Source organism: Monodon monoceros, unplaced genomic scaffold (assembly GCF_005190385.1).
Source record: "Monodon monoceros isolate NGI ecotype Baffin Bay Population unplaced genomic scaffold, NGI_Narwhal_1 Super_Scaffold_16, whole genome shotgun sequence".
Classification (NCBI taxonomy): Eukaryota; Metazoa; Chordata; class Mammalia; order Artiodactyla; family Monodontidae; genus Monodon; species Monodon monoceros.
This window is the reverse complement of record NW_021703772.1, coordinates 38910096-38982184: the sequence shown is the minus strand read 5'-3', so window position 1 is coordinate 38982184 and position 72089 is coordinate 38910096. Positions and strand designations below refer to the sequence as shown.

At 36.5% G+C, this 72089-nt stretch overlaps 1 protein-coding gene across 1 annotated transcript; it reads right to left on the bottom strand.

The window, feature by feature from the left end:
- Nucleotides 1-22626: 22626 nt before the first annotated feature.
- On the bottom strand, nucleotides 22627-54985 carry STK17B (serine/threonine kinase 17b). The gene is made up of 8 exons (XM_029225233.1): nucleotides 54753-54985; nucleotides 44994-45159; nucleotides 39442-39654; nucleotides 32018-32162; nucleotides 30760-30886; nucleotides 29263-29311; nucleotides 27907-28086; nucleotides 22627-26321 (listed from the first exon to the last, which is right to left on the bottom strand). The coding sequence occupies exons 2-8, from the start codon at nucleotides 45113-45115 to the stop codon at nucleotides 26039-26041; spliced, it is 1119 nt and encodes a 372-aa protein (XP_029081066.1). The 5' UTR covers nucleotides 45116-45159; nucleotides 54753-54985; the 3' UTR covers nucleotides 22627-26038.
- Between the last annotated feature and the right edge of the window lie 17104 nt (nucleotides 54986-72089).

Below are 72089 nucleotides of genomic sequence, written 5' to 3'. Positions count from 1 at the left end.
CGAGAAACCAAGAGAAGATTACAGCAGACACTGGTAAGATAAAGGAGACAAAAATTGCAGTTTAACAATGTCTTCCTCACACTCATTCTCTCCACAAGAGTATACGGGTGACCTGGCTGTGACAGCAGTTCTTGTCCCTTTAGTGTCCAGGGTTGGCTCAGTTTACCTGAAGTGGTAGACTGAAAGATGTCCCCAAAGATGGCCATGCCCTAATCCCCGGAACCTGTGACTGTGTTACCTCACATGACAAGAAGGACTTTGCATCTGGAGATGGGGAGGCTACCCTGGACCAGGGGTCCCCAGCCCTCCTGTTAGGAACCGGCCTGCACAGCAGGATCCCCATCGCTTGTATTACACCCCCCAGGTCTGTGGAAAAAACTGTCTTCCACAAAACTGGTCCCTGGTGCTAAAAGGATGGGGATCGCTGCCCTGAACTATCCAGGGAGGCCCAATGCCCTTATAAGAGGGCAAAGGAGATCAGAGTCAGCAATGGGAGGGTGCTGATGGGAACAAGAGCCCACAGTGATGGGAGGAAGGGGCCACAGCCAAGGAATACAGGCAGCCTTTAGAAGCCGGAAGAGGCAAGGAATCTGATTCTCTCCTAAACTTCCAGAAGGAACTCAGCCCTGCCAGCAGCTTGAATTTAGACTTCTGAAGTCCAGAATTGTAAGAGAAAAAAAATTGTGCTGTTCTAAGCCAAAGTTTGTAGAAATGTGTTACGCCAGATATAAGAAACTAATATTTCTGGCTAACCAGGTGAGACATGCCCCCTACCTCCTTGTCTTCGTTTAGATATTCCTGCTGCAAGTAACAGAAGTCTCAACCCAAAATGGCTTAAGGGATCTGTTATCTTACATATTAAAATCAGAGTAACAGAGCCAAGGTGTTATAGGTTGGCTAATTCAGCAGCTCAGAGACCTCATTAGAGATCAAGTGCTTTGTTTTTCCAAATTCTTGCTCTGCCATCCTCAGCATGAAGGTTTATCTTTTCAGGCTGGTCCACTCATGGTCAAAAATGGTGGCTGTGCTTCAAATCACTATATCCCTCCACATTAATGTCCAAAGGCTGGAAGATAAAGTCACTTCTTTCATGTGTCCCTTTTTAGGTACCAGGAATAATTTCCCAGAAGTTCCCAAGTAAACTTTGCCTCTAGTGGCATTAGCAAGAATTGAATGATTCCTCTATTTCTAAATCAGTCACTGAGGAGAATGGAATTAACATTCAGCTCTGGTATAGCAGAAGGGCCAGCCCCTCCTGAAAGTACTTGGCAGCCTACTTTCTAGGTTGTATTAGTAAGGAGAAGAGGGATGGTAGGTGATGTGTGTAGCAAACATACACATCCTACATTCCCTCCCCATAGGTCCCCTTTGAGCAGACAACTGCATCAGAGAGAAAAACCTTCCAAAATAGAGGAAGGCTGTCCTTCCGGTGAAGTGTGCCAATGTCTGTAACCCTCACTCTCTGCTCAAAATCTTCTGACCTGGGAGCACATTCATTTATTTAACATTTTTCTTTGCTCAGAGTAACTACTAAATAAATGTTTATGAATCAAGGGTCAATAATTGTTATTTTGTGCCTCTGGTGGTATTATTTTCTGATTGTTTGTTTCTCAACAGTCGGGAGGTTTTTAGAACCTACTGGAGATTTCGTTAGCATAGATATTTGTATTAGGTGGAATAAAAATAAAAATACTAACTCATATAACATTTTCTCTGAGCCTGTCATTACACTAAGGACTTGATGTAACTCATTCAACCTTAGCTATATGAAGTGGTACTGTTTTTAATCTCCATTTTATAGATGAAGAAATTCAAACACAGAGAGAAAAACCATTGCTAATCCATAAATTCCTCTGAGGAAAAGGTTAAGCAATGGCAAAGACTGGTCGTCTAATGATATTTTAAAAGGAAATAAAAACAATTTAGGACAAGTGGCCTGATCCATTGATATAAACTACAGGAGAATTTCATATTTCAAAAACATTCTTTATGGTGTAAAATTAAATGACACAAGCAGCATTCAAACCCATACCAAGGGGTGGATGAAAACATAGGGCAAAGTGAAATGTGTGTCTGTCTGTGGGAAAGATACCAAAAGAAAAAATAAAAACTTTATAAATTATGATCCAACAGTCATGAACTAGTGAAAAAACTTGGGATTTCAGAGAGTTGATTTGGAAGCAAGATCTTTTGGCTTCCCCTAGCTGGAGACCAATATGTTGAATGGCTTTTATCTGTTTCTATAATTATTTTGACCTTTCTCTGAACTAACACCTTATGGGACACTGCGTTACAACCATTCTAGACAAAAAGGCGTATATTATGTTTTGGCTATTGGGCTTTTCTAATCACTATTCACTCACTTTGTTGTTATGGATTTTGGATATAATGGAACAAAATGATTCCATCAGTTCTTGCATACAGATATAGTCAGTACTAAACTTCATGTTAAATGTTAGGATTCCCTTCAAGAGAGATGATGCCTGCAAATTCCATTGTGCTTTGTTGGTTGGCACTGCAATGGAGACTGAGATGTTTTTTCAATAATCTAGAGAACAGTAGGCATTTTTACACCAAGGGAACAAAAATTACCTCATCTGAATCCTTTTAGAGGTGACAGGGTTTCACTGAAGTTAGGTAGTTATTTAAAGATAGGACATTGTAGATTTCATGACGCAAAGTAAACGGAAGAATGCCTTCAAGAACACAAAATCCTGAAATACATAAAGGGAAGTAGGAGGCTAATTTATGGTAAATGCAAAGCATGAAACTCAAAAATTCCGGAAACAATTTGCATTGTGGCAGTATGTTGATTTAATTCTGGTTCTACTTAAACTGATCAAACATCCAGAAAGAAAAATAGAAAATGTTGTTCATTTATCTGGATGATTCTGAACAGTCATATATTTGACATAGTAGAACTAAAATAGTAATGATCCAGGTTTTCTTGTTTTAATACTTGACATCTAAAATTGTTCTTGTTTCAACATTTCCTAAAAGGAGTCAATGTAAAGACTTCATTGATGATTGTTAAGTGTATTTCTCTTTTGCATTTAGACCAATTTATTGTTGCCAAGCATGTCTGGACAGGTTCTATCCTCTGAATACCCAGATTTTAATTTGGTATTTCTATGGTACTCTGAATCATTGCTGGTAGAGTTTTAATTAGTCCAATGCATTGGAAACTAATTTGGCAGTATATACAAGAGTCCTACAATGTTTCGGTATTTGACTCAGGGGCTCTGCTTCTGGAAATCATTTTCAGGAAATAACACAAAATTCACGAAACATATTTATGTTCAATAATATTTGTTTACATGGTAATTATGTTAGCCAAGATGAGATACAACCTAAATGCCTGATAATAGCAAGATGGTTAAGTAAATTATGATATATCCACTGAAGGATGTTACTGTCTCTAAAATTTATAATAAAATGAGAAAATTCTTAAATATAATGACAAGTACAGAGGTGGGCAGAAGGCAGAAGCAAAATTGTGTTCAGCATTTGATCATAACAACATTAAAAAACATATTATTTTAAAGACTGAAAGAAATATATCTCCCAATGTCCATTACAAAAGAAAGGATAAATAAGTTGTGGTATAGGCACATGATAAAATATTATAAAATTGTTAAATGAGTGGACTTGAGTCATATAAGCCAACATGGATGAATCTTAATAAATATACCAAAACAAACTAAACAAAATATTACATTATTTAGATACACATATGTATACATGTGCATGTGTGTGCATTACGAAATTAAGAAAAGGAGTGGTGATAAACACAAAAATGTGGGACAGTAGTTATCTCTGGCAGGGAGGCACAGGGTTAGGAGGAACAGGGAAAAAACAAGTAGATAGAGGTCAGTTACTGGTAGCATTCTACTTCCTGACAGGGCATGGGGTCTTTTGCTATTCATTATGTTATACAGTAATGAATAAACAAAATAAAAGATGTCCATGCCTGAGCCCATGACAACAGTGTGCCACAACCGAGAATTATGATTTATTCATTTCTTAACTTTGTTAGAAGATGAGATTATAAATGACTTTTTTCCCTTTATACATTTCTACAATTTCTATCATTAGCACTATACTTTAAATTTTTAAACACAATAAACAAATCTAGAAAGCCTGTAGATATAAAAATTCAAAAGACAAATTATACCTGAGGCTGGATGAGCCAGAATTACCAAATTTAAGTCAGGCAATTGAACCAAAAGCTTGGGTTTAATTAACAGTAACCTGCAGTTAGTGGTTACATTATGTAGACCTGATTTTATTTTCTTAATCCTGATGATTCCAATTCTTCTCTGAGAAAGTGACCACACTGGGGCCTAACTGTAAAGATCTAAAAATGTTATATTTTCTTATAATTAATTATAATAGCTAGTATCAATTATTACTATGTGCCAAGTACTGTGTTAAGTGCTTTTCATCCATAGTCAGATTTAATGCTCACACTAAACATATGATAGTTACTAGTATTGTCAAAATTCAACAGATGAGGAAACTGAGGCACAAAGAAGATAGGTGCCTTGCCCAAGATCACACGACCAGTAAATAAGGGAGCTCAAAATTTGAGCCTAGACTTACAATGGATCAAGCCGCCTCCTGAGAACTAAAAGAATCTTATCAAATGCTGATCTCAATAAATGTGTACATATCAAAGTAGAAGTGTAATAAGTCTGAGAGAGGGCCCTAGAGTTTGGTTCTCAGAACCATGTGTGAGGGTAGATGTAGGGGCATGGTTTCCCAGGGCAAGGATCTGAAGATAGAAGTCGAAGAAGTATAGACCCCAAGGATACCTAGAAGGCGGGCTAGCTCGGTCCCTTGAGCAGGGCTCTGAAGGCCACAACTACGTAGGTTTATAGCCAGGCTTTACCACATACTAGCTTTGTGACCTGAGAAAGTTACTGGAATTCTCTGTGTTTCATTTCCTACGATTGTAAAATTGTAAAACAGTCGTACCTACCTCACAGAGTCATTGTGTGTATTAAATGAATCAACCTATGTAAAGCACTCAGAACAATTCCTGGCACATAGTACTCATGAAATGTTAGCTATTATAATTCTGGTGTATATTTTCCCAGTACATAATCTTTTCTGTCTCTCTCACTGTACATTCATCGGTTGCTTTGAATTATCTGGGAAATGAGAGAAGTTATAAATAAATACAGAATGGAAAAATAACCTTTATAATATTAATAAATCTACTTTTATGATACTGAATAGAGGCTTAAAAATGCATACGCTGGTTTTCTTTTGCAGTTGAAAGAACATAATTCTAGGACCAGGAGATGTGAATTCAGGTCCTGGCTCTGTCCGTAACTCTACAACCTTGGATAAATCTCAGCTCTATCAGCCTCTGTCTTCTTGCCTCACGGTGGAGGTGATGATGCCAGGATCACCTCCCTGAATGCTTTATTCTGGCGTGTGTCAGCAGGTTTGTGCTTTCATTTCATGATCCACACTTGGTGAGCAACTGCTCTGTACCAGACTCAGTGTTGGAGGTGGGACATGAAAAGTTTGGTACCTTGAGGAATTCAGGGCAGAGGAACTGCAATCCTGACTGAAGAGTGTGAGCCTGCATGAGCCCGCAGGACTGGGGAAGGAATGAAAGCAGATATTCCAATTCAAATGATGATTTTCGAATTCTAGATAGTACACCAACCACACAAGGGGGAATAATAGCTGGCATTATCTTGGCCATTCAGAAACAGGTCCTTTTTTTTTCCATCCTGAAACATATGCACATTTCCATGGGACTCTCCACCTATAACTGCCACCATTTGAAATATTTTGCTTTGCATTTGTTTTGAATCCTTTAAGATTCCACAAAACTAACTCACTTTCTCAGGACAGAACATTTGTATTTGTTTGGCAGAAATTTTCCCACCGTTCATGTCCAATTATTAAGTTGGTTAGACAGAAAATAATGATATTACTACTCTTTCATGCTTATCACCCTTGACATTTTCCAAATAGAAACTTTGTTCATTGGCTGAAATCCTGTTTAATGCTATCCAACGTCAAAGACAGGTTTGGTACACCCATCTCCTTGGAGAAAAGGATGTGGGTCTCTAATTCAGTTACAGATGGAACTGAATTTGATAGCCCCAGACTATTTGCCAATAATATTTTTGTAGCCACAAATAACCTGGCAACTCAGCATTTTAGTTTTGAGTCAGGTCAGGAAAAGGTCTACTTTGGGTCTGATTAGTTATTTGTTTGCACAGTTTTTCAGATGTTCATGTAGTGCCCAGGTGCACGTCCATCCAGAGCAGAAAAGCCCACCAAGCTGACCAAAGCCACAGCTAGGTGTCAAATTTTAAGGTTTGACCCCCCCAAACCCCAAATTCTATGCTTGTGGCATCTATATAAAGGAATCAGACTCCCCCCAAAAAAATAATCTAAAGCTTTTTTGTTAACCTATCATCACAATATTTGATGTTGCTCAGACTGCACCAAATTTCTTTTAATTGTTCTTCTCAAAATGTAATAAAAAGAGAAGTACAAATGGCTGATAAACCACAAAAAGCTGCCTGGCCTCATAATGATAAAAGAAATGAAAAATAAAATATATTTCTCCTATAAAACTGATAATCTCTTGAAAATTGATAATAACCAACATTGGCAAGGGTGGGGTAACAGGATCTCTCACTTAGCTGTTGGGCCTTAAAATATTAGTAAAATTTTTCCAGAAGGAAAAACACCCTGATATTTTATGTATCCTTTGACCTTGAGATTCTACTTTTAAGAAATTATCTTCAAAGGAAATAATTATGAACGTACGCAAAGATTTGCCTTCAAGGATAATTGCTGCATTGTTTTCAATAATGAACAGTTAAAAAAATTAAATGTCCAAAAATAGGGGATTGATTAAATAAAAGATGCTTTATCCATACAATGATATAGTATATAACCATTAAATATGTTATAATATTTTGTGGCAAGAATATAGTTATGATATATTAAGTAAAAGAGTCATCGTCATTAGCAGCAGTTATCCCTAAATAAGAGATCTAATTTGATTTGTAAATTTTTAAAAATTTTTTGTTTTTCTGTATTTTCTATTGTGAATGCATTTACCACTTTAATAAAAATTATAAACTATAATATAATTTTTAAAAACATATGAACTATAACGTAATGCTTCTTAAACTTGTATAAATTTCTAAATGTTATTAAAGCAAATAGATATTGGCATTCACCTTATAATCTCTGTGAGAGTAACTTTATTAAAAGTTATACTTTATGAGTTTTTATCAATTTAGTGTCAAGTAATATAGAATGTAATATTTGTTGAAGACACTGTAAACACATAGACATTTTATATAATATAGTGGTTGTGCACTATTTCAGTGGAGAGCTGAGATTTGCAAACTTGCACTCCTGTCCATGGGAAGCACATGGAAATAATAGGAAGAGCTGACAGATGTAGGTACTTTGTAGTCTAGTCCAAAATAATAGGGGTAGAAAGCCAACACTCATTGGTATCCGGGGAGGCCTGCACTAAATTCCTGCCGCTGCCCCTCATAGGCTGTGTAACCTTGGCCAACTCACTTAACTCCAGCAAAATAGGGATAACAATAACATGCAATATCTACCCCTTCCAGTGGTTGTGAGATTTAAATGAGAAAAGAGGGTTAAAAGTAGAATTTCCATTACACGTGGCAAATAAGTACTCAATAAACTTAAGCTGTAATTCCCAGCCATAGGTTCATCATGGGATTGGTACATCCAAAGCCTCCTGCTCAGTCCTCTGTGGCTAAACCAGAGGAGGAACGACAAACAGCAAAATCAGTCAACAACCGCCCACGTTCCTCCACGTTGCTCAGGTTCCCCAGGGAATAAAAAGTGCAGTCCTTGGAAAGGAATTGAACATGGAAATGCCCTTGCATTCCTACTTTGTGTGTGTGTGTGTGTGTGTGTGTGTGTGTGTGTGTGTGTGTGTTTGCCTTAATGGAATCCTTTTGTTTAAAAAAAAAAAAAAAAAAAAGCAGTGGAAGAAGAGGCCCCATTCACCATAGTTAATATTGCCAAGCCTTGGGGAGTAATACACTCACTGCTTTGTGACCCAGAGCCCAGCAGGAGTTAAGCTTCAAGGGGTCCTCTTTGAATTTCATGATTTTTTTCTCTTTTTTAAGGTTGTTTAAATGTTACCAAACTCTTAAGTCCCTGGATGGATGAAAGTCGCTGAATGAATTGGTAAATGTTGCTGAAGCCGGGGGATGAGGGTCCCAACACAAGGAAGGGCCTGATTTATTCAGTGCCTGAGCATGACGAACAGTGACCGCTTTATGTGGTAAAATAACTAACCTGCTAAAACAATGATCACTTACAGGAAAAATGTAAGAAAAGTTGACTTAAACCAGGAAAACGTTGGTAAATTCACTGTTGCCTTTGTGTCAAATCAGTAATTGAAAACTCTAGCTCCATGTTCTTAAAGTAAAACCCCTCAGTCCTGAGCGGGGCAGGGAAAAAAAAAAGTTTGCTTCCTGAGAAACACAAAAGCTTATTTTTTCAGATCTTAAAAAGAGATATAATTTAGAAAAGGGATAATCACAAGCAACACTTTCTGCTGAGAACAAAAACCAAAGCAAAAAAATATTTATGGACATTCCCAAGAAACCGCTATGGCAAATCTCACTGGAACTTTAATTCATGGGGAGGCTTTGAAACATCAGCACACAGCAGGAAATGAAAGGGCATTTGAAAAATAAAGGACAACTCCAGCTTCTCCTCTATCCATACCTCTATAAGTTGCAAAGAAAGTCCTCATTTTTAGCAAAATTGCTATCACATTTACAAACTGCAGTCTGGACATGTGTCCACAGCTTGGTGCCAACATGGCTCTATCACCGCGGATCCAAACCCACCAGAACATTTTGTTTTTCAGAAGTCAGTTTTCCCTTAAAATACATCCACGTGGAGAGCGGGGAATGAGAACTGTCGTGGATAATGAGAAGTGGGGGCCTGAGGACAAGAGAAATCTGCTGGAGAGCTCAAGGAGTATACGGTGAAATAAAGTTCTTTTTTAGCTCCCAGTGAATTCCTCAGCAATTAGTGGTTTGTCATGAAATGATAGCAGTTGCAAGAACTGTGGCCAGAGACCCATGGCCTGCCTGCATCATGGGAATATCCCTGGCCTCTGAGACAAAAGAAGCTGCATAGAGTTATGGTGGTACAAAATATGTTTTTCAAAGCTTTATAGGCCCCTCTTTCAATAATATATGAAGCAAACAAACAAACAAAGCTAAGCAAAGAAAAATTGTCTTTGATCAGGTTTTAACAGACATTTCAAAGTAGAGGAATGTGTTAATACTGTAAAGTATTGTTTATGAACAAGGAAATATGTTTCAGTGTGCCAAGCTACCCTCCAAGAAGCATTTTAAACTCTTGGAGGAATAAAGTCCAAGATAAATGGTTGCGGGATTTTGCAGGTAAGATGACTCTAACTTGCTGGCATTACTCAAAAAGATATATAATAAAGTGCCATGAAGAACTTCCAAAATCATCAGAATTTGTTAAAGACAGTATACTATTTTAGTTTTACATTTTTTGCGTTATTGCTAAAGCAGCTTTGCCCCCTCCCCCCATCAAATGCCTGATTGTAAAAGAAATGCGTGCTTATCGTAGATAACTGGAAAGCATGGGGAAATATCACCTATCATTCCACTGCCCACGTGCTGATATGATTAGTATACTGGCATATTTTTTTCTTGACTTTTTCCTACATGTATTTTTTTAAACTGGGTGAGATTACACTGTCTCTGTGTGTGTATGTGTGCGCAGGCGTTTACACGTAGCGTATCACAGAATTATCCAAGGTCGTGGAGCACACTTCACTATTGTCATTTGCTTAACTGTTTCCTGTTATTGTACATTTGTACACTCTTTGAGTGTTCTGTTGAATTTCAAGTAATGAGGAGCTTTTCTTGCTAAACCATGAAAGAATTGTACCTTATATATATATTTGTACATATAACTGTGTATCTCAGTTTTGGGTGCTGACACAAAATATTTTGGTTTATCTTATATTTATTTTCTTTGATGCAGTTCCTCAGAAATTAAGGAGACCCATTTTTATCTAGATTATGTAAAAAACTCCTAAAATCACTAATAGAAGATAAATAACCCAATTTTTAAATGGGCAAAAGATCTGAATAGACATTTCATCAAAGAAAATATACCAGTGGCCAGTAAGCACATGACAAGATGCTCAACATCATTAGTCATCAGGGAAGTGCAAATCAAAACCACAAAGAGATTTAACTTTATACCTACTAGGATGGCAATTATCAAAAAGACAATAACAAGTATAGGGGAGGATGCGGAGAAATTGGAACCCACATACTGCTGGTGGGAATGTAATTTGATGTAGTCACTTTGGATGGTGGTTCTTCAATGGTTGAACATAAAGTTACCATATGACCCAGCAATTCTACTCCTAGTTATACACTCAAGAGAAATGAAAACATATATCCACACAAAAACTTGTACACAGCAACATTATTCTTAACAGCCAGAGTAAAAACAACCTAAATGTTCAATAACTGATGAATGGGTAAACAAAATGTGATATATCCATACAGCAGAATATTATTCAGCAATAAAAAGGAATGCAGTGCTGATATATACAACTATATGGATGAACCTTGAAAACATGATGCTAAGTGAAAGAAGCTAGTCACAAAAAATGATTTATTTTATGATTCCATTTATATGAAACGTATACACTAGGCAAAGCCATGGAGACACAAGTAGTTTAGTGGTTGCCTAGAGCTGAGAAGTTTGGGTTTTCTTTGTGGGGAGAGGAAAATGTTCTGGAATTAGATAGTGGTGATGGTTGTACAATTCTGTCAATATATTAAAAACCACTGAATTGTACACTTTAAATAGGTGAACTATTTGGTATGCAAATTATGTTTCAATAAAGCTGTTACTTAAAAAGAGTACTCAGAACATTGTGGGAAATGTTCAGACATTGGCTCATTTTTCATGGTTAAAATGTATCACTAAGCACCCACCGTGTTCTTGGCAAGACAGTTTTCCTGGCTGCAAAGCACCGTTTGGTATCAAATTTCTTTAAATGTATTTGAGACGTTCTTACAGCCACAGGAGATAATCACTAAAGTTTCTACTCAGAAGGTTGACTTATAAATGCCCGCCTTTTTAAGAACTGGGTTTAGACTATGCATCCTGAGTGAAAGTAAAGATTTATTTTTAAGAGAAATTCATCTAATTCACAGAGGGTTTACTTTAGGTTCAAAGTAAATGTGAACTTTCTGTATCCAGAAACTGGAATAAAATTTATTTACATTTGCTATCATTTTGACAAAAACTCTCTACAAATCTCACATATAGTGAGGTTATTTCCACTTCTAACCATTCTAAGAATAAATGTAGTCTGGCCAGTTTAACTTAGATGGCATTTGTGTATTTGTTTAGTTTTCACAGGCATTTTTGGACAGCCCACAAATGACACCTATTTGCGTAGTCACACAGCAGGGACGTGGCCAGGGGAGGGGCCAGGTTGTGGAAGAACATGAGGGATCATAAATATTTCTGTGGTTATTTTTCAGAAAATATAATCTGCCTCTAGGGGTGACTTTTAAAGCTTATAATAGTCATTTTCACTTTTGCATGAATATATTTCAGATGCTTTATGAGACAAGGTTTTCATAAGAGGGACAGAACCTGAGTACAAAGCCTTAAAGGAACTGGGAAGTGGGCAGAGAGGAAAGAAGGAAATGAGGTGCTTACAGAAGTAGAGACAGGTTTTATCTACCACCACTCTGGCAGGGCAACCCACCTTGATTTGTAGCTTCAAGGCTGGCCACACCATTGAGCCAAATCCACATAACCAAAAGCCAGCATCACAGGCAACACATCACAGGTGAACTCGTCTTTCTCTCAAACATGCCCTTCCTCTGCTGTTCCCTATATTACTAAATTGACAACCACTGAAATGGTTACTCAAAAGAAAAACTTGAGAATCATCCTTTATATGCTCCATCATCTTACACACCCAAGTAATTAGGGAACTCTATCAGTTCTCTCAAATCTCACTTGAATCTGTCCCTTTCTCTCAGCTTCCTCAGCCACCACCACCTCTTGCCAGGACGACTGAGATAATCCTCCTAAGTGGGTCTCAGCCTTCAGATTTACCCCCTTTCAGATAGCCTCCACACCGTGTCCAAACAATGAAAAACACAAATTACGATTATGTGAAACTCTCATTGAAAACTCTTCACTGGCATCCCATGACCTTAATGTAAAAGCCAAACTGGTTGATACGGCCTCTGCCCACCTCTCCAGCCCCTTGTCTCACCTCTCTCTGGAGATCTTTTGGTTGCTTCAACGAATCAGGCATTTGGTGCCTCAGAGCCCATTCTGCCTGAAGAAGGTCTTCTTAGGAAGGCTATTTAACAAGAGGTTTCTCAGATGTTATAGATGAAGAATTATGAAATTTTATACCAATTTCTGTTCCACGTATAACAAATTGTGTGTGAATACAGGTACTCTGTACAATACCTATTCGCATGGTACAAATGGCTAACTAGGAAACACTAGTGAATTATTCATGTCTCTCCTTCCTATTTAGCAACACTACATTCTGTAATGCTGTAAATATTGCCATTTAGATGATTCAATCCTAAGTTTAACTGACTTTATGATACATTTTTAGTTTTTAATCAAGCATGTATAAATTAAAATGTAACCCAAACATTTTCTTAAATAATACAGATTCTAATCACTTTCTCCTGTTTTGTAAAATTTAATCCTGGAAAATTTAATTCAAATCTGTTGTGATAGAAAGGGCAAAGAAGGCATTTGAAGTCAGGTAAACTTGAGCTCAAATCCCCACATATGGTAATTAGGTAACTCTGAAAAATTGCTTAACCTTTTTATTTATTTATTTTTTGCCCCATTGTGCAGCATGTGGGATCTTAGTTCCCCAACCAGGAATCGAACCCTCGCCCCCTGCATTGGAAGTGCAGAGTCTTAACCACTGGACCACCAGGGAAGTCCCTGCCTAACTTTTTTGAGACTCACTTTCCTCACCTACAAAATGAAGATAATACAGTCAACCCTCAGTATCCATGAAGGATTGGTTCTAGGAACCCTGAGAACAGCAAAATCTGCAGATGGCCGAGACCTTATAAAAAATGTCATATATGCATATAACCTATGCACAGCCTCCAGTATACTTTAAATCATCTCTAGATTACTTGTAATACCTAATACAATTGTCACAACACAAATTCAAATTCTGCTTTTGGGAAACTTCTGGAATTTTTTTTCAAATATTTTCCAACTGCTGTTGGTTGCATCCATGGATGCAGAACCAGTGGATACAGAGGGCCAACTGTATTCAATTTGCAGAGTTGTGAAGATTCAATGAAAACAGCATGAATAAAAGAGCCAAATATAATTCCTGATTCACAGTGGGGCTTAGTACACTGCATTCTTCCTTCTTTAATTTATATCTTACATATCCCTGAATAGGCATACCCACAGGCGATATTTTTTATACAGACACACACACCCATTCTATGAACACATACCATAAAGACCTTCCAAAACTAAACCGATAATTAGATACAATGTTGTGGGACTATTTGTGCGTGTTGTTTGGGACACGGGGGCAAAGCCAAAGTAATTAAATCTCATATAAATTTAATGATATAAGTGGCCCCAGCCATTGGCCATTGTGATGATTCTATTTCTGGGAAGAAAGGAGACAGGTTTATTTGCAGCATCCCAGGCTTAATCATTAGTATTTAATGAATTAGGACCAGAACTAATCAAAGCAGCAAACAGCTGATTACTGCTGTTCTGTCAAAGAAAGAAGTAATTGATGTTCGTGCAGGTTAAAGCGGCCAAAAAGGCCTCTAAATAAACGGCACAGCTCTTTTTCTCCCTTTATAACTTGTTTTCAATGGTCTTTAGTCTGTGATTACTTGAATATTCACTTATTTCAGAAGCCTTTTTGTGCGAATCCCAATTAAAAAACCAATCACGTTCTTAATAAATTGGGCTAACAACATCTTTCAAAGGAACAAATAAATCTCAATGTTTCATCTCTAAAATTTGATTTTGTATGACTTTACAGGCAGTTAATTCAATTATAATCAGGAAAGCCTCATAAATTTATTCATGATGATTAATTTATAGGGGAAAATAAGTCTGTGATATGCCTTCTGTGACATGGGGAATCTATTGTTTTCTTTGTTCAATAATACTATCTTATAATTTTCTCCACATACATTTTGCACTCATTTGTTTACTATTCAGTATAACCAGAGTGACTCTACAACCTACAATTGTATCTTTAATTGGTGACCCACTTGCATTTTACCATCTGGCTAGAAATATTGGTATAATTAGTACATATCTTTCTTTTGGCCTTTCAAAAGGGGTATTACAATCACTAAATTTAAATTCCAGTGGTGAACCACAGAGGGCGGAATCCTTCCAACTAATTATAAAACAATCCCTTTTTTTGCTTATTCTGAAAGTTGACCACAGCATAGAGTTGGCATAGGACCTAAATGTGAGAGATTATTCATTTGATGCTGACTACACTTGCACCTAGCCTTGTGCATTAGAGAGATTGTTGAACAGTTTCCTTAGTAATATATTTAGAGGAAAGGACAATCTATTTCAATAAGCTAGAAGACCTATTTGCTTTCTGTAAGTAAAACTTTTACTTTTCTATATAATAATAAGATAGGAAATTGTGTGTGTGTGTGTGTGTGTGTGTAGTGAGGAAACTACGTATATGGGAAAATGTTGGAACTTCTCTATTCTTATAGGAAGGCTTTGATGAATAAGAAAGAATTCAGAAGATATGGAAAGACCCATGGTGGTTAATTTCATGTGTCAGCTTGACAGGGTTAAGGGATGCCCAGATAGCCGGTAAAACATTATTTCTGGGTGTGTCTATGAGGATGTTTCGGGAAGAGATTAGCATTTGAATTGGTAGATTGAGTAAAAATTACCCTTACCAACGCAGGTGAGCATCATCTAATCAGTCGAGGGCCTGAATAAAACAAAAAGGCAGAGGAAGGGATAGTTTGCTCTCTTTGCTTGAGCTGGTACATCCACCTTCTCCTGCCCTCAACATTGACCCTCCTGGTTTTCCGGGCTTCAGACTTGGACTGGGATTTATACTATCAGCTCCTCTGGTTTTCAGGCCTTCAGATGTGGACTGGAATTATACCATGAGCTTTCCTAGTTCTTCAGCTCACAGATGCAGATGGTGGAGGCTCTCAGCATCCAAAATCACATGAGCCATTTTCTATAATAAGTCTCCTCTTATATATATATATATCTGTATACTACTGGTTGTGTTTCTGGGGAGATAGCTAATATAAGGCCTTTGCCTTTAGGTGAGGAATATATTACAAATGAGTTAAATTGATAGAGATGAAGGAGCAGTGAGGGAGCAGACTGCTGGTTCTGGAAGCCAAGCAAGGCATGGCCAGCTAAGAGTCCTCAGCAGAAAGCCATACTAATGACTTCCAATCAAGAAAGCACCTTCAAGGTGTTGCTAAACCAAACTTGGGTCTGCTGGCTTGATGCACAGCAAAGCCAATCTATTGACACCAAATCGTGGTGAAGGAAAGTACAGTGTTTCTTGCAAGGAACCAAGCAAGGAGCAGAGGCAGCTAATGCTCAAAAGACCCAAACTCCCCAATGGCTATTGAGAAAGACAAAGTGAGGGAGACGGTTGTGGGGAACGTGATCAGCTCCTGTACAATTTTCTGATGGTGGGTGGTAAGGTAGCCAGATGAGGTCACAGGGGTTAACATTATCAATTTTCAGGCTCCAGCCAACTGGGGGACTACATGCTTATCACCACTCTCTGTCTGGTTGGGGTATGGTTTCTGCAGAAAAACTGACTGCATTAGACTTTATCTTTGCCTTTGAGAGAGAACTGGGAGTCCTTGGGGCTGATTTATTACGTTATATTTTTTTCTCTGCCTGACTGCCCTATCTTTGTTTCTGCACTCCTTAGCTTTGCCAGGCATCAAATGCTGGGGCTTGTTTCTTTCTCTCTCTACTCATGGATGGCCTGGGAAGCCACAGTATATTTCCACAGTTTTTCTTCACTAATCACCAGTAAGCAAGGGCCACACTGCGGGTTCTGCCACTAGGAAGGCCTCTACGTAAGTCTGCCTGGTTTCAAAGATACTGAGAATCAGAGTGTGTTGTATCAGAACCTAATGATGATTTCTAATAAAGGTGCAAAGCTCACAGTGCTAAAAAGAGTGCTAGTGAAAATGGTCTTACTTGGATCAAGAATTAGGAACCTGCCCTTTCAAATTCCTTCTCCAATATAAGAGCTGGTTCCCACAAAATAACTTGCATTCTATTCCTGGATAAGCCAGATTTTTAAAGATCTTTGGACTATGTTGCTTTGGCATCTAGTACAATGTTTTCCAAGTAGGTGTCCATGGATAACTATCCAGAGAGATGTTAGCTTGGTCAAAGTAGTTATAAAACACTATACACATTAGGTTCCTCGCGTGGAGGTTCCCAGTGTAAGGTCCCCAAGCAATCCTGCCATAAAAATACATGTCTAACACTGTTGAAGGTAGTGTTCCTAAAACATAAATGGGTATACATGCTTTCTTTCTTTGCCACACACCTAATAACATTATGAGAAACGTGAGTTTGGAAAACGTTGATGATTGTGTCAATTAAGATGCTTTTAGCTGCCAATAACAGAAAACCTGAAACAGAGTGGATTAAACAAATAGGACATTTTAAAAAATCACATACTGAAAAGTCAAGGAGATGACTGCTGCCATTGCTTCAGTGGCTTCAGTGGGACAATAACGTTAGGACCAGCATCTCCAGGATTCCCTTGTCAGCTCCTTCATAGTTACAAGATGGTGGAAACAGTACCCATTCCTTTGCGTATTTCATACTCCAAGAGCAGAATTAAGTAGTTGTGACAAGGCACTGTCTGCCCTGCAAAGCTTTTAAAATATTTAGCAACTGTTTTTTTATAGAAGAAGTTTGCTGACACTTTTCTGGATGATCTAGCTAGATATAAATGAAAGAATGTGTACCAGTAAGAATCGACAGGAAATGACTCTAAAATATATAAAGTAATATCATTGATAGAAATTAATAATTAATAGACAGACATGCAGTAAGGAAGTAAAATTTTTAGAATGAAACCCAGAGATTTCCAGCTGTGAAGTATGGGTAAGTAGTGCTGTGTTAACTAAGGGAGATGACATGAATCCAGGAAATTTGGGTGAGGAGGTAATAAAGAAAGGGAGAATATGATCATCATTTTACTTAGAGCTGTTCTACATTTGAGGATACTTATATCCAAATAAAGATAATACATGTAACTTCAATGTCTAGGAGGAAAACAGGCTAAAGAGAAAAATTGGGGAGTGAAAGAAAGACAGACAAGATGAAAAGGCAGAGGGCTATGTACCAGATGAAGGAACAAGACAAAACCCCAGAAAAACAACTAAATGAAGTGGAGATAGGCAATCTTCCAGAAAAAGAGTTCAGAATACTGATAGTGAAGATGATCCAGGACTTCAGTAAAAGAATGGAGGCAAAGACGGAGAAGATGCAAGAAATGTTTAACAAAGACCTAGAAGAATGAAAGGACAAACACTCAGAAGAATTAAAGAACAAACAGACAGAGATGAACAATACAAAAACTGAAATGAAAACTACACTAGAAGGAATCAATAGCAGAATAACTGAGGCAGAAGAACGGATAAGTGACCTGGAAGACAGAATGGTGGAATTCACTGCTGCGGAACAGAATAAAGAAAAAAGAATGAAAAGAAATGAAGACAGCCTAAGAGACCTCTGGGACAACATTAAATGCAACAACATTCTCATTATAGGGGTCCCAGAAGGAGAAGAGAGAGAGAAAGGAACCGAGAAAATATTTGAAGAGATTATAGTCGAAAACTTCCCTAACATGGGAAAGGAAATAGCCACCCAAGTCCAGGAAGCGCAGAGAGTCCCATACAGGATAAACCCAAAGAGAAACATGCTGAGACACATAGTAATCAAACTTGCAAAAATTAAAGACAAAGAAAAATTATTGAAAGCAGCAAGGGAAAAATGACAAATAACACACAAGGGAACTCCCATAAGGTTAACAGCTGATTTCTCAGCAGAAACATTACAAGCCAGAAGGGAGTAGCATGATATACTTAAAGTGATAAAAGGGAAGAAACTACAACCAAGATTACTCTACCTGGTAAGGATCTCATTCAGATTCAATGGAGAAATCAAAAGCTTTACAGACAAGCAAAAGCTAAGGCAATTCAGCACCACCAAACCAGCCATACAACAAATGCTAAAGGAATTTCTCTAAGTGGGAAACACAAGAGAAGAAAAGGACCTACAAAAAAAAACCCAGAACAATTAAGAAAATGGTCATAGGAACATACATATCGATAATTAGCTTAAACATGAATGGATTAAATGCTCCCACCAAGACACAGGCTTGCTGTATGGATACAAAAACAAGACCCATCTATATGCTGTCTACAAGAGACCCACTTCAGACCTAGGGACACATACAGACTGAAAGTGAGATGATGGAAAAAGATATTCTATGCAAATGGAAATCAAAAGAAGCTGGAGTAGCAATTCTCATATCAGATAAAATAGACTTTAAAATAAAGAATGTTACAAAAGACAAGAAAGGACACTACATAATGATCAAGGGATCAATCCAAGAAGAAGATAAAACAATTATAAATATATATGCACCCAACACAGGAGCACCTCAATACATAAGGCAACTGCTAACAGTTATAAAAGAGGAAATCGACAGTAACACAATAATAGTGGGGGACTTTATCACCTCACTTACACCAATGGACAGATCAACCAAAATGAAAATAAATAAGGAAACAGAAGCTTTAAATGACACAATAGACCAGATAGATTTAATTGATATTTATAGGACATTCCTCCAAAAACAGCAGACTACACTTTCTTCTCAAGTGTGCACGGAACGTTCTCCAGGATACATCACATCTTGGGTCACAAATCAAGCCTTGGTAAATTTAAGAAAATTGAAATCAAGCATCTTTTCTGACCACAACGCTATGAGATTAGAAATGAATTACAGGGAAAAAAACATAAAAAACACAAACACATGGAGGCTAAATAATACGATACTAAATAACCAAGAGATCACTGAAGAAATCACAGAGGAAATCAAAAAATACCTAGAGACAAATGACAATGAAAACACGGCGATTCAAAACCTATGGGATGCAGCAAAAGCAGTTCTAAGAGGGAAGTTTATAGTTATACAAGCCTACCTCAAGAAACAAGAAAAATCTCAAATAAACAATCTAACCTTACACCTAAAGGAACTAGAGAAAGAAGAACAAACAAAACCCAAAGTTAGCAGAAGGAAAGAAATCATAAAGATCGGAGCAGAAATAAATGAAACAGAAACAAAGAAAATAGCAAAGATCAATAAAACTAAAAGCTGGTTCTTTGAGAAGATAAACAAAATTGATAAACCATTAGCCAGACTCATCAAGAAAAAGAGGGAGAGGACTCAAATCAACAAAATTAGAAATGAAAAAGGAGAAGTTACAACAGACACCCCAGAACTTCAAAGCATCCTAAGAGACTACTACAAGCAACTCTATACCAATAAAATGGACAACCTGGAAGAAATGGACAAATTCTTAGAAAGGTACATAACCTTCCAAGACTAAACCAGGAAGAAACAGAAAATATGAACAGACCAATCACAAGTAAGGAAATTGACATGGTGATTAAAAATCTTCCAACAAACAGAAGTCCAGGACCAGATTGGCTTCACAGGTGAATTCTATTAAACATTTAGAGAGGAGCTAACACCCCTTCCCAAACTATTCCAAAAAACTGTGGAGGAAGGAACACTCCCAAACTCATTCTATGAGGCCACCATCATACTGATACCAAAACCAGAAAAAGATACTACAAAAAAAGAAAATTACAGACCAATATCAGTGATGAATATAGATGCAAAAACCCTCAACAAAATACTAGCAAACAGAATCCAACAACACATTAAAAGGATCATACACCATGATCAAGTGGGATTTATCCCAGGGATGCAAGGATTCTTCAATATACACAAATCAATCCATGTGATACACCATATTAACAAATTGAAGAAGAAAAACCATATGATCCTCTCAATAGATGCAGAAAAAGCTTTTGACAAAATTCGACACCCATTTATGATAAAAACTCTCCAGAAAGCGGGCATAGAGGGAAACTACCTCAACATAATAAAGGCCATATACGACAAACCCACAGCAAACATCATTCTTAATGGTGAAAAACTGAAAGCACTTCCTCTAAGATCAGGAAAAAGACAAGGATGTCCACTCTCACCACTATTATTCAACATAGTTTTGGAAGTCCTAGCCACGGCAATCAGAGAAGAGAAAGAAATAAAAGGAATACAAATTGGAAGAGATGAAGTAAAACTGTCACTGTTTGCAGATGACATGATACTATATATAGAGAATCCTTAGGATGCCACCAGAAAACTACTAGAGCTAATCAATGAATTTGGTAAAGTTGCAGGATACAAAATTAATGCACAGAAATCTCTTGCATTCCTGTACACTAATGATCAAAAATCAGAAAGAGAAATTAAAGAAACACTCTCATTTACCATTGCAACAAAAATAATAAAATACCTAGGAATAAACCTACCTAGGGAGACAAAAGACTTGTATGCAGAAAACTATAAGACACTGATGAAAGAAATGAAAGACGATACCAACAGACAGAGAGATATACCATGTTCTTGGATTGGAAGAATCAATATTGTGAAAATGACTATACTACCCAAAGCAATCTACAGATTCAATGCAATCCCTATCAAACTACCAATGGCATTTTTTACAGAACTAGAACAAAAAATCTTAAAATTTGTATGGAGACACAAAAGACCCCGAATAGCCAAAGCAGTCTTGAGGGAAAAAAATGGAGCTGGAGGAATCAGACTCCCTGACTTCTGACTATACTACAAAGCTACAGTAATCAAGGCAGTATGGTACTGGCACAAAAACAGAAATATAGATCAATGGAACAATATAGAAAGCCCAGAGATAAACCTATGCACCTATGGTCAACTAATCTATGACAAAGGAGGCAAGGATATACCATGGAGAAAAGAGAGTCTGTTCAATAAGTGGTGCTGGGAAAACTGGACAGCTGCATGTAAAAGAATGAAATTAGAACACTCTCTAACACCATACACAAGAATAAACTCAAAATGGATTCGAGACCTAAATGTAAGACCGGACACTATAAAACTCTTAGAGGAAAACACAGGAAGAACACTCTTCGACATAAATCACAGCAAGATCTTTTTGATCCACCTCCTAGAGTAATGGAAATAAAAACAAAAATAAACAAGTGAAACTAGTGAAACTTAAAAGCTTTTGCACAGCAAAGGAAACCATAAACAAGATGAAAAGACAACCCTCAGAATGGGAGAAAATATTTGCAAATGAATCAACAAAGGATTAATCTCCAAAATATATAAACAGCTCATGCAGCTCAATATTAAAAAAACAAACCACCCAGTCCAAAAATGGGCAGAAGACCTAAATAGACATTTCTACAAAGAAGACATACAGATGGCCAAGAGGCACATGAAAAGCTGCTCAACATCACTAATTATTAGAGAAATGCAAATTAAAACTACAGTGAGGTATCACCTCACACCAGGTAGAATGGGCATCATCAGAAAATCTACAAACAACAAATGCTGGAGAGGGTGTGGAGAAAAGGGAACCCTCTTGCACTGTTGGTGGGAATGTAAATTGATAGAGTCACTACCGAGAACAATATGGAGGTTCCTTATAAAACTAAAAATAGAATTACCGTATGATCCAGCAATCCCACTCCTGGGCATATACCCAGGGAAAACCATAATTCAAAAAGACACATGCACCCCAGTGTTCACTGCAGCACTATTTACAAGAGCCAGGACATGGAAGCAACCTAAATGCCCATCGACAGGTGAATGGATAAAGCAGATGCGGTACATATATACAATGGAATATTACTCAGCCATAAAAAGGAAGGAAATTGGGTCATTTGTAGAGACGTGGATGGATCTAGAGACTGTCCTACAGAATGAAGTAAGTCAGAAAGAGAAAAACAAATATTGTATATTAACGCATATATGTGGAACCTAGAAAAACGGTACAGATGAACCAGTTTGCAAGGCAGAAATTGAGACACAGGTGCAGAGAACAAATGTATGGAAACCAAGGCAGGGGGAAAGCCGCGGCAGGGGTGGGGATGGTGGTGTGATGAATTGGAAGATTGGGATTGACATGTATACACTGATATGTATAAAACTGACGACTAATAAAGACCCTGCTGTATAAAAAGATAAATAAAATAAAATTCAAAAAAAAAGAAAAAAAAAATTGGGGAGTATCTATGTGCCAGAAAAATAAGATATGGAACCTGAAAGAAAAGCACTCACAATTGAGAAGTTCCAACTTTTTATCAATGTCTCCTTCCTACAAATTCAATTGTCAAGTTTGCACACCATTTCTCTCTCATCACACTTCATGCTTTTTACATGGTGATTTTATTCATCTTTATGCAGCACACAGTGCACTGCCATGCATTGACATTTTCTAAAAGTATCTATTATTACTTACACGAAGTGAACAGACCTTCCTGTTTCCAAATTTGTGTTTTTTCCAGCAGAAAGGATCTAATAAACATACCTGTATTGGAAAGGGAGTTCAAAGATGACGTGTGTCAAAGGCTAGAGAGCCTCCAGGCAAGGAGGTAACAAATTTAGAAATACTTTAAAACAAAGACAACCACAAATTTTAAAAAGTGCTTTTTAATCCTTAACCAAAAGGATAATTAAGTAGATGTAATTTGTTTTTTTACTAGAGTATTCATAACAATGTAGGTCAATATGCCTTAAGCAACATGATTATTGAATAAAAGTTAAGATGGACAGCAGTTGTAATTTGTGTGAAATTTATACTTGAGTTTAAAGTTCTTTAAACTTTTATAAAACTACAAACTGATAATAATTCCCCAAGTTGGAAGTCAGATAACTTAATTTTAATACAATATGAAATTAAAGTACATTTGTTTACACAACAATGAATAAGGACAAGTTTCCAAGTCAGATATCAAACGGAAAATTCAAAAATAAACAGAGGAAATGTAAACAGTTATAAAATACCAACAGTTATATAAATGTTGCTTAAAGCAAGGCTATTCAAAATATGGTCTATGAACGATTCGTGACTCATCCAAAATGAAAGAAAGAACTTGTGCCAGAATGAAAATCTATTTTGTTACTAATTGGCCGACATTTTTTTATAACAAGACTTTCTTGATAAAGGAAGCAATGTGTTGATTTATATTCTGGTACAGGTGCCTCATCTCATTACTGACTGGAGAACAGGTACTGCTTACTTCTTTAAAGTGTCATTATAATTTTACTGCTTAGAGTTAGGTTAACTTTACTGTGGGGGAAAAAAGTTAAAATGAGACTTATGATTGTCACCTATACCTCATCTTTTTAATCCCATCTATCCAGGGCTCCTATCTGAAAAGCAAATTAAACTTTATAAGCTCACCACAATTTAACATTAATCTTCAGATGTGTTACTGACATCTATTCACCTCTTGTTTTCAATCTTGGGAGGAAAAAAATAAGAATTGAGTTATTTGTTAATAAGTTCTCTCTAAAAATTGGTTTATTTTCATATTTCAATCAGAGAAAATAGTTAAATTCACCTTTATGAAAAAACTGAATTTTTATACTGTTTGCATAACCTACTAGTTGCTTTTTTACAATAAAAATTGGTAGGAAAAAAAGTATGGAAATTTACAACCCTGTGTATTCTATTAACTAAGGGGAAGGAGATAAACTATTTAAAAATTTCTCAGAATAAAAGAAAACTCGTATAAAATATTTTTTTAAGAAACAGTTTATAATTCAAAATTTGAACATTTCTTGATTTTTGCTTTTTAGTATGGCATAATTCCTCTGTAAAGTTAAAAATATAATATGGTCTTTTGTCAGAATAATAATTTCCTCTTTCTCCAATGACTTTCTTACTAAGCTTTACCTGCATTAGCTTAATACTGAAGGCAAATAAATGGGCAACAACAATTTAGAAAAAACTCATCAGTTTTAGATACACGAAAGCCCAATTTAGCTTCCGCAATGATTAGTTTATTGAACCGATAAACTACTTCTTAAAGAAGTTAAATGTATATTTACATGTCTTAAGATGAGCTCCTTTGGCACCTGAGTTGAGTACAATATACCAGAAGGAAGAATCTCTAAGAGAAAGTTGTCTAAGGACTATATTTCATCTATCTATACATATATACATACACCTATACAAATACATATACACATGTGCACACACACACACACACACACACACACACGAACAGAAATAACTTTTCCTTTAAGAAATGCTGAGGATGCTGAGAATTCATTTACCCAAGTAAAGTGATCTGACGGTTATTAAAAACAGTTTTCAGTTATTTGGAGTGTTACCAAGTTTCAAGAAGTCAAAGCTTTTACAGTAATATATAATTCAAACGGAAAAAACCAAAGGATTTCTTTTGACAAAACCTAATTTCTTTTGATACAGTAACATGGTCATGAATTTACAGTTATCTTAACATGGTAACATAACAGAGTTTTTAATAGTCTCCAGGTGGAAAGTCATCAAAGATTACTCAAAAAGGAGTAAATCTTCCCCGCCCCCCACCAATTAGGACCAAACATAGTCACCGGCCACCCATCAAACATTCTGCTGTCCCTGGACTATGACTTGCACTGGCCCCAGCAAAAGACCATTAAATGCCACTCTGCAGATCTCCTGCTAAGCCTCCTCACTCACCAGGAATTTTACACAAGAACTATAGAAGAGCTTGATGTCATCCTGCTTTATGAGCATATCCACCTTGCTACTGCTGACTCTGGCACTGTGTTAATAGTACTACTGGTGCCATGATATTTTTTATGCATACTTTTAGAACTCTGAATAATTGGCTTCTATTCTAAGACTTAGAAGATACTAAAATTCTGTAAGTTGCATAAGTCTGTCAGCACTTTCTTCTACATTCAATTAATAAATATGTTTGGTTGACTGAAAACAGAGCATACTCAGTTTTACCTAAGCATCTTCTACTCTAGAGATTCTGGAGGACGAAAATCCTCTACACCTCTGTACCCTGTATTCTCCATCTTTTACACCTTGTTAAATCTGACGTATGTTGAGAATGGGCAAAAGACATTTGAGTTAAAAATGATGCCATGCTGCTCTTTCCTCTGCTTCAACTTGTATAGAATATCCCTAATCTAGTTTCTAACCCCCTCTCTGCTCTGGTTAAAGGACCTGTCTCATATAGCAGACCATATGTAATGGAAATCTTATGCAGTTTCAAAATATCCATGATTGAAAAACATTTTCAAGTGTAAAGTATCTCTTGAGCATCTATAAAATAGTGTATATTCTTATTTAAACTTGACACTGTTATCCTAAACAAAATTTTGTCAATAGAGGCATGGTATAGAACTTACCTTGGAGAATCTATTAAATTCAAATGTCTTCATTTTGTTCTGTTTACATCAACCATAATATAACCCAAGTTACTTTTCCTGATATGTAAAACATTTTAATAAATCCATCTGAACTTGAATTCTTTCATTAACATGTAAACTCACATGTACAATTTTAATTTTTGTCACATATTTAAATATTTTCTTTGAGAGCTGATATCTCAGTACAGGAAATGAAATTATGCTAGTAACTAGTTATTTAGCATTAAAACACTTCCCTAAATTCTTCTATGCTAAAGTGCATTTACAATATAAACATGCCATATATGAAGCTATAAACATGCCATATATGAAGCTATAAACCACAATCTCACACTGAAGTGGATTTCAAATCTGACATTCAGTTCAAATGAGTCAAAGAGAAAAGTGCTAACAGAGCAAATCTGAAACAAGTTCATGGGGATTGGGCAATGAGTCATCAAAGCGGAACCTTTTGGACACCATGCTGCTATCCTCCGGGATATTCTCTTTGTCTTCTCGGTCACTGCAGGTTCCATTACAAGAGGGTTTAGAAGTCTTGTCTTCAGAGGACCTTATTGTATGATCCTGACTTTGAGAGGAACTGGAAGTTTCTTCAGGGTGAAACAAGTTTCCAAAGTCCCACTGCTGGAGCCAAGAATGAGAAAGGCAGATTTCGGCTGTTGGTCTTTTCCTTTGAATGAAAACACCAAGGGAAAATTGAGAACCAAAACTCAGGTTGGAAATGTCTGCAGTTCAATATATTATAGACTTATTTTTTATTTATTATGAAAATAACACATACTCATAGTACAGAAGGGAATAATAATAGGAAAAGTGGAGTACCTAGAGTTTAATTCTGACATGTGCTGAAAATTCAATTTATCATGGAGCTTACGGATGAGACTATCTAGTCATAAAACTGGAAACATATTTTAGGCTCACAAATAAAGATTAGTAAAATTATAAAGACTCCTGGGTTTACAAACCCTTTGAAGGAAAATATATGTACTTTATAATCTTTATTATTATTTTGTGTTCTTAAAAAGCAGTTAACTGTTAAATCTTGAAAACCAAGGCTATTCTTCAATGATGTTTATCCAACATTTTTAGTTTTTAAATTTTATTTTTGCTTGTGAAAGCAATTGGTCAAATATCACAATATTTCAAAAGGAAGGAAAACACCTATTTATACTCAACTCCAACCTTAACACACCCACCATTACTATCAGAACATAGGTTTCCTTAGTCTTTGATTTTATTGTTCATTTTTTCCTGATAATAAAAATTAAGGTGCTTATTATAGAAATTTTAGAATCTAGATGAAAAAATATTTAGGAAAATAAATACTGTTTATAACCAGAAACAAATAGTATTACTGCTATTTCTAATAAATAACCATTCATGTTCAAAATAGAGCCAGTGAAAGTTTGTTCAGACTTGCGTTAAGCCAATAAAATAATTAACAAACCTCTGAGGGTTTTTTTCTTAAACAGATAAGGAAACTGAGTCCTCCAGGAGATTAAGTAATTGTAGGAGATAAAAGACCTGACAAGCAACACAACCAGGATCCCAGCCCAAGGCACTATATCACAGCTTCTGCATTATGTACAGCCAGGCCGTTTTAAAGTAAATAGGAGATTGGGATTGACATATATACACTAATATGTATAAAATGGATAACTAATAAGAACCTGCTGTATAAAAAAATAAATGCAATAAAATTCAAATAAATAAATAAAGTAAATAGGGCTGATCCAGGTAAAGAAAAGGGAGGTCAGCTTTTTCTTTTCCTGCTTTGAAGTTGCCAATGAATGAGGTAAGAGTCTTAAGACATAGTTTCATGTCCCTTCTTTAGTAGGCGGTCAAAGAGCATCTGCTGCTTAGAAATTTGACAATCAGTAATTTGGACTTGTTATACAACTGTAGTTATTTAACTATAAATCATTCATAACAAAGTCTTATCTTAAGCAGCCATGTGTATTGTAAACCTTATACTTCTAATTATTTTAGGGAATTTCAGGGATTAGTAGCAGGTTGAGAGAGAAATAACCCAAATCTTCTCTTCAGTTCAAGACTTCCTGTTACATATTTTGTATTGTCTATGTTTGAACTTATGGATTATTATTTAATGATCTCTCATACTACCTCTCTCCCCATTTTACCTGAAACTTGAGAGCATAGATCTAATAATTTTATACTGTTTTAGAGTATATCTTTCTTAATAGTCATATATAATTCATATTATAATAGTATTTAAACAAATTGTTATTACTTACTCTGGATTTTTTACTAAAAGGCTCTGGATGAAGTCTGTGGCCAGCTGTGAAACTGATGAAAAAGTTTCTTCTGAATAATCTACATTAACTTGGGAAATATTGAGGTATGTTTCTTGATTATCTTCTCCCACAAATGGGGATGTATGAGTTAACAACATATATGTTATTATACCAACGTTCCTGAAAAAACAAATAAGGGAGAAGATGGGAACTTAAAATGTGTGCTAATCTTAAAACACCTATACAAAGTCAAATTGATTCTCAACATATCCCTGTCCTCAAAACTTGTACAGTTAAACTACAGATTTTAAATTGCTTTTCAAAGTTCCTATGGTATACTACTAAAACTGAAATAATTATGTTATCTCAAAGTTTGCCTCACAGAAATGCACATGTGTGTTATATAATTATAAATATGATGTATTAAACATATATCATTATATCTACAGTCTGCCCTTCACACAGATACCTATGTTATCAAGTACACAAAGCTGCCCTGAGCAGCATTTCCCAAATGGTGTCCAATGACACAGTAATGGTCTGTGAGACATAAACAGGATACCATGCAAACAGAATCTGCAGGTTTGATAAAGCACAATATTGGGCAGCAGATTTTTTTTTTCATTGCAAAACGTTTAGAACCGTAAATATGTTAATGACAGCTCCTGTGTTCAGGAACCAGAAAAAGACAATACATATAGTACCTATTTCACCCAATTATTTAGCTACAGGACCCTTTTTTCTTGGCAAATCCATTACAGTCCCAAACATAGAACACAGGGAATAAGTCTAAACTCTTCTACTTGGCCTTACGGAGTCAGTCTTCCACTGTGGTCCCAACTGAAGTTCCAGTATCAATGCCAGTTCTACTCTGTGACATTCTCTCTGTGTCAGCCACACAAACTCACAATACCTGAGAAATATACTCTCATAAAACTAAACTTTTGCATGGCTCTGACCTCATTTTTCTGCTGAGCAAATACCTTCCCTAGTTCTCCTAGACCTAGACCAGATGCCTCCCAACTGGTGCTTGTCTGCTAATTCCCCATGCTTATTAAATAGCATTTTATTTTTTTTATAGAACACATAACACAGTACTGTGGCTATTTTGTTCTTTTACCAGAAGGGGTCTTCCTCCAGGAAAGGGATTTTCCTATTTATTCCTGCACCTTTGGCTCACAGCCAGAGTGTTATTAAAAAGAATGAACAGGTAAATGTTTTCCTGTGGCATAATAATGATACTTGAATAAAATCTTTTAAAGAAAGCTTTATTATTTACTTCTGGAACCAAAGAACCCTAGAATATATGATAACCAGCTTTTAATAAAGGCATTCAAGTGATTAACAAAATCTTACCACATGTCTGTTGCTGTGGTAATAGGATCATAGTTCAGGATTTCTGGAGCTGAAAGAGAAAATAAAATTCAATACTGACAAATTTAAAAATGTGAAAATTACTTTATATTAAACTGGATTTAATTTTAAAGAACTACCAATATGATCAGTAGAAATTTAGCATAGTATTAATTATCCTGTGATTAGACATTTAAACATATCTAATGTTGAGAAAATTAATAGAACCAGATGGTTCAAAAGCACCAATTATATTCTTGAAGTAACCAGTAGCTATGTAGTATTTTTTTTAACCATTGAGATTAATCTCAGGAGAAACAATTATGAAGAAGTAAAATGTTAGAAGTTAGAATCTTTTTACAGTTTAAGTTTTATCACTCTGTTAGGAATTAGTTTGAGTTATTTTATTAGACTGATTTAAGTTTTTCTTCCCAGGGTAAATAGAATCATATGCATTTACAATGACACTATGAGCAAATTAAGCTTCATGGAAGTGCTTTAGATTTTCAAGTAGATTAAATATCCCCTTAAACTATAGAAAACCTAGTTTCCTAAGCAATTAATTTTCCACTGTCTCCTCCCCCGCCAAAAACATTTTTTAAAAGGTGCAACATAAATTGTCTATACTTTCTAAACATTACCATAAATTTCAAATTAGTAGAGTCCAAACTAGGATCCATGATTGAATAACTTTTTTGTTTCACAGTATAGTTTCATAATTTTTCCAAAGAGAGATTGTTTCTTAAAGCTTAACAATTTTGTTAAAGCCTTTGAGTCACATATGTTGTCAGCCTCCATTGCACCACCTACCACCTTTTCACATACTTCTGTGAGCTGTTTTATCTTCAATTACAATCATTATTCTAGGACATGGTAGCCTCTATTAGCATTCAGAAGTTAGTAATTTGCTTTGCTTTTCATTTTGGGAAAGTCAGCTGCCTAGCTGAGTAGCACTTGTTCTGTTTACTTGTATCTTTTCAGTGCCTGCATGGGACTATCAATATGAGCAACAACAAAAAAATGTAAAAAACCTGTTACTATAAATTAAAATACTTTATGTACTGCTTCATACAAGTTAAAAAATCTTTCATCTGCATGATCTTATTTGTTGATTTAGTACAGCATTCCTAGATTATCTAATTATAGGTTCTTTTTGACACCCCTATGAAACAGGCTTCAAACGCAGTAACATTTGCTTCTGTTTTCCTCTTTTTCCATTTTTTCCTGCTCCCTAACTTCCCTTTTACCTATTTTTCTCTATGTACAAAGCTTTTACACACAAACATTAAACTTTTAACTTATATGTCCACTGTCCTGTAAATTGTTGTGAATGTCTCAATTCGCTACAGTTCATTTAAATGTGTCATAAGCAAATTTCAATGCACTAAAATATTTGAGCCAAATATATCCTGGAATTATATGCCCTAAATATAGTTCTATACAGATATCATTTAGTTAATACATTTCAAGATGGTATAGAAAGTAAAAGGAAATTCTTACCCAAGTATTCTGGTGTTCCCATGATTTCCCGAAGTTCACATGCATTCCCTATTTTTCGAGACATTCCAAAATCTACAATTTTTATGTCCCCAAGAGGGTATATGCTGCTCAGTAATATATTCTGTGGCTAACAAAGCACAACAAAACAATGATAAGTAATACAAAACAATAAAAGAATACTAATCTCAGATCAGAGGTAAATTAAGTGGAAATTATAGTTTAGCTATTAAACATTTTATTGAGTCATCCATCGAACACTTACTGAACTACTACTTAGGAGAAGCTATATATTCAATGATAAATAAAGTAAAAAATATACTCCAAGAGGCTTCTTGGTTTGAATAAAAAAGATGGGTACATAGATTTATTGATTATGAGATATAGAATACTCAGTAGTAAAGACTACTTAATTCTGCCCATTAGAAAGTCCAACAAACCTTTGCAGTAGAGATGATGCTTAAGCTGAACCTTAAAGGATAAATAGAAGTATGCCAGTTAGAAAAGTGTTCTGGGGAATAGCATGACAGAAGGCATGAAGGAATAAAAATGCATATATTTCCAGGAACATAATGGTTCAATACACTGTGATGGTTCTGGGTCTGACCATTCCCAGGTTTCTACATGAGATAGAAAGAGGCGTGGTGGGGTAAATGAAAGGGAGATTGTCAGGAAGAGAAGAGTCCAATGTTCAAACAATAAGAGACAGTTTGATCCAGATTTTAACGTCCTTGTATGGCTGAAGAGGAAGGATAAGGAGAAAGGATAGTAACATGAGAGGCTGAAGTGGTATCTCAGGGATTGGGAAGGGGCCTGAATGGTCTGGGGGCGGTGGGGGGAAAGGAGAAGCCAAAAGATTGAAAGCCTCAAGGGAAAGATGAATGAGTATAATGGGAGCAAAGGAGTGAGGACTAGTAGGTTACCTTCAAGATGGAGATCAAAATTAAGTATTTTAGAGATAGACAGTTTTATAAGATAGAAAGGTCCAGGATGTGGCAGTAAGAGTGGGATGGAGTGACATGATGGTAGGATTAGAACATATAGTAATGATGGTTTTTAAGAGCCCAGTGATTAATCTGAGCTGCTCACACATGCAGTCTTCTCTCTGCCAATACAGAATTAGTCCATGTAGCAAATGTGCAGTCTAGACAAGCATGATCTGACTGTTGTTTCCTCTCAATACCAGCCTGCAATTAATTGTGCAAAGCAAGAGCAGAGAAGGAACAGAGATGCAGTGTTACTTAAAATCACATTACATTACCTTTAAATCAAGGTGTACAATGTTATTCTGATGTAGATAATAAACTCCTTCAAGTATTTGTTTAATGAGTCTGATAATGTCATTTTCAGAGACCATTTCAGCCAACTCAGGTAAACACAGATTGAAAATTTCTCCACCTGCAGCACTGAATAAAATTCAAATAACAGAAACTTGAAAAATCATTGACCTAAAAATGACAACTTTTAAATACTGTATACCTTTAATTAAAAGACAAGGCCATTGAAACTTTATTCTCTCTATATACACACATTTAATGGGGGGGTGGTCCTGGTTGGGGGGGAATCTTTAAGGAATAAAATAAATAAGAATATTTCAAATTCTGGGTGCTAGTACTTATTTATGAGCTCAGCTCTGTTCTTTTTTTTTTTTAGCTCTGTTCTATTTTACTCATTTATTCATTATATATAAATATAGTTATCAGCTATGTATAGATACAGATATTTTGATCCTCATGACAATCAAGTGAGGTAGGTGGTTATCATTCACATTTTACAGATAAAGAAATAAGTACAAAGAGGTTAAGCTACTTGTACAAGGTCACATAGTAAATGGGGGTTGGGGGGACAGAATCTGAATAATATGGATGAGAATCTGCATTCTTTACCAATATCCTGTATTGCAGCTTCACAAAGAATACTTGGGGCCAGAACCCATATCTTAATTGTTTTTTTAAGAACTGAAAATCTAAGAATGTTGACAAAAAAAGCATTATGAAAAATTCCTAGGTTTGGAATAAAATGATTTAAATTTAAATCCTAAACCTGCCATTTATCAGCAATATAATTTAGGGTCAATCACTTATTTGAGCTTTCACATCTGTAAAATAGAGATATTACTGAACTCAACAGATTTTTTTTTGAGGACTAAATCTAAATAAATGAGATAAAATTTGTCAGCCAGAACATCATGCAAAAAAATCTAGATGGTTATTAATCAAATTTATAAGGTATGTTTGGGAATATCTCAAGTAAAACCTATTCTATGTAATAAAATAGAAACTCATTTATTTCACAAAACACTCTTTTCCCCCCTTTGGTTCACTGCTGTATCCACAGCATCAAGAACAGTGTCTGACATGTAGAAGGTACTCATTGTCTTAGAATGAGTTCTTTGCTAGGCCCTTTATAAGATACATCTGGTAAGAAGTCAGACCAAATAATTGGGAAGTATAAGAAAACTGTACAAAATAATGACTTATATCCACTATTAAGATATGGAACATACCCAAAAAATATGGAAAATACCAGAAAGATCTGAATTCTTCAGTATCTAGCAGTATATGGCAGCATAAATTCATTCTTGAACACTTTATATGTATATACCAACATTTACATTACACTCACTAAAGTTAATTCAGTAGACAGAACCCTCCATTAATTCTAAAATTCAAAATAGAATCTAAGAAAACATATGTAAAGCACTTCCCAGTGCCTAGACCTAAGAGGACAGCAGGTTGCTTATAGAAGTGCCTACTGAAATCAAGACTGCCTGGCTTCCACTCTTGACTCTGCCACTAACGAGCTACCTGAACTGGGAGAAAATGTGTTTCTGTTTCTTCTATTGTAACGTAATGATACATAACAAAAAATGATAGCTCCTGCTTCAATGGCTTGTCGTAAGAATCATATTAGATAAACCATGTAAAGTACTGAGTACAACAAATGTTATAAGCCTGAAAGCAGATCATCTGTAAGTATTTAATACAGTGTCTGACACATAGTAAATATTCAATAAATATTAGCTATTATTATAATGAGCCAACTAATATTAATTCCAAATCTAGCCAACATCCAGCCTTTCTGAATTTGGGGGCTTCTTGTTAAACTCTGATTATGAAGGCTTCTTGTTAAACTCTGATTATGAAGGCAATTTTAAAAGTCTTTGCTAAATTTAAATTCATTTTCAGAAATACTTATACATATAAAAATGCACATAATATATTCTTAAGTGAAAAAAAGGGTTATAATAGAGTATATTTAGTAGATCACAATTTTGTTTCTACAGGTATACATACATAGACAGAAAAAGAATAATTTTAAAATACAGGAATATGCCATAAAAGTAACCACAGTTTACAAATGATTTCTATTTTCTATACCTTCTAAACTTAACACAATAAATAGGTGTTACTTTTACACCAGGAAAAGTATCCTAAGGGTTTCTTGTTTGTTTATTTCAGTAACAAGATCAAACAAACACTATGATGATCAGTCAATCACACTGTCCCTACCTTTTAGTTTGGCAAGCTGACCAATGTCTTTTGTAGGAATGCCATTTTTCCCACAAAAGAGGGAAAGCTCTTCACCACAGCTCTCCATAGGAGAAGCTATGGTAAATAGAAAATGAGGAGGAGTTAAGAGGAGGGGAAGAGCAGATAACATAAGAAGCAGACCGCAGGAGAAGTTAGCGGAAACTGGAAACTGGAAGCATAAATGGAAGCAGAGTGGAGTAGTAGACTAACAGACCCTTTGTTAAAACAAGGCACCCAGAGCGGTGACTACAGAGAAGAAAAGATATCTCTGTAATCAGAGAAGACACCTATATCATTATCATTGCCCTGGAAGGTAAATTCAGGTATTTCTACTCTCTCTCTCTGTTGAAGAGTTTGCCACCTGAAGGAACTCAACCAAAAAATTTAGAAATTTGGAGTATTCACGTTCTTTTGCTTATGTATTTGTATATGTGTTGTGTACACTGTCTCGTAAATCTATGTGCTATATACTACTTAAATCTACATTTGCCTTTTACAGCTTTCTAACGCACAGTTTAGATATTAGTAGGGAAGTAGAGAATTATCCTTTAGAAGAACTCCCATAACAATAAAGTTAACATGTAAAAGATTAAAATCAGAATATTTTCCTATCCAAAATAATAAATTTCCCTGGGTACTAGAGAGCCAAGATTTTCAGTAAAACAAAGCAATATCTCCCTCATCCATAAATGACAAATCTATGCATATAGCTTTGGAAATCATAGTAAAGATTTTTAAATTAAGTATTTATTTTTAGTGATCAAAATGAAGTAGTTTTAAATTTTTTATATTGAGTATCTTTCAAAATTATATTCCAATGCTAATGAGGGGAAACAAAACCCATGGAATTTCAGAATGGAAAGAAACTAGCCAGAGTATTTCCTGTCTCTAAATTAGAATATGTGAAGTAAATACCAATCTCCCTTTTTGGAGGATTATTTTAAAAATCAAATGAAAATATAAAGTGCTTAGCATGGTGCCTGCCATATAGTAAATGCCCAACATATATTATTGTTGAAATGTTTTGCTATGGTCCTCATCATTTTCTACTGGGTCTATAATATTTACTTAAAGATATTTAATAGGCAACATAAGCTGGTAATTTCTTCACAGAAAGAAATTATTATTTCTCTTCCATATAATTTCATAGAGTTGACTTGATAAACTTATATTTATCCTAACCAATTTCCCCTATCGAACTTTGCTATATCTAGGACAAAGTTCTTGTCCCACATTTTCTACAGATTATACATACATATTCTTTATAATCAATTTTAGTTAGCTCAAAACTCAGCATTGAAAACTTAGTGTGCCCAATTAGATAACACCTTCTTTCCAGAAGTTTTTAAAAAAAACTTTGTGTATATTTTATTTAATTATCCAAAAATGCTTTAAAAACATGTTATAGAAAAGTTGTTGCTTCACGGAGAGTGGAAATGGTTTGACTCAACTACCCTCAAAAATTTCCCCCAATTTATAAAGATATCTAATACTAACTCCAGAATAGTATTTATATGACTTTTCAAATAGTTAAAGAAAGGGCTAAAAAATAATTTAGTCTTTATAACCGGTAATGAAATACTTTCCTGTGGACTAAGTATTAAGATAAAAATAAAAGATTTAGTAATTGTTAAAAACTGTTACATTGACTGCAAGAAGTTAAGTTTAATTCACAAAAGTAAACAAGTTAATTTGGTTCAAACAATTGGTTTAGGTTAAGTGAAGGCAAAACAAAACACAAAAGCAAAAATAAAACAGAGCTATCAGAACCCATAGCTTAATAGTTCCAAAGGAAGATTTAAGTTAGAGTCATATAATTAACAAATAGTATCTTTTTAAAGTAATTCTGTACCATCCATATAAAGAGAAATTTGACAACACCTAATACAAGCACATATGCATTTACTCCCGGACCTTGCAATCACATTTATAGGAATTTACGCCAAAACTATACCTCCACAAATGATGGCCATCCAAAGAAGACTGAACAAATGGTACACCATACAGTGGAGAACTATACAGGCATTTAAAAAATAGCAATAATAATATTAAAAAAGATGTCTATGAACTATGAATATGAAATGTTTTCCAGGATATAATGTTATTTGAAAAAAAAAGCAAGGCACAAAAAGGTATATATGCTATTTTTTCTGTAAGAAAGGAAGGGAAATATACATATATACAAATTTGCCTATATTTGCAAGAAGAAACACATAAAGAATGAGCCAGAAACTAATAAATATGGTTACCTATAAGGTTGAGTGGGAAGAGAGTGGAAAGGACAGGAATGACAATAAGACTTTGTAGTATATTTTTATAATAATTCAAACAAATAGCATTAATGGTTACCAAAACCACTAGATAAAAAGCTGTTAAAGAACAGAATATTCACAGTGTTAAAATATTACCACATAGGTTACTTATTAATTATAAAGGGAAACATGTTCCTTACAATGTGGAGGGCTGGCAGACTCCACCTTAGCCATGTTCTAATTAGAAAAACCAATAATGGAACAATCCGAATGTAATTGCCACCTCATGTTTTACAATAAGAAATACACATGATCGTCCACAATGTCCCCTTGCCAAAAATATTTAACCTAAATCTAGTCATGAGAAAACAAACACACGAATCCAGGATGTAGAATACTTCATGTGAAAACAGATACAGATTTCCCCCCCAAAAGACAATGTCAGGAAAAATAAAGTGACTAAAGAAGTTTAGCAATCAAACATAATGTGTAAGTCTTGATTGGCTCTGGTACCGGAATTAAAAAAACATAGGTCCATAAAACATTTCAGGGATAATCCAAAAAATTTAAATATGAACTATATATTTGATGATAGTACCGGATTAATATTAACTTTCTTAGTTTTGATACTGGTATTGGTTATGTAAAAGAATGCCATTACTCTTCAGAATAAATACTCTGGCAAGTGAAGAAGAAATATCATGATACCTACAACTTTCAAATAGTTTGGCAAATATGGCAAAATGCCAACATTCGGTGAATCAAGCTAAAGATTATGAGTGTTAATTGTACTGGTCTTTCAACATCTCTGTAGACTTAAAATTTTCTCAAATAAAAAAGTCAGGGAAGAAAAATGAGTATGCAGAATAGTTTGAAAAGAATATCAAATTGGCAACAGTAATTAAAGGATTCCACTGTTTTATTTTTACCACATAAAAAATTATGCCACCTTATTTTACATAGATAAACCTGCCCAACACATTTTTACCTTTGGCTGAGATTGTGTGATGTGACAAGGCCACCTCAAAAGTGATAGGCATAGTAATAAATTTTAATAGGTCCTAGTTGCTCTGGTAAGAAATTAAATATATTTATCCACTCACATTTACTGATTGCTTGCTACATTTCAGCCACGAGATACAGTTCAGCCCTTACAGAACTCAGTTTACTGGGTAGGGTATCTGAATTAATTTTCAGAGTATGAACAAGGTCCATCCATAAAATGTGTTAAAACTTTTTGATGTATTTTGTTGTTGCTATTAGGATGAGCACCCCCAAGAGAGGATTTTATGAAAGTGGTCAATGCTCCTATTGTATACTCACTCTCCAAACCTAGTATTCCATTAAGTACTGTTTTTGAAAAATATTAGCTACTGTTCACATACTTCAAACATGCAGATGTCATGCAAGTAGATAACTTTTTAAAGGTCGGCTTAAGAATTTGACAAAAATAAACCAAAAATGTATGAAAATGAAATCCTATTGGTAGAATCCCGGTCTTCTCTGCAATTCTAATTTATTTTGAAGGTACTATAATATACCGTAATTGGTATGTTGCTGTTCTGGGAGATATACATAGTATTCATTCTTAAACAAACTACTTGTAGGTTTAGCATTTTGCAAAATAAGCATTTTCATTTACAAGTTCACTCTAGGCAATCATCTTTCCTGGTACAAAAATATTTAGATTTTTAAATAAATATATAAGCAAACCTATTCATCCCTTAAAATAACTGAACCCTAAAACTTAACTAATATACTTTTATTTTATTTATTTATTTTTTTGCGGTACGTGGGCCTCTCACTGTTGTGGCCTCTTCCGTTGCGGAGCACAGGCTCCGGACGCGCAGGCTCAGCGGCCATGGCTCACGGGCCCAGCCGCTCCACGGCATGTGGGACCTTCCCGGACCGGGGCACGAACCTGTGTCCCCTGCATCGGCAGGCAGACTCTCAATCACTGTGCCACCAGGGAAGCCCCTGACTAATATACTTTTAAATTCAAAAAGGCAATAGTGCAGTTAACTACTAAAAAGGATTACTATATTTATAATTTTTTTTTTGCTAAAACACCTCTTTAGTTTTTTTTTATAAAAACTATTTTGTAATAAACTATCAGAACCTAAAGTACACTAAACATAAACTTAGCTGGTCTCTACTAAGTGTTGTAAATGTTCAGATACACATTTTACATAATTATAATAAATGTGTCAGACTGTCACATTTTAGAGTAACACATCAATAACAACACTGTTTTAGAGTAACATGTCAACATACTGGTTAACAAGCCAGTTAGTTTAACCATATTCTATCCCGACTTGACAAATTATTGAAATCTAGGTGTTTTCAACTTTTCACTGACTTGTGGGACGAGATATATATTTTTTCTTATTGCTGTAATTCCTAACATAGTGTTTTGCACATCACACATACTAAATACATGTGTTTTTTTTAACGAACTATGTGGTTTACCTTTCATTCATGCAAGTTTACCTTTTTATTCTCCTTGGGTCACTTCCTTGGATGTGCTTTTCAAATAACTGAATATACAAATTATTTCAATCCTATTTGCCCACCAGATTGTTCTGCAGAAAACCTCATCAATTTTCTGTGCCATTAGCAATGAAAGTATACTCATTTCACCATATTCCGCAAACACGGTATTGTCATTTGTTTACTGAATGCTGTTTAATTAGTTTTTGGGTATGAGTGTGAGGCTGCACATTAAGTTTTGTGAAAACATATAAATATACACTATGTTCCTCTAATATTTTATCGACAGGAATCTTTACAAGTTCTTGTCTTACTTTTATCATTCTTGTTCTTGACATTTCAAGCAACCTTATCCAACAATTAAAATAGGTACTATAAATTTACTTCAATTTTTAAAAATGTATACTTACTGTTCCAATATCAAAATGATTTCATTTGTATTTTCATAGACTTCATGAAGATTAATTACATGGGGACAGGACTTTGCCAATTCAAGTACTGCAATCTCATGCAGAATCTCTGCTCGACAATCCTGTCCTCTTCTTCTCTTTTTCAGAAATTTTGCAGCATATTCTTCACCAGTAGATTTTGATATACATTGTCTAACCACAGCAAATTTTCCTCTGGGGGCAAAAGTGAGGACAATCAATTTTAACTTTTCCATAGAGAACAATATTAGTATAACACAGATACTGTTATACCTCCAACTCTGTCCATCCTTTCAAATATTCATGTCATCAGGAATTTATCTTTGTTCTCTTAACCTAATCAACTACTGTATGTATTTTTATAAAATTTATAGTACTATCACATGAAAATATAAATGGCAAATGTAATAACAAGATAAGACAATTATATTTATTCTTTACTATCATATCATTAATATGATACATTACCATTGTAGGGGGAGATCTAATTTGCCTACCAACTCCATGCCATACTCTTGATATAAATTATTGTGTTTAAGTATCACAACAATTCTACATAGTAAATATTATTCTGTTTGGCAGACTCCAGAGAAGATATGTATCTTGGTCTATTTTCAAAGACCAAGAGTTTCACATTAACCCTCTATGAAAAATTTTAGCTTTCCTTCAAATGAAAAAAATTAAATGCAAAAATGGGTATTTGACTTATTTACTTTTATTAGTGTAATCATTCTGCCTTTCAACATCACTTTTAACAAGCTTTGAAGCTTTCTATCACAATTTGTCAATTGTTCTACCAGAGTATCTCTTAGTATTGCTCAGTGCCATGAAGCTTATAACAGATACCAAAGGTATATACATCTTACGGAGAGTATCCAAAGACACTTCATGATCAAGTAAGAAAATTCATGGTTATCAGTAGCTACGTACAAACACACCATTAAGGTCATATTTATCATTTTAGGAATAAACGCGTTTTACCTCTCTCCAATAACAGTGCTCAACATTTCAGCCAAAAGTTTAAAAGACTGGCAAATGATGTATTCTAAGCCTATAGTTGCCCAAAATTTAGTTTCTCAAAGACCTAAGCTACTTTGAGTCAGACTATTTTAAGAAACTAATAAAAGCTATTGACTGCCTACCCAGAAAAATGTACACATGCCCTTATATAGAAAGTTTTACATATAATTTCAGACGGTTTTCAGATTTCAAAGACCATCCATAAACTTCCTAAGCCTGGCCCAGGGGGTCCAAAATTAACACCTTCTATCCTAAGGCTCAAATGACTCACTGGATACTAACAAATCAGGTATAAATAAAAACCTATCTTTAATACACTTGGGATTTGGGGTGGGAGTCGGGGACAGAATAAATTGCTTGACTGTATTTTTACTTGCTATTCTCAAGCAGCAGGATGACAAAGATCCCTACTGTTTATATCCCAAATTTCCTCAAAATTGGTGCCAATGAAAAGCACTGGAAACCAACCTGAGAAGGTATAGTTACTAATGCAAAAAGCTATTTTTTAAAGAAGTGGCCAAGCTATAATTTGATTCTTTTACATTTATCAAAATAAATATCAACTCAGAAAATTTGCATGCACAAACTTGATTTTTTGATAGAACTTTTCATTTAAGATTTGAGAATGCTTAATTTATTATTTTACTTATTTATTTATTTAACATCTTTATTGGAGTCTAATTGCTTTACAATGGTGTATTAGTTTCTGCTTTATGAGAATGCTTAATTTAAATTATATTTTCTTACTATATACAAAAGGAATACAAATCAATGCATTTTAATGACCACACACAAAAAGTTAATCAGTCCCTTTGTTTTATACTCAAACTGCCCATGTTTTATAGATTTTATGCTGGATAAACTGAGTCAAACTAAGAGTAAATGACTCATGAAAGGTTATATATGGAAATGGAGTACCACGACTTAAATTGTGGAATGTGAAATCCTAGCTTTCTCTTCTGACCATTACAAAACAATTCCTCCCTTTAAGATAGTTTTTTTTTTAAGAGGTAAATTCACTTTTGCCAACTCTTAGATTTAGAAGTGAAAATTTGTCTAAAACAAAAAGGAAACTTTGAGTCTTATGAAGAAATTCACCTTGTAAAACTTAGGAAACAAACTAGTTAGCCAAGAAATCTGTCCATCTGAAAAAGTTTATAGTACCAATTATGACAATTAAGTTCTGCTGTAATTTTACAATTATATCTATAAGCCAGAATTTTCTCAGGAACAAAGAGCAAAATTAAATAATAACACTTTTACCTAATTGTTTCAGGTATTCTTATGAGGCTTACAAGTATAGTACTCATTAATGCAAAGGAAAGATGACCAAATGATATTGGTAATAATTTGCCAATGTTCACCACTAAGTAAAAGCTCCATGAGGGCAGAAACCCTATCTGTCCTAATTACTACAGTAATTATAAAATCTACACTTCGCTAACTAACACATAATAGGAACTGAATATCTGTTGAATGAATGCAAGAGTTATGAACCTACTATAGTACCATACATTGTGCTACTTTGTATACTGTACTTAAAGCATTTACATTTTTAAAGTTTATTTGAGACTCAAATAAAATTTTACATATTCATTTATGTACTGTTAAATAAGGTAAACATTTTTACCATAATTATCAGATGACTTAGGGAAAAAAAGCAAGTATTCGTTTTCCATTCTAAAATGCTAATTGTCATTTAGAAGTATCAAAAATAATATTTAATATATAATGTTCCTATGTCAAATTTAACAGAAACATTTAAGAAAATTTAAAACCCTTAACAATAGCACTTAATTCATACCCTAAAAAGGCAAGGCTGTCTAGATTTCCCAGCAGCTAAAAGGCCTTGTTAGTTACCCTTCTACATTCTAGAATAGACAATAAAATGTGAAAGGACGGGGGAGGGTAAGCCACAAAGGAAGCTGACGTTTATTTTTGCATCTGCCTCACCCTTCTAACCACAAGAAGTCCTATGAAACCTTGATTCAGTTGGGGGAGGGGTGGAAAAAACTTAACCAACATGTTAAAAAACAGGAACAATGCAAAGTTTTTTGAGAACAATCAAAAATGAACTGTTAACTTTTACATATTTTCTTCTAATTTGCTGAAGAAAAATAAATTCTAAAACACTAACATCTTAAAATTAATTAAAAAACTGATTTATAAAGATAATTTTGTAATCACCACATGCTAGAATTATATGTTTGTATGCTTCAAAATGTACGAGCCTCAGAAGAAACAAGATTATGATACTAATTTTCACTTTGCAAAAGTATGGGATAATATCAAAATTGGTAAAATATTGAAAGAATTTAAAGCAAGTTCATGGCAGATGAAAGGGCACGATTTCCAATTTATCAAGGTTTACTAATTAGACACATCAATATTTACCATGTAACTCATTAGCCCATATCAATTAAAAGAAAAAAGTTAGGTCTCTTTCATGAAGGTATTAGAAGATGAAATATTAGCCATCTGAATTTGTTTTCATCAGATTCTACCATGAATTTTTGCTCTAAAATGTTGTATACTGAGTCAAGTTTATGACTGTGATTTATGATGGCACCCCATTTACAAAACTTAGAATTATTAATATTGTTCTCAAAGTTTAAGTTATCAATATTGTTCTCAAAGTTTAAGTTCTCCAAAACCCTCAAAGAAAAAAAATTAGTCTTTCTAGCTCCGACACAGGCTTTCTCAATAAAGTTTTGTTGTATTCTAGATGATAAGATACTGACAATACTGTGTCCATTCTAGACTTTCTCATTTTAAAACTGATGATGAAAAAAATACAAAGTGGTCCAGAAGAGGATAACTGGATCAAGGAAGGCTCTCTGAAAATCAGGTCATAAGATGGCCATTTAAGGAAACTGGCAACATTTTGCTATATTCAAATCTCTGAAGGGTTTTTACATGGACATTATATGCAGCTACAAAAGGAGAACTATGTATAGTGGGTAGAGGTTAGCAGAATAGAAAACAGAATTCTGTGCCTAAGAGGTGCCCACAAAATGGAACAGACCATTCTGAGGTAGTGAGTTCCATCACCGAAGCATTCAAATTGAGGCTGGGTAAAACACTTGTCAGGAAAATTTTAGAAAAGACTGCTGCACTGCATAAAAAAATTACATTAGAAGGCCACTGACCACTGAAGTCCTTCCAATGTAAAGATTCTATGACTATTTAATGAATAGTGAGATACAACTAAAAGAACACTTACTCTTTCCTGTATAATGCAAAGAGAAATAATATAGATTTAGAACTAAACTATTTCTTGAAAACATTCTGAAAGGGTTTTGAAACTATATTTTATAAAAAAAATAAACCATTAGAAGACTCAAATATTTTGCACACAAAATTAAATAAATATGACAGGAATACTGAAATATGCTTTCACATTTAGTTCTTAGTCTGATGAGGTAGATATTATCACCCTTATTCTGCAAAAGAAAGACTGCATCCAATATCTGACAAGTGAAAAAGCCAGGACTAGCCTTTATCCTTGACATAAAAGACCACCAAGAATAGAATTACTTGCCATGGTTCAGTCAATTTTTGTTTTCACATTGAGATTTTCAAAGATAAAAAATCATTCACACTATTTTACTGTGCATCTATCAATACAAACACGGACTTTTACCATTTTAATGTAAAAATCAAACTGAAGACAGAAAATGATCATCATCCTACCACCCTTTGTTAAGTGTTTTTAATTTAAAGCTCAAAATGATGAATAAATAACAAATTATTTGGTATATCTTTTGTAACTTTCATAAATATTAAAATGGTAGTGCTAAATGGTCTCATAATCTCAGTTCACTCCTTGGTCTTAAGGAATTTACACCTTCGTTAACCCAAAACAGACTAGTACCAGTGTAAATACAGGTTTTACTTACAGTACATGCATTGTTTGTCATATACAGAATTATACTATCTAATATGAGTTAATTCATTTTGTTTAGAAAAGAGAAGGAGAATCTCCATATTCATTTTTTTTAGCCCAGCACAATATCCTAATGAAAAATTTTTTTATTCAACAAAAACTTCTATGGTGTTCTACTAAATACTTTACAAATATTAACTAGTTTAATCCTCACAACAACCATATAAAATAGATAACAATTATCTTCATCCCTGGTTCTCAGATGAGGAAACTACAGAACCAAGAGGTACAGTAATTTAACTGAGGTTAAATAGTAAATGGCAGAGCCCAAACTTGGATGTGGCAGTCCACTGTGCTAAGCTGCCTCTTCCCATGCACAGCCTCAAGTAAGAACCCTGACTTCCTACCATGGGCTCTGAAGCGAGGTGGGATGTATCATATATGCTCACTAACCCTCCACGGATTTGATTTCCAAGTCAGTTAAGACTAAACCCTGTAAAACATCAGCAGAGATGAGGACTTTTCTTTCTAATCACTGCAAAATAATCATCAAGTGAGTTTTATGAAAGTATAGACACAGAAATCCTAAATGTGAATTTAAACACATACACATCAAAAGTTTCCTTACCTTCCTAGCTCTTTGGATGTAAGTGTATAAAAATTACTAAAGTTTTCCATTTTAATTGGAGTTTGAGGAGTTGTAGTTAGCAAGCCCGAAATACTTCGACACTCAAATCTTCTCCTCGACATGTTAGATGATTCTCAGGTAGGCTTCTTCAGTCACTTATTTTTACCTATTTAAAAAAAGAGAAGATGCAGGATATAACTTAAATGCAATTAAGAAAAAAAAAGATGTTATCTCAGATAGGATGTGCGTTATATTATACAGCTCAAAATATAGCTATAAGATACAACCAAAAAAAAAAAGAAGAAAGAAAGAAGATTTAAGAGCATATTCTACCCAGAAGGAAGAAAAACAAAAAGCATACACATAAACTGGTATCTCCTCTATGGTACTTGAACTAAGTTACTGACTTCATTTCAGAATAAAACTACTGAAAAATCCTGTAAGACCTCCCAAATTCTTAAAAAAACAGTTAAAATAAAATTGTAATACAATCATTCAATCTCTTTTTTAAAAAACATTAAAAAAAATTTTTTTTAATTTCATTTTTAAACTCTCATTCTTTAAAGTTATATCTTCACATAACTAGATAATTTAACACAGCATGATTATAACACATAACAAGAAAATTTATAGCACATAACAAGATAATTTAACACAGCATGATTATAACACAAATGATTATTCATTTTAAATTTAATTTCACATGGCCAAACAAATTTGACGGTAAAATCACATGTTGTGAGTTATGTTACTGACATGTGAATGACTAAAAGAAATGGACTTGTTTCATAGGCCTTAGAGGCAGAACACAGCACAGAGCCTGCTATGCATGAAGAACTCTATAATTTTGTTGGATGAGTGAGTGACCACACATAAAGCCTTATTCTAGAGTTCTAATCTGTAACTGAAGCTCATATTTATCTGGAACTTTATATTTATGAGTATTTAGTTTTAACATTAAAACTACTATTTCATATTAATTGAATTCATATAATAACAGCAGACTATATATTTAAGATATGCCTGACTTTTCTGCTATGCCTATCTAATAAGAAATCCAGTATTCTTCTTCTAGCACCCTCTTATAAGAGGGTGTAGTTAGCAAAATGTGTCTCTGACACATTTTTCCTCCCCTTACTTCCTACTTGACATATTCTGTTCTTTATCTTCCTAAATTCAAATGCCATCTATATTCAACTTAGCAAGTACGCAGTATGATTAGAGGGGAGTGTTTTCAGTTTCTGTGGCCTTTGAAAAAACAAAGCCCTAACTAGTTTTGAGGTACATCTCTAGTATTCCAAAAGTAGCAGTGTAAAATTCTGAAAATAACATTTGGACTGAATCACATCTGGGTCTGAATCCCATTTATCCATCATACCAGCTATGAGACATTTAACTTTGCTAATGTTATGGGGTGAATTATGTCCCTTCCCTCATAATTCATATGTTGAAGTCCTAACCCCCTAGTACCTCAGAAAGTGACTGTATTTGGAGAAAGGGTAATTAAATTAAAATGAGGTCATTAGGGTGTGCCCTAATCCAAGAGGACAGGTGGCCTTATGAAAAAAATGAGATTAGGATACAGAAACATGTAGAGGGAAGATCATGTGAAAACATAGGGAGAAGCCCATCCACAAGAAACCAGCCCTGCTGACACCTTGATTCCAAAATTCTACTCTCCAGAATTGTAAGAAAATAAATTACTATTGCTTAAGTCACCTGATGTACAGTACTTTGTTGTAGCAGCCTAGCAAAGTAATACAGCTACTTTAAAAAAGAAAGAAATATTTCAAATGTGTAGGAAGGGATACAAATATAACAAACACTTGGGGTTTTCAATCTTATTGCTTAGCCATATTTTGTTTAAATTAAAAATAAATAAGGCAACATAGACACAGTCGGTCCCTTCTTTCCATCCCACTAGCACTGGGTAGGAGAGCTTATCATCTCCTTGCCAACATTTGCCCCATTCAGACAGTTTTGTGGTTTAGTTTGCATTTCTCTGATTACTAGTGAGGACAGCTTCAATTCTGCTGCCCCTAAAGTATGGATGAATTATAGAATGTATCCAGCAGTACTCTAAATATTAAAAATTAAAATATGATGAACTCATGTAGAATCACACTGGTACAGTGCTAGTCACGAAAGCACATCATGATTGTTCAATAAATAAACACTGTTACTATTCTACTGAAAGATGCTCTCCACACAATCCTCTGCCATTGTTGAATAGCTGTACCCTATATTTCCACATACAAAACTCTCACCCCAAGTTAGCTTAAACTCAACTCTTAAATTCTGTCTTTTTATTCTGTTTTGATGAACTATTTGTATATTTTTAGCTCTGATGGCACTCAGTTTCATTGGTCACATATTCTTCTCTGAAAAATCAATACGGTTACCAATTTCTATGCTCAACCTTTTTTTCTTCAGGTCATCTTTGGACTTTTAAGATTTTTTCCCCTAAATTTAAGTCTATGAATTTGCATGCTTATGACCACATTTATACATAGAAAAAAGGGATATACCTGTATTATAGATACAAATTGGGCTACATTCCCAACATGGTTCCAAATCAGGCCTTAGGAAACATGAGCACAAGAACATGTCAAATTCACTCATATAGAGAGAGTACAGGCTCTTGATTCTAAGATGTTCACCTCATCTAGATTCTAGAATCTAAGATGTTTATCTCATGCTGTAATATATCAGCTAAAAAGTGATCTATTCATAAGAATCTAGTAGAATGAAGATATATTTTATAAATAATTTTCTGCTCTCAAGTTTCAAAAGAATCAATATGGATCTTAGATATACTCAAAGACTTATGTTTAATGAAGCATGATTTATAATAGTTAAAAAAATAAAAAGCCTGTAGAATGAATGAATCCCAAAGTCCAACAATAGGGAAATGGCTAAATATACCTAAATAATAGGATATTATATACCTGATAAAAATTGTGCTTTCAAAGAATATTTTTAACTCATATAATACTAAATGAAAAAAGGAAGACAAAACTTTACATACAGTATGATAATTTTGTCATATAAAGTATATGTATTTGTTATATATAATTTTTGATATGTTACATAATTTTGTTAAATATAAAAGCAAATAGAGGAAAATACTGGAAAACTATGGCAACATATTAACAGTGGTTATCTTTGGGTGGTGAGATTATGGCAGTATTTATACTTTCCTGTGTTTAAGTTATCTACACCTAGCAGGTATAGACGAAAACTAATAAATGCCTTTGGGTAAAAAAGATGGCTTTGAATATATATGACTAGACTCTAAACGCAGAAACTTACCCATTTTTAACAGCAAAACATATCTCTTTACACATTAAGTGTTACTTGGCTGGAAGCTCATGAGCTATTATTGCTCAGGTTTTTTAAGGCCTCAACGTTTTCTCTGCATTTATTTAGAGCATATGGTATTCATTATCCAAATAACATGTCTGTTCTTATGCAAAGACCATATAAGCATTTAGGGTAAATACTAAGCAAGAATTAATACCTTGTTTAATACTGCATAGAAAGAACAATTTCATAAATTCTGAATTAATGTTATAGTTATAATTCTATATAATGAATAATAATTTGTAACCTTAAGACATATGCCTTTATTATATCACTTGGTGAAAATCCAGATTCATCCCGGAATCCCTCCAAAAAAAAAATCCAAAATGTGATATCCAAAATATAATACTAATAGGTATTAAGTTTTGTAATACCTGTTCAGTTATATTAGAAGGAAAAAAAACTTACCTTTTTTAAAAAAAGGATTGAAATAAATAGTGATAATAAAAACAGGGCCTATTAATCAAGCTACTTAATAGCATTTCCTAATACTAGACATTGGCTTGTGTTTAATTTTTTACCTAACAGATTTTCCTCCCCTCACATGTACTGTTGGTCATCATAATGGATGAATGTACCATGGTATTTGTATATTTGTATGATTATAAATGCAGCTGAAAAGTGTTGGGTAATCAGCAGTTTTTAAAATACATGTTAGTATAAAAATCATTTTCTGAATTGTGATAAATTTTACTCTGTCTCTGAATATGCTGGAAACACAAGCCATGTCTCAGAAAAAAGGAAAAGCACATTTCTGAAGGTTGAACTTTAAGCTTATCTACTTATTGCAAATATACCTATATTACAAACTGCCTTAGGGATCCATATAGCATCCCTTAAGTGTAGCTTCCTTCTATTTACTGCACTTGCACCAGTTGCCGCAGCCTAGATATTTTTTCCATTTCCTCTCCTTTAGCCAATTTTGCATATAGTGGAGCAAGAATGTCACCTTTTTCCACCAATCCCTCCACAAACAGCTTGCTGCCCTTCATGTAAGATTTAATCCTTGGGCACAAGCAGGTTATCAATCAGCTGTCTTTCCTTGCATCTTCCTAAATTTCCCACTGAATCCTCTTTAACTCCAACAATCACAGACCTTTTCTTGTTTTCTACCATAATTCACAGGCCTATAACTGACTCTAAATTACCAATAGGTCTCACTCCATTTGAAATGCATCTCATAACACTATTAGGCTATACTAATAAAAAATCTCAAGGTACTTAGTGCGTAAATTTGTGTGTGTGTGTGCGCACACATGAGTAGGTACACAATTATAGACACAATCAGGCACTAAAAACAGTAAGAGGATAATAGAAGAAGGCAAGGTACAATTAAGCTTCCAATTACACAATACTATCAATACTAGGAAAAATGGCGCCTCAAGTTCATTTGCAAAGTTTTTTTTTCATTAACTCCCATTACAATAATCACAATAAGAATTCAGATATGGATCAGTGAAGGAAGGAAAAAAGGAAATGTTAGGCTTGATCTGGGCCTTTAATTTACTTGAAGGGAGAAAGCAAATGTGATGTGATCAAAAGTAAGACAAACAGTCCCTATAAACCTCTAAATAGCTCTATTTAAAAATATTCATCACGGGCTTCCCTGGTGGCGCAGTGGTTGGGAGTCCGCCTGCCGGTGCGGGGGACGCGGGTTCGTGCTCCAGTCCGGGAGGATCCCACGTGCCGCGGAGCGGCTGGGCCCGTGAGCCATGGCCGCTGGGCCTGCGCGTGTGCTCCGCGGCGGGAGGGGCCCCGGCACTGAGAGGCCCGCGTACCGCAAAACGAAACAAACAAACAAAAAATATTCATCACGATATTCATTTCAAAGTTATCATATAAAAATGTTTTATAAAATAGAATACATCATATAACACTAAATAAAAACATCTAGAGAATTAAATTATCTGCTTTGATCCTTGCATTAGCTTCCCAGTAGCTACAAGTTCAAGTCCTTATAGCATGCACACAAAAGCCTTTGAGGCCAGGTACACACCAGCTTCATTTCCTGCCACACTTGTAGCTCATCTTTTGCCTCCACATCTCTCTTATACTCTGCTGTCTGAACATCCTTTCTACCTTTCTTTAAATGCAAAAACTCTTCGTATGCATCCTTCTTACCTCAACAAAGAATGTCATCTCCCCCAGGAAGCTTTGCCTAAAACCCACAGGTTGCCTTTAATGCCTGTCCTTTACGCTTCAAATAGGAGGAGCCTTGACATACCTCTTTACCTCAACATTTAACATGTTAGCCTGCAATTATATTTAGTGTCTGAAGGGTTGCAACCATTTGCTTTCATGCCTAAACTCCCAGCACGGTGTCTGGCACCTGGTAGGAATTTTTTTTAAATGTCTGATGAACTGAATTAAGAATTATGAAATATAGCAAGAAGAATTTTTAGGTACATCTCATATCTTCAAGGGTTTAGCAGAACTTGAGATCCATCTTGAAATTATCATATTGGAGCTTCAAATGCAGCTAATCTCTGCTTAATTCAGTATTTGGCTAAATAAAATAAGAAATATTTTAAATTGCTATTAGAGAACTTCAGTTCTAAACAGGATAGCCGTAGTCTGGAAACATGGATAAAATTATAATATCATATATTGTAATATAATACCAACGGGCCATTTATTTTGTATTTACCTATCTTTCCAAACTAGGTGGCCACATGATGCTATACCTACTTCAGCTAAGAATATCAATATTTTAAGAGCTGCCTCAATCAGGAAATCCAGACACTTGTCCTGCCAAGGACTGATAAATCAAGATCTTCATGAAGTAAATTTGAAAGGCAATGGAAAGCAAAGTAAGGCACAAGATGAGAGGGGAAAAAAACTTTTTCTTTCTACATTAGCATTTATAGCTACCAAGTTTTCCCTAGGAAACAGAGGAACTGTAGATTTCTTTATCTAGAATCCATCAGAATAAAGGAAGAACTTTCTGCTAGTGTGGTAAAAGGATACATTTTTAATTAGTCATTGATCAGAAGCAAAGGTATTTGTGTAGGGAAAGGGATGATGATGATTTTCAATTTCAAGGAAGAGACTGTTCTTTATATGTATTCTACTAACAGGTTTGTTTGTTCTATTAAGATTGAATAGAAAGCATAATTCAAGAATTTAATCCTTTGAAAATCACAACAGGAAGCCAGCTGACTCTAGTCTAACTAGTCTAATCTAGTATATACTATCCAAGGGCTAAAGTCCCAGGTAATGACCCCAGGACTGATTCTGTGCCATGACAGGTAAGTCCTGGTGCTGTCTCTTCTACCTTCAGAAGAAGAATTAAACCCTATAATTATGGACCAGGATGGAAAGATGTTGAAAACGGAAATATAGTGGGCCAACAAACATACAGTGCTTGTCATTCATCAGATGGAAAATTAAGTTTCTGTTGTAAAATAAAGCACTGTTTACTTACAGCATCTCTGAAGTACTGTTTATTCAGTAAGTATTACAATGCAAAACGGAATATGATCCTCGGATTACAGATGAAACTATCATCTCACTGTTAATATTAAGATTTTTAAATGCTTCAAGTATAACGATTCCCTCTTTTGAAGAAGTTGCAAAGGGTCCAGGGTGCAGCGACACATTGCATATAGATATTAAAAGAAACTGACTAGTTTAGATGTTTAAAGTGACACTGAAGTTCAAGGTTAAATATATTTGGGGGAAAAAGGATAAATTAAAGAAATAAAAAATGAACAAAGTATGTCTTGAAAATTACATTTGTCACAACATATTTATATAAAAATATGCGACTTAATTCCTAAGTACATTTGTTAATTATTTGTCTATTATCTATTAATGTCTATTATGATAATAGACATTTGTCTATTATCAAAGAAATATCCTTTGATAATACTCTATCATAGAATATAAAATACTTAAAAACAAAATCATTGAGGGACATCCTTGGTGGTCCAGTGGTTAAGACTTCACCTTCCAATATGCAGGGGGTGTGGGTTCGATCCCTAGTCTGGGAGCTAAGATCCCACATGCCTTGTGGGCCAAAAAACAAAAACCCCAAAAACGTAAAACAGAAGGAATATTGTAACAAATTCAATAAACACATTAAAAATGGTCCACATTAAAAAAAAATCTTTAAAAAAATCATTGAATTTTGTCATCAATATTGTGGAAAATTAAAATAACTAAAACATTTAAAGTTTTCAAAAGTGGAAAGTAAGTACATAAATGACTTAATGTCTTTGACACAATCAATACCCACAGAACACAAAGAATTCTTTTGAAAAAAATTAATCAAAATCCTTTAAAAGCAGTACCTCTAGAAGCACTGTCCTACGTAGCTGCCAATTTTTTTACAGGAAATATGCACTGCAATATAACATACGTGCAACTGTAAGACAATTTTAGAATTAAGTGAAAGTGTCAGCAATCGATTTCCTTGATTCCTGGGTTTTAAATTAGGTCTCTAAGAGAAAAACAGGGAAATTTTGATAAGGAAATTCTCTCTTATAATTATCAAACAGCTTCAAAAACAAAGCTTTTAAAACATATTTAAATGTTTACTTAACACCAGTAAAACACTGTCAGTGCAAGTCTAAAGATAAAATTGTAAACATGCCATAAAATGCCTGTACCTTCTTCAGCTTTGCTGTTAATACGCTGACACAGTGATCAATTTGTCAAGTCCCAACGTTCCTAAAAACTGATTCTATCTTAACCAAATTGTAATTCACTATTCAATGAGCCCAAGAGAAACTACAACCATTCCGTCCACACACAAAAATGAAAGGCCTTCAATAACACAATTTTTACTTTTAAAACTTGAATATATTGCCATGTAAATACATTTCACTTCAATTTCAGATCCATAATTTAGAAAAATGATGTAAAATGTATGATATGTACCTCAAAAATAAAGCAGCTATTAACAACTTCAGTTATTAAAATATAAGAAAAACTTTAAAAAAACTGAACATCTGCTCAGAGGAGGATGAAGGGGGAAGAAGAGAGGTCTTAAACTAGGACATTGCTTCTATGGACTAGCTTTTTCAAAAACACAATTTTACGGGTGTGTGGTTTAACATTTATAAAACAAACATTCTGGAAGTTGTTGAAAACTACTTCTGGACAGTTTACTATAAAACTATAAAATGGTGAATCAATGACAAAGTAGGTTTATCATCTTTTCCTTTTATAAAATTGTGCTCCCGGGCTCAAAATGCCAAGTTACATTTGCTGCCACTTGCCCAATCATCTCAGTAGACCATGCTGTCTCAGGGCACATTCTCAAAGGCTTGAGAACCTAAGGGGGTGACACCACATCAAACATCACTGCTTATCATCAGTACCAGGTATGTAAACATTACGTTGGCAAAACAATCAGTGAATGTGACACACCGACCTAATATAATTGAATTCTGATCAGCATGTGGCTTTAAAATGTTTTCTCTTCCTTAATTTCAATTTGCAAATTGATGTTGGAGGGCCTCTAGTCCCATCACAGACAGCGGAAGAACATCAGCTACCAGCTGCCCATAAAGTCTCTTTCAACTTCGTCTCTACTTGCCCCCCCCCAAGGGAATTCAAATGAAGAGCTTTTCCCTACACTAAAACAAAGAGCTGGGTAAATGTCAAAATCGTAGCCGTCACGTAGTTGTATAGTTTGAGGATGGGTCGTGTACCCTTTGCGGTTTACATGGCGTCAAAATAAAACCAGATCGCTAGAAATCACAGAAACAACTATAACTCGACTTCTCTATTCACTGACTTTAAAAAACTGTTCACAAGTAGTAACTGAAAATCCCCCACAAGATGAGCACAAACTTCTCTCCAGACGAAAGACAGCTGTGAGCAGGACGTGTCCATCAGTCCAGATGTGAACACGTCCTGTGCCTACACCACAGCTGTAAACTCGGCAGGGACCTGAAGGGACCACGTTGACGCGACGTGGAAGGGACGCGATCGAGCCGGTCGCGAAGGGGGCCCCCACGGGACGCGACCCAGGGAGAGTCCGTGCCAGCCAGGCGACGGCGCGCACACAGTCAGACAGACAGACACACACACACGAGCGCGCGCGCGCGCTCCCCGGGCTGAGAAGGGTACTGGGAGGACCAGCCGCCGCTCCCAGCGCCGAACCCGAGGGAACCAGGGAAGCAGGACTCCAGCCGGAATGCGGCGAGGGATTCGGAGCAGTCGGGCCACCTAGGGGCGGCGGTGTCTGAGCCCATCTTCCCCAGGCCGGGGGTCAGAGGGGACCCCGGATCCGCCCACACCGCCTTGATCCCTCCTCGGGACCCCTCCCACGTTCTGGGTCTCTGTTCCACGGGTAAAGGGGGCTGGTTCAGGGGTTTGGAGTCGCAGCCCCCAGTCCACCCGCCAATCCCGGCAGGACCGCGGACGCGCGAGGCGGAAGACACTGACCGCTCAGGCAGCAGCAGGTTCTCCCGATGCTGCCCCCTCCAAGGGGGCTCCAGTCCCGCCCAACGCAGGTGGGCACGACAAGACGCGTTCTCCAGCTCTAGTTCCGTGAGGTGCCGGGTAGCTCCAAGCGTGGCAGGACCCACTTTTACTCTTCTGGACAACGGCCAACAGTTGTGACCTGACCTCCCCGTGAGGTGGCTCCCGGCTACGGCGGCGAAGACGGTGACGGAAGGTTACAGTTGAGGTTTGAAAACTGCAGCCGCGTTGCGGGGCAGAGCTGTAGGCTAGAACCCACCCCCTCGGTCGCGAAAGCCAATCCGAGCGCGCATGGAGGGCTGGGCTGTCACGTGAGGAGAGGGCGGGGCGCCAGCCAGCGGCGCGTGCTGCGAGGCGGGGCTCAGTGGTGAGGGGGTGCGGCCGCCGCCCGGCGGTCGGAAGCTGGGCGGAGCTGCAGAGCAGGTGGGGCGCGCTCGGGTAATTGCTGCGAGAAAGGAGTAGGGCGCCAACCTGACCGCGCACAGGGCTGTAACTCCGACCCAGTGCATCCCGGCCTTCAGAGTGGCAGTCCACGCGGCGTGAATATCTGAGACTGGGGAGAGGGAAGAAGGAAAGTTAGTCGCTGCTTCTGACTCATTCTCAAACTTCTGTGCCTGTTTTCTGACTCTTCCCGGTCGTCTTCCTTATCACCTGAACACACTCGGCCAGTGGAGAGTCCAGTTTGCTCGAACTTGGCAAGCATCAGCATCGCTGGGAGATTTATGGAACTTGGGCCCCACCGCTAAAGTCCGCTCCAGCGAACTGAGTTCTTCTGAGGCATGGTTGAAGGCAGTGAAAAGAGAGTCCAAATAAGATGAATTGCTGTTTTTGCATATAGGGTACTAAGGGAAAAGATGAAAGCTCCTCAGCAGGCTACTCAGGATCTGTTATCTCTTCGAGAGAATGAAAAATTTGAAAGTCCTGTGCAAGACACAACTGCGGGTTTTTTGTTTGTTTTATATGATCTAGGGTTGGTTGCAAAGTATATTTACAGTAATTGTAGAAGACTATTGAGAAAATATGTTGGGAGGGGAATCGTTCTCTTTCAAAAGACTTCAACACTCAGTCAGCATTTAAAGAGCAGATTTTCTTGTTCTATCCCAGTAAGCTGAGCAAATTGCCATCAAGCCGTCCATTTGCTCTTCCGTACTGTATGCTTCCCAAGATAAGTGCTTAAAATGCCTCACAGTCATCTACTCGTCTCCTTGCTGTTACTTAACTAACTCATCCCAGTTTAATGTGTCTAGTCCCTAAACCTTGTCACTTGGAGAGTATTGCTTCCATCCATCTAATTTCTTGTTGCTAACAATTGGACTGACAAGTTAAGATGGAGGGGAAAAAAACCCTGCATGCTGAAATGGACTTTTCAGCTATTATTTTCTAAGAATCCACAAACAGTGAGACTGTCCCCATCTTTTCTTTTATGAACACAGGGGTGGTTCCTAGAAGTCTCAGCACCAGCACTGGAACCAGTAACCTCCGGAAATCTCACGACCGCAGCATGGCGGTGATTTCTGTTTTGCCAGTGCACGCACGTGTGTGTGTTTAACTCTGGACCTCCTGAGTATCAACACTTGATCAATAGCCAGCTCTTAGCAATCTCTCACACTCAGTCTATCTTCCCTTCTGTCACTAATCCCATGTAACCACATCACTTCACACCTAGATGCAGACCTTTCTCTCTCCCGTCACTGCCTTAAACCAACCCTCCGTGTGGTCACAAGTCCTCTGCTCTAACCAATCATCCTGCTGGGCTGATAGGCCTTTTCATGTCTTGTTTTCTCCTGCCTCTGCCTAGGCTCCAACTTTTCACCATCCTCTTCATCAGCACCTGTTCATCAATTTCCAACTTGAAGAAGTTACCCCCTCCAGAAATCACAAATCTTTGCTGATTTCTACTTTCCACTCCCAGCCCGATCACCTCTTTTCCCTCTGTCCCTAGGTGCAGGGCTTATACTTGTTCCCTGTGTTTCTCTTATGCCCCTAAATAGATTGTTAACCCTTGTGCCTGATGTCAGATTTGCCAGCTAGGATTTAGCTCAGCTACTTACTTGGTCTCAGGCACTGTGGTTCAAGTAACGAGGAACTCCTGGTGCTAAGGAGGAGACTGTACCATCTGTGACCTTGCAGTAACATTCAGGAGTCAGCACATCCCTTCATCCTACCTCATTTACCTAAAGTCATTCATAGCCGTGTCAAAGGTGCATGTTCTTGCTCTCCTTCCCTTGAGTGGGAAATCCCCATGTGACCTAATGGTCATTCTGTAGTCATTGCCTCTGACTGCACAGTTCATTAAATTGATCCTTGAATGCCACATACTGACCAGAGATGGTGGTTGTTATGGGCTGAATATGTTTCCACCAAATTGATACACTGAGGTCCTAATACCCAGTACCTCAGAAAATGACTGTATTTGGGGACAGGGCCTTTAAAGAGAATTAAAGTAAAATAAAATTGTATAGTGGGGCCCTAATCCAAGACAAAAAGATTACACCATCAGGAAAATGAAAAGGCAGCCCACTGAATGGGAGAAAATGTTTTCAAATCATATATCTGGTAAGGGGTTAATATCCAAAATACATAAAGAACTCACACAACTCAACAGTAAAAAAACCAATCCGATTAAAAAATGGGCAGAAGATCTGAATAGACATTTTTCCAAAGAAGACATACAGATAGCCAACATGTGCTTGAAAAAAACACTCAACATCACTAATCATCAGGGAAATGCAAATCAAAACCATAATGAGATACCACCTCTCACTTGTCAGAATGCTTATTATCAAAAAGATAAGAAATTACAAGTGTTGGCGAGAATGGGGAGAAAAAGGAACACTTTTGCACTGTTGGTGGGAATGTAAATTGGTGAAGCCACTATGGAAAACAATATGGAGTTTCCCCCCAAAATTAAAGATAGAACTGCCTTATGATCCAGAAATTCCACTTCTGGGTATTTATCTGAAGAAAATGAAAACTAACTGGAAAAGATATATGTGCCTCCATGTTCATTGCAGCATTATTTACAATAGCCAAAATATGGAAACAACCTAAATGTCCATAGATGGATGAATAGATAATGTTGTATGTATATGCAATGGAATATGATTCAGACATAAAAAGGATGAAATATTGCCATTTATCCAATATAGGTGGACCTCGAGGGCATCATGCTAAGTGAAATAAGTCAGAAAGACAAAGAAAAATACTGTATCATCTCACTTATACACAGAATTAAATACAAAACAATACACAGTCACACACTCACATACCCACACACTCACACACCCAGCTTATAGATACAGAAAACAGATTGATCGTTGCCAGAGGCAGGGGATGGAGAATGGGAGAAATGGGTGAAGGGGGTCAAAAGGTATAAACTTCTAGTTACAAAATAAATAAGTCATGGGTATGTAATGTACAGCACGGTGACTATGGTTAATAACACTGTATTGCATATTTGAAAGTTGCTAAGAGAGTAGGTCTTAAAAGTTCCCATCACTAGAAAAAATATTTTTTTGTAACTATGTAAGGTGGCAGATGTTAACTACACTTACTGTGGTGATCATTTTGCAATATATACAAATATCAAATCTTATGTTGTACACCTGAAACTAATGTTTATGTCAATTATACCTCAATTTAGAAAATAATTTTAAAAAAAGGGATTATGACACAGACAACACAGACTAAAGGATGACCATGTGAGGACACACTGAGAATGTGGTCATCTGGAAGACAAGGGGAGAGGCCTCAGGAGAAACTAAAACTGCCGACACCTTGATCTTGGAATTCTAGCCTCCAGAACTGTGAGAAAATAAATTTCTATTGTTTAAGCCACCCAGTCTATGGTATTTGTTATGGCAGCCCTAGCAAACTAATACAGTGGTGCTCCTCAGTCAATCCAAGTGAATCCCCATCAGTGACCAGGGATGCTGGTCCTTTCTGATCACGCCACCATACTCACCACATTCTCTCCAGGGAAAACAACCGTTCCCAATCGCACCAGGTCAGTCACCACATGCTGACCACACACTGACCAGAGAAGTTGGTCTTCCTTGATCATACATTTACTCCCTACAGATGCAGAGAGGGGGGCAGAATTTTAAACAGAGGAAAAGACCCCAAATTCAAAACTCCTGCCCTTGACACATGCTCCTTCTGAAGAAAGCCTTACCTGTTATTTTTGTGTCAAGATCCTACAATTCAATCCATGTGGAAAGAGCAAAACAAGTACTACTATCTCCAGGTAGCACTATCTCCAATTGAATAAACCAGAAATTTGTGGCCAGACTAACGGCAGCCAGACTCGGGTTGGCCGGGGTGTGGGCTAGGGTGGCGGCAGGAACAGCCTCTGAAGGCACTTGACTCAAACCTCCACCCAACAGGGGTACTCATGCTGAATGGAGACAGGCTAGTCCAAAAAGATCCCCTCTCTGGAGGCAGGAGTGCCGAGTGTACTCAGATGGGTAAGTCATGGTACATTTATCCATCGTGCCTACAGCATCCCAAGTATGGAAGCATTGGGGACCACAGAGACCTCGCATCCCCTGGCTCTCTTCAAACATGCCCTATTAGCAAAGGTAATTAGGGCAAGTCTTTCCCGACAAGAATAATGACTCAGACTGGTACAAATGTCTTCCTCAAAAGGTGACACTGTTGTTTTCTCCAAAGCACCAAAGCATGCAGCAATGTCAGAAAAAAAGAAAAGAAGTATCATGCAAGCCACATATGTCATTTTACTTTTTCATATTGGCCATGCCGCGCAGCATGCAGGATCTTAGGTCCCCGACCAGGGATCTAACCCCCGCCCCCTGCAGTGGAAGCGTGGAATCAACCACTGGACCGCCAGGGAAGTCTACCATGTATATCATTTTATATGTTCTCATAATCACATTAAAAAAAGTAAAAACAGATTAAATTAATTTTAATAATATATTTTATTTAACCCCATATATCCAAAATATTGTCATTTCAACATGCAATCAATAAGAAATTATTAATGAGATATTTTACATCCTTTTTTAATATTGTCTTAAATCTGGTGTATTTTACATGTACAACACATCCCAATTCAGATGCTAAATCTTCATCAGAAACACTTAATCTGTATTTAGACTGTACAAAATTTGTTGAGAAAAGATTCATATCCCTACATTGTTTCAAACATAAAGGTTTTCAATAACTGAATACAGTATTAGTTTCTGAATTCAAATTTAATTTAAATGACATAAAATTATAGTTGAGTCACACGACATTTCAAGTGCTCCACAGCCACACGTGGCTGGTGGCTACTGTATTGGACAGCACAGGTCCAGAGGGCTAGAAATATGCCTTCTAATTGCCTCTAAACTTTGAATTGTTTAATGCAGTACTAGACACAGTGTAGGTTCTCGGTAAATCATGGCATCAGAAGAGTTTGGAACTTCAAAAATCCTTAAGGTTCAGTAGATTAATTCTCTTATATTAGGAGGAAAACCTACAATGGGCGAAGCTAAGGGACTTGCAGAAGATCACACAACTGAACTACTGGTGCATATCTGGACAAGAATTTAGGTCTCCTGATTTTTAATCCTGAGGTCTTTCCACCTCATTACATCAGACATACTTCAGGAAAAAAAAAAGATTTTTAAATTTATTTGAATAGTCACTTGAATGATACAGGCAAAGAAAAACATACTTATATCCTAGTTGTATTTGCATAACCTGATAAAGACAGTGCATTCTAGAATATTTAAGCCTCCTTCCACTGTGGTCTGGGGTCCAGGTAGTCTCATCTGTCAGTCCCTCTTACCTCCACCCGTCACTGCTTCCTCTCCTTGGAGCTGCCTCACTGCACATCCCCCCCTCCCCCACCCACAGAGCATCCGGCCACATTTTTCTGTCTGCAGTTGTCCTCTCCCAGCTGTCTACCACAATTTGTTTAAGGTTGTGCTTCAAAGAATTCTTTATATTTGCAAATCAAAGTATTCAGTAGAAACTTCAGCAAAGTTGGAAAAGAGCTACTATTCTCCAGCCACAGACACACCAAGCTCTGAGGTCCTGCTTCCTGAGAGGTGTGTGTGTGTGTGTGTGTGTGTGTGTGTGTGTGTGTGTGAGAGAGAGAGAGAGAGAGAGAGAGAGAGGGAGAGGAGAGGGAGAGAGAGAGAGAGAGAGAGAGAGAGAGAGAGAGAGAGAGAAAGAAAGAGAGAAAGGATGGATGTGTGGTTAAGTGTGTGACATCAGACAGACCTGCACTCCAGTCCCAGTTCCACCCATTCCTAGTTGTGTGACTTTGGGCAATCCTCAGTTTCCTCCTTTGTAGAATGAGGATAATAGTAATAGCTTCCTCTGTGAGATTTCAGTGTGATAGTGCATACGGAGCCCAGTACCTGACAAGAGTAAGTCCTCCGTTCATACAAGCTGATGTTATTTTCCAGTGGTCTGCGGGCTCCCTGAGGAGGACTACGTGTAGCTCTCGGGCTCAATACCACACCTCGTGACTAGCAAAATCCCTGAGACATAGTAGGTCCTAAATGAATATTTGTCAAATGAATTTATAATATGCTTATGATTTCCCTCAAATCTTATAATGGATGCTAAGAGACATAATTGGGGGGGAAATGGTGGTAAGGAAAGGGGAGAGGGAGGTGGCTGCTTCCCCCTTCAGAATCTACCTGGCGGTGGCACCCAGGCTCATAATGAAACTGTAAGGTCAACAAATAGTGATGTCCAGGGCTATGTATGATAAAAGAATTAGAGTCATAGTGTTTAAAGGGGAGTAGATATGGAGTGGAGCAAATAAATAAATAAAGGTGTAAAATTGTCATGTATTTGATTTGAGTAGATAAATGTCTACTAGTTCTCCCCATCAAATCTCCTCCCTTTTCACCTCTAAGACACTTCCTTTACCAACTGCAAATTCCATGAATCATGACCTGGTGTCACATTCCCCAGAGCACATGGCAGGTAAGAAGTAATAAAGCTTCCAGGAAACCTTCACTAAGTGAGTCTTCTTACAACAAGCAGTCACAGGTATAGATAAGAGAGCTAACTTTTAACTCCCTTCTTGGGTGACCTTTGCCTCAAGTGGCTTAGGTTGACAGCATGAGTATTGAGAAGGCCAATCTACTCCACTAGCTGAGTCCTTTCATGGCATGAAAGTGGTGGTAATGTAGGAAATGATAATGATGATCACTGCATATACAACAAGTATATAACAAATGCAGGAGGAAGGGGCTAGAATGATCCATGTGGCAATAGATTTGAGTTAGAGACATCAAGAATATTTAAAGCATCCTTGCGTCTTTTCAGTAGTTAGCCTTCCCTTTAGATTTATAGAGTAGCACGTTATAACTTCATTTAAAGAAGAAAGAGATATAAGTATAGAGCTGTTCAGAAACTCTTCAAAGGGCATAGTTTATGAGAGAGTGGGCCTGTAATTTACTAGCTGTGAGACTTTGAGCAGGTTATAATATCTCTATGCCTCTGTTTTTTCATCTGTAAAATATAAATAATAATATACTTACCCCTTAGGGTACACAGTAACAATAGGTCATAAATACTGATGCTGGCCCTGTTCTAAATTTGCTGGTTGTGTTAACATTTAATCCTCACACTCCTGTGAGTAAAGTGCCCGCTTTGAAGGTAAGAAAATGAAGAGACAGGGAGGTTATATACTTTCCCACTGTAACCTGAGTTACTAGTAGAGTACCAACAAGAGTTAAGCTTACTCTCTATAAGGCTTTTTACTATGGATATTTAAAAACTGTAGCTATGAACAATAGAGAACAGGCTCTTGGATGTTTAATTCTTCTTAGTCGCTGGAGTTCCTGCTCTTTTCATCCTTTTGTTTCTCTCATACCTATCATTACAAAATTTCTCCACTGTTAAAATAACTTTACAAATATATAACAAATGCGAGAGGAAGTTGGGGGGCAGAATGACCCATGTGGCAACGGATTAGAGTTAGAGACGTTGGTATGAACTAATGTTTAGTTAGTAAATTCAGATGTTTACATATAGATTTCTTTATAGGTGTCTGTGCGCGCGCGGGTTAACAGACGTACACATCTCCTTGCTCTGTCAGCTGAGAGCACGGAATAGCAGTGACACTCCAATAAGCACACCTATCACTCAGGTCTTGTTTTTGTTTTTCGTTTTTTTTTTTTGCAGTACGCGGGCCTCTCACTGTTGTGGCCTCTCCCGTTGCGGAGCGCAGGCTCCGGACGCGCAGGCTCAGCGGCCATGGCTCACGGGGCCAGCCGCTCCGCGGCATGTGGGATCTTCCCAAACCGGGGCACGAACCCGTGTCTCCTGCATCGGCAGGCAGACTCTCAACCACTGCGCCACCAGGGAAGCCCCCAAGTGTCATTCTTATTACAAGTGTCATTCTCATTACATCATATTATGGGTACCAATTATCAAAATGACTTATGACTAATGTTAACTTTGATCACCTGATTGACGTACTATATGTCAAGGTCTTCACTGTAAAGTTACTCTTTTTTCCCTCCATTTCCATATTGTGCTCTTTGGAGGAAAGTCACTATGCACAGCCCGCACTTAGGAAGTGGGGAGTTAGGCTCCACCAACTTGAGGGTGGAGTGGCTACATAAATTATTCATATTATTCTTCTGCATGGGAGAATTGTCTATTCTTTCCCATTTATTTATTCAATCATTTACATTTATCTGTACATACTCATGGATATTTATTTTATACTTTGGGATATAAGCCAATACTACTTTATTTATTATGTAGCTCAAATTGTCCCAGCTTTGGCCATTGGGGTCTGGTTCAGTTGGCTCCTGAGTCCCTTTGACATACTCCCATCATCGTGTGGCCATTTTGTTTGTTTGCACTTCCTTCTTTCTGATACTACACAATGTTCCAGGCTCATCTGTCTGTTTCCTGCCCCAGTCCTAGAAGCATCAATTTCTCCAAGGAGCTTTGTTTCCTTTTATTGGAGGAAGATGTTAAAAACCAAGACCGGGCTTCCCTGGTGGTGCAGTGGTTGAGAGTTCTCCTGCCAATGCAGGGGACATGGGTTCGTGCCCTGGTCCGGGAAGATCCCACATGCCGCGGAGTGGCTGGGCCCGTGAGCCATGGCCTCTGAGCCTGCACGTCCGGAGCCTGTGCTCCGCAACGGGAGAGGCCACAACATTGAGAGGCCCGTGTACCACAAAAAAAAAAAAAAAAAAAGAATGACACTTGGCCTCTGTGGTTTTCCTCCCCCAAACCCCATAACCCCATTTCAACCATGAGAAAAACATCAGACAAATCCCAGTTGAGAGACATCCTACAAAATACCTGACCTGTACTTCTCAAAACTGTGAAGGTCATCAAAAACGAGGGATGTCTGAGAAACTGTCACAACCAAGTGGAGCATACGGTGGCATGATGACTAAACATAATGTGGTGTCCTAGATGGGATCCTGGAACAGAAAAATGACATTAAACAAAAGCTAAGGAAATCTGAATAAATTATGAACTTTAGTTAACAATAATGAATTAATATCAATCACTATTTATGACAAATGTACCCTACTAGTGTAAGGCACTAATAGGGGAAACTGGTTGTGGGGTACTCTATGGATTACCATTGCAATGATTCTGTAAATCTAAAACTGTTGAAAAATAACAAGGTTGTTTAAAAAAAGTAAATGAGTCTATCATTGCTTACAATATCCAAAATTAGGGAACTATAGAATCAGATATTAGAGTTGGTAATAAGCTTTGAGATCAAAGGAGAGGACAAAACTCCAAAAAATAACCAAAATACATTCCTGCTATTATTTTTGCAGTCTATTCAAAATATCATCATAATAGTAATTTGATATAGGCTCAATCCTGTCACCCTCTGAGCAAAATGTCCAAGTCTTGGGTAAAAATATATGTGACAGGATGTAGAAGAAGATCCAGAGAATTGTGTGTTTCAATATAATATATATCATCTAATTACAACCACAAAGTAAATCTTTCGTCTAGCAATTCTCAAGCTGTGGTAGGGAGACCCCAATACCTTTTTAGGGATTCTCCAAAGTTGAAACTATTTTCATAATAACACTAAGATGATATTTACCCTTTTCACTCTTATTCTCTCAAAAGTGTATGATTCAGTTTTCCAGATATTACAGAATGTGTGATATTACAAAAGATTAATGTAGAAGCAGATATGAGAATCCAACTGCTTTCTATTAAGCCAGAAATTAAACAGATTGCAAACATGTAAAACAATACCACCCTTATTATTTTCTTTTGTTTTGGATAGTACAGCTATTTTTCATAAAACATGTCATTTATGTTAACATGTAACTGTTGTTATTGTTAAGGTGTAATTATTATTTAAAATAAACTAATAAATATTTTTTTAATTCCCCTTTTAATTTCTAATATGGTAAATATTGATAGATACAACCTACACAAGCAAAAATTCTTTGAGGTCCTTAGTAATTTTTGAGTGTAGAAAGTTTGAGAACTGGAAAGATTGAGAATTACTGTGCCAATCATAGTGACCAGTTTGCTCTTTCAGCTTTGAGACAATTGTCATTCTATGGTCACCTTGTATCCTAACCCATCTAGTGTTTTGAGAATTCCTCACCCTTGGAGTCTATGGGAGTGAATATGCCAAATACTCATGTTCCCAGCCTTATGCCTTGCAGCTAGGGCAGGAGCAGTTACCTTAGGTCCCATCAACCACCTGAACGCACTTGAGCCTTGGAACATGGAGAAAGTGAGACTGGGGCCAGGAACAGGTTTATCACAGAAGCAGAAGTGGCAAGGAGATCAGGTCCTATAAGCTGTAGTTCTAACGGCACCTTGTTTGTCCACTGTGAGTTGTGTCGACAGCACAAATTGCAGTGTACAATCCTGTATTTGGGCAGCAGTGGTATCTTCACCTGAACAATCCACATATGTGAATCTGGATATTATTCACGGTTATCTTGTCCTGACCCTGGATTTCCAGCCTGGATCTCTGTTCTTTGAGCGGCACAATATCCTTTAAATAACGTTCCTTTTCAGCTTTAATCATCCAGAGATGCTTAATTGCTTGCAATTAATAACTCTGACTATCCTACCAAAAATTGATTTCTTAGTTAACTTCTGTAGTTATATATCTTGACCTCTTTTAACATCAGTCTTTCTGAAATCGCACAAATCATCCAAGGTTAATTAAAGGAAAGAAAAAGCAAACTAAACTCACCCTTTGCTTTATCTACTATAGAAAACAAGCAACTACATAAATCAATTTAAATGTTTAACATTTTGAAAGATGAAAAAAATGTTGGCCTTCTCTAGCTCTAAACTTTTACCTACATTTTGGAATTGTGACCCAACTTTCAACCAGCAGAGTGTAAGATTTTCATGTGTTACTTCCCAGTGACGCAATTTCTATAAAGCAGTCAAGAGGATCTGAAGAGAATGACTTATGATGCCATGCCATGTGCTTAGCTCATTATAAGTCATTTCAAGGCCCTCCAGCCATTCTGAGCCAATCAAAACAGAAATGTTCTAACACATTTGAGAGTATCTTGTTTTATAGAGTGCTTAAAATGGGCAAAAAAAGCACACTAGATTTCAAATGTACCAAATTATCCAGAAAGGATTTTGGAACTGGTTCCTATTAGGTTACTTTTCATTATTATTTAATGTGATATATAAAATATAATGCTTTTCTGTTTGAGCTCCTAGGGCCTGGAATAGTTCTGCCTTTTATAATTTTGCAAGCAAATCTTAAAGTATTTTTATTCTGCTCACTTTCTTGCTAGATTTCAAAAGTGAAAAGTATGAGGCCAAGTTAGGCCCTACAGATCTTCCCAGTTTTATGCTAACTCAGATTATGAGGGGCTTAAATTAATTTTGACTAGAAAAAGCATCTTCTTCTACAATTGAAATACTACCTCAGATTAAGGATCCTTTGAAGTAGTGTTTCAAAATAATTTAGGGAAAACATAACGAGGGAAGTAACCCATTGCTTTTTCCCTCTTATGCGTCTGATTGTCCAGGTGTGAGTGTAGGGGTTCTTGGATCCGGATATCTCCACATTTAACTTCTCAGAGGAAAGGTCTGTTTACAGAAGTCAACAGAAAAGCATACAACAGCACACCCCACCCTGAGAACAGGTTGAGGAATTGAAAAACAGGCACACATTATAACCAATAATAACGTATTCTTGCAAGCTTAATTTAGGGGTGCTCCTTTCAAAATATGAGGTTTTTGAGCCATGATTATCTTGGTGTACTTGAGAGAAGCTGCATAGACATGAACTCATTTGTCTTCATTTTTTCCTGTCTCTCACCCAGGGCATCTTTTTCTCCACTTGCTAAGAACAGGAAATGGCAGAAAATAAAGATTTGATCAGTTCCCATTACCTCAATGAGACGTGCTCAGTTTAACTTAGGCCAACAGCACCTTTATATTTGCCCCAATAAATTACACAATATATCAGAATAGACTAGACCTGTATAGTTTTTAACTCTCTTTTAATCTTCCAAGCCTTGAGTTCTTCTCACTGTTAAAAGCCTGTCTCGAGAAGGTTGCTGTTTCAAAGTAAAAGTAGGCGGTACCTTTGAGACAATTTCCATTACTCAGTGACCTAGAAAAATCCCCTTCTAGCAGCTCCGTCTTGAGCAGGTGTAAGAAGCTTCTTGGCCAGCCATGCATGTGAATGTGGCACAGGATAGGCTAATATTAATAGCACCTGAACTCCGGAGAGCATTTTTAGAGTGAATATAGAGCTTTCACATGCAACATTCTGTCTGAGCCTCAACAGTCCTGCGTTTACTGTAAGCAAGGCTAGAATTGTCCCATGTTACAAATGAGAAACTAGACTCCGAGAGTGACTTTCCCAACTGAGGTGAGGGCTCAGTCTAGAACTGCAGACTGTAGACCATCTGGGCCACCGCTAAGAGAGAGGATTATCCACAGAGCGAAATCATCTGACCGTTTTTCACTCCTCTCCCATCCCCATCCTTTTCTGAAACATTATAGGAAGTCCTACGATTGAGCAACCATGGATATTGGGGAAGAAAGGAGTACCCAAAGGCCGGATGGCAAGGCAGGCTGAGCCCCTTGGGTAGCTTACCTGCGGCTACGTACAGCACCAGGAGCCCTGTTATCACCCCAAAACTTAGCATTCACTTCTCCCCAACCGGCCACACCATGCTCATTCCCTGGATTGCTTGAGGCCATTTTGGGTGAGAATTAGGAAAGTCAGGAATGATTTACCACCTGAAGTAATAAGATTTAGCACAGAACTGAGAATTCCAAATCAATAGCCAAGGTTTGACAAAGAAATTTAAGAGAAAGGAAGGTACCTGCTTTTAGAATTTGACATTTCTGTAGTGAGACTACATAAATACAAAGGATTTAAGTTTTGTAGCGAAATGACAGGAATGTGCTAAATAAAGCATGGCAATACGTTTTTCGTGCAAGATCCTCTGCATATGTCATTTCATTTAACTCTTACAACCTGCCTTGAGGTCGCCTTTATTATTCTTGTTTCTCATATGAGGAAACTCAGGCTCAGAGAAGCTGAGTGACCTGTTTGAAATCATACAGCTAGAAGTGGAGACAAAATTTGAACTCAGACGACAGATCCCACGTCTTTCTCAGTATACTGCACTACATCCTAAGTAGTAGGTTACTTGTTCTCATTTTTTTATTTCTCTTTGTGTCCCATCTCCGTAACTCATTATACAAATGAGTTTTTTTAATATTTTAATTTCATTTTTCCTTCTTTCTTTATTGGCTGGAATAACTTTTATAAAGAGACATTTACAATCATCCATTCTTTGGTTGCCTGGAGGTACAACAGAGTTCATTAGGAAAAGTCAGAATAAATAATTTTATTGTATAACAGCTTACAAAATAATGAGTTTGTATTACTATAGCGAAAAGCCACTTACCTCGCGGTCCAACTTCTAAGGAACAGGAAGTATGCAAAAAACTCTTCTGAGAAGCAGAATAGACGTTACAACAAGCGTTCATATGTGAGAAGGCTGTCTTTGGTGGTGATTATGTCTTTTACGTATACTCTGTAATTATTTGGGATGTTATAAGACTTCAATGCTAGGATACTGCAGGAGTTTTCCCTCTGATCTTTCCGTGAGTGGCTGCTCTTCCACCTCGAGTTCTCACCTGTCCATCGCTGCGCCCTGTTCTTTTAGCACTTTTTATCATAATTAATAATTATGGATTTATTTCTTACTACCTGTCTTCCCCATTAGATTGTAAACTCTCCACAGACAGGAATCATGCCTGCTTTATTCAGCAGGGTTTCTCCAGCACCTATCGTGATGCCTGACACATAGTAGCAATTCAGTAAATGTTGATTGGATGAATGGATGGATGGATGATGGATGGATGGATGGACAGACAAGTGAATCATTCCCACAAGAGTTTCCAAAGATCGGAGGAATAGGTGAGTTGGTAATCTGATCCAGGGAAGGCTGGATAACTTTGGGGGCTAGGGTGGGTCAGTCATCCTTTCCCTACAAATAGGCCTGGAAGCTGGTGTCTTCCCAAGGACAATACACAGGAACTGTGAGGCCAGTCCACCAGGACAGAGGGGAAAGGGAAGTCAATATACTAAGCATTACCAAGTGCAAAGCAATGTGCTAGAAACACATTATCTCATTTAACATAAAAGCACTGTATGAAAAAAGAATTATTTCTATTTTACAAAAGAAAAAGACTGGTGAGACTCACCTCAGACTGGTGAGGTTGCCCAAGGTCATGCAACAAATAACTGGCAGAGACAGAATATGGAGCTAGATTGGCATATGTCAAAGATGATACTTTTTATTTTAAGCAAATTCACTTTCTTTAAAACGTTTCTTAGAGATACAGATGTAGAGAACAAATGTATGGACACCAAGGGGGGAAACTGGCGGGGGAGGGGTGGTGGTGTAATGAATTGGGAGATTGGGATTGACATGTATACACTGATATGTATAAAATAGATAACTAATAAGAACCTGCTGCATAAAAAATAAATAAAATAACATTCAAAAATTCAAAAAAAAGTTTCTTTTTTTATTGGCCTATAACTTACATACAAGAATTGATCCTATTTTAAGTGTACAGCTTGATAAAATCTAAATATGTATACATCCTGAAACCACCATCCAGATAAAGAAACAGGACATTACTAGCCCACTAGAGGTTCTTTGCACGTTGTCTCTGTCAATATTCCCAATGCTACCACTATTTTTTTTGCCAAAATATATACATATATATATAACGTTTTTATTGGAGTATAATTGCTTTACAATGGTGTGTTAGTTTCTGCTTTATAACAAAGTGAATCAGTTATACATATACATATATCCCCATACCTCTTCCCTCTTGCGTCTCCCTCCCTCCTTCCCTCCCTCCCTCCCTATCCCATCCTTCTAGCTGGTCACAAAGCACCGAGCTGATCTCCCTGTGCTATGCGACTGCTTCCCACTAGCCATCTATTCTACATTTGGTAGTGTATATATATGCCCATTCCACTCTCTCACTTTCTCCCAGCTTACCCTTCCCCCTCCCCGTGTCCTTAAGTCCATTCTCTAGTAGGTCTGCATCTTTATTGCCACCTTGCCCCTACGTTCTTCATGACCTTTTTTTTTTTTCTAGATTCCATATATATGTGTTAGCATATGGTATTTGTTTTTCTCCTTCTGACTTACTTCACTCTGTATGAGAGACTCTAGGTCCATCCACCTCACTACAAATAACTCAGTTTCATTCCTTCTTACGGCTGAGTAATATTCCATTGTATATATGTGCCACATCTTCTTTATCCATTCATCTGTTGATGGACACTTAGGTTGCTTCCATGTCCTGGTTATTGTAAATAGAGCTGCAATGAACATTGTGGTACATGACTCTTTTGAATTATGGTTTTCTCAGGGTATATGCCAGTAGTGGGATTGCTGGGTCATACGGTAATTCTATTTTTAGTTTTTTAAGGAACCTCCATACTGTTCTCCATAGTGGCTGTATCAATTTACATTCCCACCAACAGTGTATGAGGGTTCCCTTTTCTCCACACCCTCTCTAGCATTTATTGTTTGTAGATTTTTTAATGATGGCCATTCTGACTGGTGTGAGATGATATTGCATTGTAGTTTTGATTTGCATTTCTCTAATGATTAATGATGTTGAGCATTCTTTCATGTGTTTGTTGGCAATCTGTATATCTTCTTTGGAGAAATGTCTATTTAGGTCTTCTGGCCATTTTTGGATTGCGTTGTTTGTTTTTTTGATATTGAGGTGCATGAGCTGCTTGTAAATTCTGGAGATTAATCCTTTGTCAGTTGCTTCATTTGCAAATGTTTTCTCCCATTCTGAGGGTTGTCTTTTCGTCTTGTTTATGGTTTCCTTTGCTGTGGAAAAGCTTTTAAGCTTCATTAGGTCCCATTTGTTCATTTTTGTTTTTATTTCCATTTCTCTAGGAGGTGGGTCAAAAAGGATCTTTCTGTGATTTATGTCATGGAGTGCTGTGTCTATGTTTTCCTCTAAGAGTTTTATAGTGTCTGGCCTTACATTTAGGTCTTTAATCCATTTTAAGTTTATTTTTCTGAATGGTGTTAGGGAGTGTTCTAATTTCATTCTTTTACATGTAGCTGTCCAGTTTTCCCAGCACCACTTATTGAAGAGGCTGTCTTTTCTCCATTGTATATTCTTGCCTCCTTTACCAAAGATAAGGTGACCATATGTGTGTGGGTTTATCTCTGGGCTTTCTCTCCTGTTCCATTTATCTATATTTCTGTTTTTGTGCCAGTACCATACTGTGTTGATTACTGCAGCTTTGTAGTATAGTCTGAAGTCTGGGAGCCTGATTCCTCCAGCTCCATTTTTCTTTCTCAAGATTGCTTTGGCTATTTGGAGTCTTTTGTGTTTCCATACAAATTGTGAATTTTTTTGTTCTAGTTCTGTGAAAAATGCCAGTGGTAGTTTGATAGGGATTGCCCAATGCTACCACTATTTTGACTTTGGTCACAACAGGCTCCTGTTGCCTGTTTTTAAACTTTATACTGATGGAGTCTTACAGTTCCCCTTATATGTCAGGCTTCTGTCTACAGGACTCATCCATGTTGTTGCTTGCAGCAATAATTGATTATTTTTCATCACTGAGTTATATTCCAGTGAATTGATATAAACACAACTTATTCTGCTATTGATGGACAATTGCATTATTTCCAGTGTTATTAATAAAGTATTATGAACATTCTTGATTGCGTGTTTTGGCGGGACATACATACTCATTTCTGTTGGATATCCACTCAGAAGTGAAATTGCTGCTCATAGCTATTACAAATGCTTCTGCTTCTT

Bases quoted from the DNA above. Each gene is read 5' to 3' on its own strand.
- STK17B (XM_029225233.1), bottom strand. From the start codon at position 45,115: ATGTCGAGGAGAAGATTTGAGTGTCGAAGTATTTCGGGCTTGCTAACT. The intron at 29,312-30,759 runs GTAAGAATTTCC...TTTCTCTTTCAG, and splicing joins GGGAACACCAGAATACTTGG to CTCCAGAAATCCTGAACTAT. The intron at 26,322-27,906 runs GTAAGTAATAAC...TTTCATTCAAAG, and splicing joins CTTTTAGTAAAAAATCCAGA to GAAAAGACCAACAGCCGAAA.